Here is a 70,950-nt window from a genome sequence, read left to right as displayed (position 1 = left end):
TTTCTCAGCCACCCAACATTTCAATTCAGACACGTTTCTTTGATTCAGTTTTTTCCTGCCTGCATAACTAAAATACTTCAACGTGGTCAATGAAGATAACAATACAGATTTATCTTATGTAAACTGGCAGGTGTCCAGTAGTCATCCACTTGTTTCTACCAGCAGTTTCTGTCTCCCTTTCCTTCTGTTTTTCAACCAGACAAAGCACTGGAAGTTGAGCTTAGATAGCAGAGCAGGCAGTAAAACAGCAATAAATATATTCTCAGGAAGCTGTGGCTGTAAGGGCTCCATTGCCTACAAAGTCTATTGTAAATTATGCATTGCTGTTTAGTACCCTTGACATTTTTAGTAAGTACGATAAAACACCTTTATAGAGTTGGAAAGAACTGTATGTCAGCTCAAGGGAAAAAAAAAAAGGAACAAATGAAAGACATAATTGTTTTATCTACAATAGATTTCTTTAGTAGATTAGTACTGAAATGCACTGACTTTTTCTCCGTCTACTAGGCAGGATTAAAACCTGGAAGTTCCCATATTTCGCTCAGCCAGCCATTAGATTAAAAAATAAGGTGCAGAAAGGAAAACTAAAGAAAATTTCAACTGTAAAGTTCAGAGCTACAGCAAGGAGCTGTATTTGCCACCATTTTAAAAGTAAACAGGGATGTGAGGATGAGCAGGTATTAGTCAGCAGCTGTCCAGAGGTCAATCAGCATATCCTATATTAGCAGAATCTCTCCTGTGCCAAAATCCCAGATGTAAAGTCAGGCTTTGAGCATGATAAAATATTACACAGAATCAGCAGTAAGAATCTAGCTAACAGAAAACCCTTATATTTCTGTGGACTCTAATCATAGTATCAGAGAATGGCTTAGGTTGGAAGGGACCTTGGAGATCATTCTGCTCCAACCCCCTGCCATGGGCTGGTTGCCCCCCACCAGACCAGGCTGCCCAGGGCCCATCCAACCTGGCCTTGAGCACCTCCCAGGACGGGGCATCTATGAAACATAAGAAAGCTGTGCTATACCTTCCTCAGTGATCACAGTCTAAAGGATCTCGAACCTTAAATCAGGGTTGCAGTGAAGTCCTAGAAAGCAGATTTTCATTTTTTGCAATCACGATGAGACCTTCAGTTTTCACACCTACAAGAGCAAGAGCAAAGTACCTACAGAGAGAGCACCTACAAAGGACAAGAGCAAAGTAGACAACTGGAAACTGAGATCATTGCTTTTTCCTTTTACTTAGAGTCCTTTTGGTTTTGCTGACATTTGAGTAGAACAAACAATTAGACCATTACATGTTAATCAGTTCTTTGTATCCTTCCCAAAGAAGCTGTATAGTTACCATAGCTTTGATATCTGCCAGAAATCCACTCCTTTGGGCCTTGAAATAAACTTATAATAAAGTTCAAACTGTGAAATTGAACTAGCTTTTTTAATAAAAGATGCATTTTGACAATGATTTCCTCTCTTACTATACAGAAAAAATCTACCCTGACTTCTCATACAAACACCCCTTCAGTAGTTCTTTCTACTCCTGAGGAATACTTCTCCATCCCTATTCTGGCTTGGAGAACATGGAGACATTAAAGTATGAATGAAGCAAAGGTTGGAACTGAATTACTCCACATGGAAAAAACTGAGCCCATTGACATTCATCAATGATTGCTGAACCTTTATGGATACCAAACAGTGGATGTGAGCACAGTGGGTGGTGTGTTTCAGCAGTGTCAACGGTGACAGTGGATCACCTCTGCTGGTGCAGATTTTTACAAGCATGGCATGCAGGCTCTTGTTCATTTCAGGTGAAAATGCACAGATAATGGTGGTGACTAGGCTGAAAAATATTGGATTGTAGCTGAGAATTTTCTCTATCAAATAGTGTTATTGTGCTCTTTCTAGCTGTTGTAGTTCCATGGAAATAAACAGGAGGTCTTACTTTAAGAGCAACCTAAATACATTGAGTGGTAAGGACATTGTAATACACCTTGTTGAACATCTCCAAGAGTACTGACCTGGCACCCGAAGATTTCAGACATGACCTGCAGACGTCTGCAAACGCCTGCTCATTGTTCGTACCACAGCAGAGTGAATACGAGGTGCAATTGTGCAACAGACACAGCCTGTGTGTTTTTTGCACAGATGTACGCTCACTGCCTCAGCTCCAGTCCAGTACAACTCAAGCAAGCTGCCACCAAGCTGACCCAAGAGCCTCAGAAAAACGTTATTGTAGTGCTTGTCATATTCAGGTAATCACCCAGCTGGTGAATACATGCTTGTTCATGTTCTCCTGGCATTGGATGGAGAGCAGTGGGGCAAAGGGAAGCAGGGGCTGGGTGCCCCCATCCTGCAGTTTTCAGATAACTACCCAAAGAGAAGGCTCAAGCTAACAAAAACAGGTCATAGGCCCCCTCTACTGCAGCAAGATTAAAGAAAAAATGACTCATCTAACAAAGTTATTTTCAGAATCAAATCAATGTCAAGTGGTCCTAACAAATGGGTTGCATTAAGTAACCTGGATCTTTTGATGTCAAGAGTCACTCACCGCTGGGTTTGTTTTGTACGTGCATTTTTTCCCTTGAAAAGGTGTTTTTTGATAACCTGTGGGACTGCTTTCCTTGGATGAAATTAATGCCCTTCATTTTAATTGTCATTTTCAATTACTTTAAGTCTGTGTGTTAATGAAGAAGACAAAAGCTGATTAGTATTTGAATCAGTTTTTACTTCAGAGAAATGTGTTTTGCCTTAAAATAAGTGATTTAAAATTACAATGACCTGTACTGAAGTTTAAACTAATATAATTACGTTCACTTAAATTAAAATAAATGTTTACCAACGAAATTTTCCAAGACTGCTGAATGGGTGGAATTTACCGACTGCTTACCTGAAACTAGAATTTATTCAAGTTATAAAATTATTTTTGACATTTGGATTCTCTTTTCCAAGTGCAAAGGGAATGCTAATTTATGTTTAATCAATTACATCAGTTGAAGAACTATTTCTTTCCAACCATGGACAGAGTTGAATAGTTTCTTTTCTTCCAGTGGTTTAGCACAAAAGAAATTACCAGAACAAATGAGATTCAGTGGTTTTAAAATCTTATATGGCATGATGACCAGTAATAATAATGTTTGCTAAATAATGAATGGTACTACTTCATTTGTTTATTAAAGAACTTGCTTTAAATATGAAACATTTTTAATCAACTTTTTTTCCTGATATAGCTACCTCTCCAAAGGCAGTTTTAATAAATTAATCATTCAAATGTTTCTGTGCATTTAATTGAATTTTAATTCCATTTAAATGTAGTTTGATACAAATTGCACACAAAACATTAATAAACTAGTTGGAAGGCAAATCATCATCTTATACAGCAAAAATGTAAGACAAAGATCAAAATACATATACATTAAACTAAGTTACTACTTACAGATATATATGATACACATACACAGACATATACCTTTAGGCATAAAAATGGATAATTCTATCTATTCACACTGATACGGTGTGCGCATAAAAATATTGTCTTGGTTAGCACAAAAATACCAAATTTTCTATAAAGATCTATTCATTCCCAAATCAAAATGCTTTAATGGCTATTCATCAGCAAGGAATAACTTGTCTTTGGTAAAGCAGTTATAAGTATAAATTCCAAATAAGATTATAATAGACTATTTAAATCAAGGAGCCTCACTTACTGATTTAAATTACTATTAGAATTGACAACATGCATCATTTTGAATTAAGTCAATTCAGTCAGGCAAGGGCATTTTTTGTCATGGATTTGTTCTAAAAGATTTACAGAAAATTGAATTAGAATGTTATTTACCCAAAAACTAGTATTTGATTCGCAACAAAATAATGCAAGTTATTTAGAATTAAGTCTCTCTGTATTAAAAGTGCTGTGTAAAGAAAAAAAAAATAGGGTCAAGTTAACATATGCCAAAGCCAGGAGTTGTCATGTTCCTTGGAGACCCCATTCTCTAAGTCCTCCTTTGTCTTAACAATGGTGCACTATTTTCTACTTGAAACATTATTTAATATATATCTTATTTTGAAAGACAGACCTAAGGCAAAATAGAATAATTTAGACCGAGCAGTAACCTCTCTTTTTCCAGGCTGCAGTGGACATGGGTTAGTGACATGGTTTGTGGGCATGGTAGCAATGCATCAGCGGTTGGACTGGATGATCTTAAAGGTCTTTTCCAACCTTAATAATTCTATGATTCTATGATTCTATGAATAGAATTATTCAAAATAAGATTGATCTGTTGTGCTTATATCCCAATCCAGATCTATAATCGGCATTCAAAGTTCTAACATCTACTTGACCCTCATTTTATGTTTCATTACAGGAACATTTCTCCTTAAAATCAACTCCCAGCTTTTGACTGGACATGGTACCATCTGCAGATCTTGGGTAAGAAAAGGCTTACAGACAAACAAGAGGGCATATGCCATGCTGCACAAGAAGGGTTTGTCTTAGGTTTTGCATTATTCACCACTGTGAAAGACCTGGATGGTGGAAAGTAGATATTTAATGATGTGTGTTGCTACTCTGGAAAGAACTGGCAGTCCACTCAAGGGCAGATTTATTATTGAAAATCATCTTGAAAAATGGGAAAAATGAGTGGGGGAAAAAATAAGGTCCACTGTTTAGCAGGGGAAAAGATGAGGCTCACCACTTGGGCAGGAGTAACCAGAAGTGCTTACATAATAGCAGAGCAACAAGTTTCACTGTTGTTCTGCAGAAACAATCTACACACTGTAGTGGATCGAGATCTGAAAATCAGCCAGCAATGGCACGAGCAAGGCAAACAGTAGTAGGAGAGATAAGCAGGAATACCATCTCTGATGACAAGTGCCAGAGAGATGGCTTTGGATAGTTGGTTATCTCCAGGTTTTCACTATGCACTTCAGGAAATACGTGAGATTTTCAAGAGAGTACAGAGCATAGGAAAGAGCCTAAGCTCAAGAAAAGATGAAAAAGAGACGGAGGGTATTTAGCCTGAATTAAAATGAGGGTGATCCACCGTTCAATTTCTAATCCTCTCCCAGTTTGGCTACAACTTTCTGGGATTTTCAGATTTCTGTCCCTCTCATTCTGTAGCTAAGCAAGCTACAGAAAACCTAAGGTAGGATTTACCTGATCAAACACAGGCATTACAGTGCAAGCATGTTTCAGACTCCTTCTCTAATAAAAACAGGTAAATTCAGTTCAGCTTGTGCAGAAGGTGTATATTTGTTCCTGAGAAGCATGCAATACAACTACACTTGTAGACTACGCAGGGAATCCAGCATGATTAGCTTGGGTGTAGGTCCTTACTAGATAGCAGCTGAGCAGAGATGAATCTCATCCTAAGTTATTCAGAACAACAGTTTGAGATGAGCCTCTTGTAACTACAGATTTTACAGAATTATGTCTGTCAACAGAAGTACATTTTTTTCTGCTACAGTCTGAAAAATATATGTCCAGCTATGGTACTACATGAAACACTTCACATTTTCAGTGCAGCTGCTATCAGTATCCTGAATAGTAGTCTAAATACAGCAAATACACAGAAGGAAGAGAACGACTTACTAGGATTAAAAAAAAAAAAAAAAAAAAAGGAGAAGAAGAACACTAGGAAGGACTATACAGTTCATTTCCTGTTTAGGAAGTATCAGCCAAGTAGTACTAGTTGTACCACTTGGCTAAAATAACAGTCAGCTTAAGTATCTTCCAGATTAATAAAATCTAGTCATTTAGAGCATAAATCTTTGGTCTACTGGGAATTAAATGGCAGTGCTTCTTATCTGGGAGACATATTGCCAACAGTAGCAAGAACAAACAACAATGAACATGCAAGAAAAGTAAAAAGGATCTGAAGACATTACAGAAATATTGGGCTTGCTGTTTGAAGAACAGCTTGCATATCATCTTTCAAAACTATGAAATATAGCAGAGAGTGTTGTCTTTTGGGCAAAAATGTAACTTCCAGAAATCAGTTTTTCATATGAATTATATACAAATTTGTATCCCTTTCACTTTCTCCTCTCTGGAATTGATCACTGCAGCCAGTTACCTACTGAAAATGAAAATCTAAGGCTTACTTATTAAAGCTTCTCAGAGTTGAGAGTCACTTTGCATTTCTTAAGTATTCAAGTGATTTCATACTGAAGAGAACAATGTGATTTAATGAATGAGATTTGAATAATAAGAATAACCCACAGCATGTGCTTCCCTATTCTTAGTGACAGTTAGAAAGAATGAGTCTGAAAAAGTGGATCAAATCCAATGACTGTAATAAATCAGTAACGATTGCTGCACCAAAGGAAGGATCTGTTTCAAATGCATAGCGTTATTTAGAATCTCAGAAGAGCAATAGAGGGTCATACTCATGATCTTTCACTGAAAGTAGTGCAAATGCTTAGAAAAAGACTAAAAACAGGGCAGAGTGACTTTTTACTACCATATCTCCTCCATATCTGAGCTCCTTATACTTTCAGTGGAACAGACAATTCTTACATCAGTGTTCCCATTTGTACTTTGCTGTTTAACACCCATCTAAGGATCCATTTTCCATAAATTCCTTTTCTCTCTATTTTAAATTCTTTACTTTTTCGGCATCTAAAATAACTCGTGGCAATGACCTCCACATTTCAGTTATGTGCTGTGTGAAAAAGCACTGCCAGGCATTGTTTTTAAATGTTCTGTCTGGAAATTTTATGGGCTCCCCCCGCTAGCTCTCATGCTACAGAAAGTAGAGACTCATTACTCCTTGGTCCTTTTCAAAGATGACCAAGAGATTTGGGCATGCCCCTTATGAGGTGAGGCTGATAGAGCTTGGACTCATCAGCCTGGACAAAGGGAGGCTCAGGTGCATCTCAACAATGTCTACAAGTATCTGAAGGGAGGCTGCAAAGAGGAAGGAGCCACCTCTTGTCAGTGGTGCCCAGTGCGAGGAAAAGAGGCAATAGGCACAAACTGGAACACAGAAGGTTCCCACTGACCATCAGGAAACACTACCGTGCCCACTAAACTCTGTCTCTTCTACATTGCTCCTGGCGGTTAAAAATATTAACATCACATGCATTTTTTTTTTTGAAAAATAAGTTGCATGAGTATCCATCCGCAGAATAACTGTCTGCCTCTGGAGTCATCTCCAAGCATTCCCATTCACCAAATACAACAGAGCTTCACCAGATCACCTCCCAAAAGTAGACATTCAGCTCATACTCCTGAACAACCATCATGACAGCTTTCCTAATGCATAGCTTGGTAAGCGTACCCAGTGCTACACAAATAAGTGAGCTGTGCCACACAAATTATACTGAGTTATATTCTTCCCGCAGATGACTATAAAATTATATAGGCTTCTCTCCATAAGGGACTTAATTTGCCTTTTGTATTGAACACAAATGAGTGACATGAATCATGAGGACAACGATGAAACTGACTCTTAATAGCTAATTGCTTCACAGGGGAGAGATCACCTTTGTGGGGATGAAAAGGGCCTGTAAATTTAACACAAACCATCTTAAAGCTTCATATAGAGCTGAGGAGCAGACTAGTTCCCTGATACAGTATTGGGTGTCCTTTCTTCCTAATTTCTTGCACACAAGCAAGCCAGAAGTTTTCCAAGCTCAACGTGTATCCAGACAGCATCTGAGTTTCTTCCATTCTTTGAGGCAACATCAAGTCAAACAGCTCCAGAATACCATTTTGCCTTAGTCCCTGTTTTTCCTTTTCACAGAATCACAGAGGTTAGAGATCATCGAGTCCAACGCCCCTGCTAAAGCAGGTACCCTGCAATAGGTCGCACAGGTAGGTGTCCAGACAGGTCTTGAATATGTCCATAGAAGGAGACTCTACCACCTCTCTGGGCAACCTGTTCCAGTGCTCCATCACCCCTACCATAAAGTTCTTCCACATGCTAGTACGGTACTTCCTATGTTCAGGAAATATTTTGTTTCCTCTCTTCTAGCCACTTGAGGAAGGACCTGGCCACTGATCTCTCAGGTTTCAGTGCTAGTCATGGTTATCACTGGTGTCTGGCCCTGCAATAGGAGGTACAGCAGCAGAGGATGATCCCAACAGACAGTGATGACCATTGGGATCTCTGCTGACCCTCCCCATTCTGCAGTCCTGTGTGCTTAGTCCCAGATCAGGCGAGAGATCCCAGCACTGAAGACGAGTCAACAATGAGTTGAGTCTTGTCCAGGTCCATACAGACTCAGACTCTGTAGGGGACTGGTTTACCATACCCTTCGTAGAATAATGACTGTTGAAATATACAGAATTTTCCCAGAGGTCAACATGGGCTTTGCTTTTTCTGTCCAGTAAAGAAAATGCTAGGGGCTCAGGTAACTCTCTGACCTCCATTTTTGACATAAATATGCACAAATACAAACTCTTGACCAGCTCATGCACAACTATCCCCCCCACACACCCACATATCTGGTGCAGAGGGAGAAAAGAGGCAGAACCTTAATCCTGCCTTATCTCCACCAGTTTCTGATGATGTATGCACAAGAGCTGACACTTTAGGAAAAGCTGTAGCTTCTTAAGAGCAAAAGGACACAGACACCGAGTCATACTTCTTTTTCCAAATCACTCTTTTGGCCTCAAATCATTATAAGCCATGCCATTAGAAAGTAATATATTTACCATTATTCTTCCAGCTCTGTGTCTACTTGAATACAGTGTGAAGATTCCCATGTCCTCACCAGATGCTTCCTTACAAAAATCTATTTCCTTTAATGACCCAAACAAAGGTCTGACCTAAATTCAATTGCTACATCTATGGGACTTCTGAGAAATAAAAATATATAACCTCAGATATCAAGGAGCAGAGCAGCTCCACAAGTCATTGCTCAAGTTTAGAATGACATACCATATACTGTTGCCCAAATATTTTTCTATCTAATGTCTCTGAGTCTAGTGATTTGGACCATGAGACCAGAGAAAGGAGTAAAAATTAAACACTGGTGAAAGTGTTTCAGCAAATCTTTCAATACCTTTAGGACAAGACTGGTACTGAACATGAACTTATCTTTCATTGATCCTTTTAATAATAGCAATTGCTGCAGTTCCAGCTTTCCAAACGGCACAAGGGTGGGTTTGTTGGCATGAATTTGGCTAATTGTGGAAACTTTTTGCGTAATCAAGACACAAGAGTGACCTAGAGCTGTTCCAGATGGTAGAGTGCATTACTGAGAGACTTTTATGTGAGTCATCCACTGACAATTAACTCACTTTAACTGTAAATGAAGAAGGACTATTCCTACTTTGGATGTGTAAAACTGGAGAAGGATTTGAGCATAATCTGCAGAATCAAGAACAGACATATTTTGCTGCTAATATAACTAGTCTTTCCATTGATTACAGCTTCTCAAAAATTGTTACTGTTTTTCACCACAACCACCTCCTCATTCAGTTTCCTAATTGATTATTTTCTATGAACACTTCTAATGATTTAAACTCGTGCTACTTCAAGGCCAGGCTGGACGTGGCTCTGGGCAGCCTGGTCCAGTGGTTGGCGACCCTGTACTTAGCAGGGAGGTTGAGACTCGATGATCCTTGAGGTCTTTTTCAACCCAGGCCATTCTATGATTCTATGATGATACTCCTTTTTATTTTCACATAACCATTCCAGGAAGAAGAACATAAGCCTCCTCACAGTACAAACCCTGCCATGTGTGAAATCTTCTCTTATCAGTTTTGTGAGTGGACTTTATCTTCTGCTCAGTTCACTTTCTTAAGATGAAGAATGGTTCTGCCTAGTCTTGGATTCAGCTGCATGAAAAATTACTCAACCTTTAACTCCCCTTCCATTCAATTGTATGAAAAGGATGCACTTTCTTTAAAGAGAAAGTTGTCTTTGTATACATGCAAGCTTAGGAAGCTCACGATCAATCCGTCATCTATTTAATAATATTTGAAGACTTTTTTTCTCTTTGTCCTGCCATAGCTCTTTTGTGCTATTCTAGTTTCTCCTTTACTATATACTGACAGCAAGTTTTGCCAACATTATTGACATTAGCTAGACCTACTTCATGAGTGCATCTATTTTGCTGTGAATAAAGGATGACCAAACTGGACACAAGTGAATTGCACAGCTGGATAATGGTCTCAAAAAATATTCCAGCAAAGCAGGAACGCCACTTAATCTGTGCTTTGAAAGAGGAAAGAAAGTGACCTCAGTTTGTTTGTATGTGTACTATTTGTATGTGTATAATATCATTATATTTTAGCAGTATCTTTAATTGCATAGGGTATTCCATAGAAGTCTGAATAATCCTTACTACATCTGAACAGAGTGTCTTAAGAATAGGTGACCTCTTCCAAAAATCATTTCACCAGTTGCTGTCTATGGTGATATTCTTTTGATCTTTTTTCTATTTCACTGCCTGAAACTAGCAGAGAAGACCTCAAGAAAAACAGTGAATTTACTGCAGAATAATCAGTCCTGTGCTGTGTAAAAGAAATGAACATTTAACCATTGCTATTTCCTTAAGAAGATTGAATTCTTTGTAGGCAGAAAGTGTTGCAATACACCGCTATACAGGTTGTTGCCCATGAAAAGAATTATCTCACAAAGGAAACACTAAAGCAGCATTCACGAAGGTGAAGCTTCATTTTTAGGAAGGTCAGTTTGCTCCGGGCAAAGTCACAAGACAATCTTCCCAGCTTTTGTAGGATGATATATCAACATCACATCAGTCATGTGCATAGAAATCGTACAGTTAGGGTTTCTGTGCTGAGGGCAGATAATCTGGCCAAATCCCCATTGGCAAAACAAGACACAACCAGATAATAGCTCTGCACAAAGCCTGCAAACCTCAGTGGTTCCCAGAGCTCCATAAACAGATAAAACAAGATCTCGTGGCTAAAGAAAGAAGAAAAACAGGGGGTGTGTATTTTCCTTTGGCAGAGAAAATCAAGAAGCATATCTGCTGATGCAGCGTATCAGCATTTCAGTAACTAATTGCAGAAGCAAAGGGCCAACCACAGGGATTTACTCCCAAAGGAATGCCTGTTTTCTTCTGTGTATCCACCAAAACTGTAGATGTTGGGGATAGACCTGCTTTTTGGACAGCAATTTTGGAACCATTGGCATGAATACTCAGAAAACGAAAAAAACTTTGGCAGGCACTTGACATTCTAGATGAAAGTCCATGTTTAATATTCTGCAAATGTTAGTGCTGCAGCTGCCTAATTTTGTGTGGACTCCATCACTTTTCATGACAAGTTCCTTCAGGCCTATCTGCCAGTACAGTACCTAAACCATATGTACCTATTCTGTGATAGGCTTCACGTTTGTTTTGGGTGGGTTTTTTTGGAGGCAATGCTTAGCCCTCAGAGCTTTCAAGGATATTGGTGCCAGCATCCTTAACAAAGCATTGTGAATACAGCAGGGAAGAAATGCAATAGTATAAGTGTCCCTGTAGCAAGAAGTCCATCTTAATATTTTTCCTAGAGATGCACATGATCATAATGTGTAGTATGTCCAGCCATGTCATGTTCAAAAATTCAGTATCGAGGATTTCCAAGGTCGAAAATACAGTCAAGACAGAAGCCCAAACCTCTCCTGAGGCTGTCACGTTTTGTGACAAGTTTTGTGGGCTAATAAAGTCTGAGGGGTAAAGACTGTGTTTTTTTTATTAAAGCACACTTGTCTTGTCAGTGCCCATGTGTGGGCCGGTAGCTTTGGTAGTGCAGTGAAGATTTAGGATTCTTCTTTCTTTGCAACATAATTCAGACTTGGAGTTTGACCTTGGCTCACTTAAATGTCAAATACATTTAATAGCACCAACGAGGCCAGTGCCAGTTTTATAAGTCACATACAATCAAGCAGCTCCTGCTGAAGATACTGGAGAATGGGAGTTGAGAAATACACACATTAAAACAACAATTTATTGTCTGTTCCTAAAATGGGTTCCTTGAAGATTCAGAGAAGGAAAAATTATCAACTTTGTCTACAGAGAAGAAGCTGAGGATCAAGAATGCCTAGATCTTATTGTTCATCCTTAAGTATATTGTGGAGTTCTTTGTCTCAAAATTGTTTCCTTCTCTGAATCCACAGTACAATGTAGCTGGGAATCTCTCACGAGCTGCAGTTTAATTTAAGCTCCCACACAATGTTTTTTTCAAGCAATTCAGCAGCCATTCCTGGTAGGGAAACTCAGGAGAACACACTGCCTGGAGCACATTTGCAACACAGCATTGGAGGTCCCAGGCCTGCTGCTGTCTCATCCACCCTTGCAAAGATACCACTAGGCAGAAATGAAAGATTTCCTTTCAGAGATAACAAAAACTTTCCTTGGTGAGCCTTGAGTTGCTGATTACAAGGACAGAAAAGGGTCTGGAGGTGTTGGTTGACAGGCAGCTGAACATGAGCCAGCACTGTGCCCAGAAGGCCAAAAAAGGATGCCAAAAAAATGGCATCCTGGCTTGTATCAGAAATAGTACAGCCAGGAGGAGCTGAAAGGTAACTGTCCCCCTGTACTCAGCTCTGGTGAGGCTGCACCTCATGTGCTGTGTTCAGTTTGAGCCCCTCACTACAAAAAAGACATCGAGCCCCTGGAGTGTGTCCAGAGAAGGGCAACAAAGCCATGAAGAGTCTGGAGCAGAGGTCTTACTGGGAGTGGCTGAGGGAGCTGGGATTGTTCAGTCTGGAGAAGAGGAGGCTTGGGAAGAGTTAATCACTCTTTACAACTCCCTGAAAGGAGGTTGTAGCGAGGCGGGGGGTGGCCTTTCTCCCAGTTAGCTAGCAATAGGATGAGAGGTAATGGCCTTAAGTTGCACCAGGGAGGTTCAAGTTGGATAATTAGAAATACTTTCTTCTTAGACAGAGTGGTGGGGTATTGGAACAGGCTGCCCAGGGAGGTGGTGGAGTCACCACTCCTGGAGGTCTTCAAGAAAAGGGCAGATGTCACACTGAGTGACATGGTTTAGTGGTAACGGTGGTGATGGGTTGATGGTTGGACTACATGGTTTCAGAGGCCTTTCCAACCTTAACAATTCTATGATTCTATGATTCGATGAAAAAGTTGACAGCCACTCGGAAGTCAAGTTGAGGTAAACTGCCGGTGCAGAAACCAATGCTGTAGCACATGAGCACTATTGCTATGGTAACTCCACCAAAGTCCTCACAGATGTCATCTAGCCCAACCAATATCTTCCACAACTCTGGACCTCACTAGCCTTGCTCACAGTCTGATTTTTCAAGGCTCACCTGCATTCCATGCTTCCCAAGTGGCATCAAGACATTGGAGAACATTCCTGCTTCAGACAGGGCAAACTCAAAGATCGCACTAGAAGTGCATTTTCCTAAACAGAAAAAGTTCTTTTTCCTAGATTAGGCAAAATTTGAAAATGTGGCATTCATCACTTCCTTTACATAGAACTGGTGTTTAAAAAGTTGCAAGAAGAAAATGAACAGCCAGCAGATCCTTCCAACTAAACTAGTCCTGCTGTCTAGCATATCCTCTGCTATTTCTTAGTTGTGCTTGGACTGCAGGGCAAGGACAGAATGTTCTCTACAGATAAAGTGTCAAAACTGCTCAGAACCAATCTTCATATTCAAAGACATATTTGCCTCTAATTTAGCCTTCTGAATGGCCTCCAGTCACTTGAAGATGTTGAAAAGCACCAGAAACGTAAAGAATTATAGCATTTGCTTTAACCATAGAAGCAATTAACTCTCCAGCAGTGTGGAAAACAGCTTTTGAGCTGTATTTATTGATGCATAGATTTCACTGTAGTGTGATATTTGAAGGCAAATTGCTGTGCCCATAATTAAGACCGCTGAGGAATTGGCAAGTGAAATATAATGATGAAAGACCAGCTCAAAGGGCAAGTGAGTTAGATTGGTCAGGATGATACAATCTATACGACCTCAGTGCCCTATTCCTGCTCATTGATTTCCCAATTAAATATAACTTTTTATTCAATCAATTAGAATATACTGCAGGTTATTGATGCACTGCTAGTAGGAAAAAGCAATGAAGTAAAGATAAAACAGTGGGTGAGCACTGTCTCATTTTAACATTTTATTAACCTTAATGGGGTCATGATGAAGATGATGTTATTCACTTGGATCTTTTCATCCTTTTTTCATCTCTATTTTTTTATTTTAGTTTAAAGTGAACTAATTCTGATCAAACTAGGATAGCCAAAGCCCCATCCTGGGAACTGTAATGCCTTTTGCTCTCCTTTATTTGAACACTGCTAAAATTCCATTGTCAGTACTGCACCTTCACCCCATCTCAGCTAGATTAGAGACAAACTAGGAAATGCACAGAGACAGTGAGAACTGTGGTATAGTTTCTCTACAAGGAGAAACTGGACAACAGTTGGAAAAAAAAAAAAGCCAAAATAATTAGGCTTTACGAAATAATAAATAATACAGAGAAAGTGAGTAGGGCTATTTAGCCCTGAAGAACTTCAGGCACCATTTGCGGAAAGGAGCTGGAAGAACTGGAGAAAAAGATTTCCAGAAAGAGTACACGTGCATTAGGGAGAATTTGGCTAGACCAAAGCACTGACAGAGGATTGTGAGAAAAAAGGTTTTTACTACCTTTCACCTAAGCTATAACCAGGTGTGCATGCCAAGTGCTTGTTTTATGCCACTGTGCAAAATCAGACCCCCAAGGAAATGACTTTTTTTTTCCTTTTCCAGGAATACAATGGTGGAATTTATTTATTCTTGTGTCCCAGAATATCTTATTCTCTACCTGCTATGATACAAACTCAACATTCTGCATATTAAGGAAAACTAGAATGTGCTACAACTTACAAAGTTTTTCCGTTTAGGTAATAGTAGACACATTAGAATAGCAGTTACTCACTTTCTGAAGTCTCTCTGAACACAATGTTTCATTTGCACACCCAAGTACAAAGAGGAGAAGACACTTAATTGAATAGTACCATCCTTCACATTTCAGATGTATTCCAGGTTTAAGGTGTGGAAACACCTTCTTTGTAATAAAAATTAATTCATTTTCAGAAGATCGTGAATATTGACAGGATATGAAGAAATCCCAGTGTAACATATATATGAATCACTTTGTGTAGATTGTTCTGTCCGAAGGACTTGATCTGTGATAAGCTTACATTTATGCGCCGGGAATAACAGCACTGAGGTCAATGCTACATATCACAGATGAGATTTAGAGTGGAGAAAAGCCAGGCCTCAGGGCAGTGACTTTATTGTGAGTCTAGGTAAGATGTAAAACCCTTTTGTTGAGGAAATGTGGACTGTGAGATCCATTGACTTTGGTGTCTACTGAAAAGCTGCAAATGTGGACAGGGAGGAACTCTCTTTTCCACTGTTCCCATGGCCATTCCCAAGCCAGCACACGTTACATCTCTAGCATAGTAATGGAAGCCAAAGAGAGTTCTGTATGTCTAGAAGAATAAATACATATATACACACACAAAGAAAATCAACACAAAACGTTTTGCTTAGAAGATTCACTGAGAAATAGTAGATCAACAGTTTGGAGCATGGGCAGATAGATGCCTGTCACTCCAAAATGCAAACATCCCTTCCAGACTCCTCCTATGGACAATGCTTTCCACCAAATCTGACTCACTGCCCAGCAATGATATTTCCATATGACTCCATGGTCACAGTAACTGAACAACCTACCATGCAGTTAACCTCACAACTTCTGAGGTAGAGAAAGAGCATTACTCCCAATTTTCTAAAGAGAGAAATGTAGAATGAGACTGAATAATCTCATCCAAGTCCCAGAGGAAATGAATGAGAAGTGGGACTCCGACAGAACTGAGTTTATTCAGTGTGAAGCAGAGAAGGCAAAAGGGAGATGTTACTGCTGTCTACAGCTACCCAATGGAAAAACAGAGAGATGCTGGAGCCAGAGAGCCAGACTTCTAATTGGTACACAGAGGTAAAACAAGAGGGAATGGACCCAAGCAGAACATTAAAAAATCCAGTTAAATATGAGGAAAAGCATTTCAAGAACCAGAAGAGAGAGCCAAAGAGAATGCCAAATCCTCATCCCTAGAGATATTCAAGCCTCAAAATGGATAAAGCCCTGAGCAACCTGACAAGTTGAGCAGAGGTTTGGACTAAATAGCCTCCAGAAGTCCCCTCCAACCTAATATATTATTTGGGTGCTGGAGTAAGGACAAGGACCCAGGAGCGCAATGTAACAGACCAATGGCACCTCTATGCATCCCCTAGGCATCACTTCTCTGTGCAAAAGGGACCAAGAGGCTTCCTGAAAGAACATTAGCGTTCATTATTTCAGAGGGTATCACATCAACACACTTGTTAATGGGTTACTGCAATATCTGAGATCTTTCTAGAGTTAAAGCCAACTGTAAACCTACCACCAAAACACTCAAAATCATGTAGGTCTAGATCTGAACTTCACAGCATGAGAAAGAAGAGATAAACTCAATAGGAAAAGAATATCTCCAACTGTAAAGAAATGAGCACGGAAATGCTACCTCACATACTTTCAGGAAAATGTAATTAATGTAGCTAAAGTATCTGTTAGGTTATTTGACTAATGGCTAATTGCATTAAATAAAGATCTGGGGAGGGTCAGAGGAACAATGGGACTTGGAAGAGTCCCAGTAGCTTAGACCACTGATTCACCTGCTTCTGTGAGCAAACTGAAAGTGGATGCTGCCCAAAGAGGGGCAGGACTCATTATGGGAGGCTTGGGACTGGAACAGAGAAAATCTGAGGACCATGTAAAATCTATTATGGAACATTTTAAAGGGACTGTGGAAAGGTACAAAACTTATTATGGGATGTTTATGAGAGATGAAGGGTGGGGAAAGCAAGGGGAAAAGTTGGATCAGAGTGAAGCAAATGTGAAGGAACAGAGGAAAGAGGGAACAAACAGGTCCAGCAGTAGGTGCCTATGCTCTACAAAGCCAGTCTTGGGAAGATTTTTGCCCTGCCACGTTGTCCTGTGAAGCTAGACTGCTATCTTGTTTGTGGGTGTTGGAGCAGTTAGGGACACAAGCAGTAATGTGCGTGCATGTCTTAGTTTTGTAGCCCTGATGAGCCTTACCATTCCACCACTGCCACTCTTATCAAAATATAGGGGATCTACCTATCCAAATTTTTTATTGCAAAGAAAATGCTCAACATAGCAGATCTACAAGGACATTGGAGAGAAGCAGTGATGTTAAAATGAATAACTTAATTACCTGCCATAATTTATTGGACATAGACAACTGAGTCCATGGATCACCAAAATTAATTCCTGATGACCTTGAAATAATGAAGCTGTGAATTACTGTCATACTTTCTTTCTTTTTTTTTTTTTTTTTCCCACAGATAAGTTTTTAGAAGTTTTCAGCATTTGTTAAATATTCGCTTGTGATGGAAGAGCACATAACCCTTCTCAGGGAATCCAGATTTCATCATCTGAAGTCCATCTGTTTAGGGGAATATGTGATCCTTCTTCATACGCTTTTATTTAATTTATACAATTAAAAGGTACACGTTCCATTTTGAAAAGATATTAAATGACATTAAAGTTTCAGCCTAATTCACTTATGTCTGGAAGTCTACTGTGTAGATGTTTATACTTCAGCTAGTCATTCCATGTTCCCCTTGTAAAAGTGGAAAGACACAGGGACTTTGTGATATATAGAAAATATCTGGCAGGACTTGCTACTCCAAAATAAGAATCTCTGTTCCTGAAAACTGACCCCATGTTGGAAGCAAACAAAGTGTCTGAAATGAAATCATTTCAGTCTGAAAGAGGAGTATCCCCGCAGCATCCGCTCCAGGATTATTTCTGTGGGAGAATCAACCTGCTGAGCTTCCTCACAAAGCCATTTGCCTGCAGGTCTGTGTGCTTCCCCTTTCATCCTTAACATGAAAGTGGAAAAGGATTCTCTGATTGCTGCAAAAGAAACAGACAAATGGTCTGTGATTACACTGGTCACATGCTTTCATTATTTGTGGGGAAGAATGGTTCATACAGCCTTCTCAGAGATACAGCATTCTCTTCATTCCTTAAAGATTTTCCCTTGATGCCAATGGAACTTAAAGAATTTGTACCATTTGAGCATCTGCCATTTTCCATTCTCCACAGGTAAAACAGTGAGAGAAAAAGTCTGAAATGAGTCAGGATTTTTCCTGCACTCACATGAGATACTTTGAAAACTCCCTTGGCTGTGGACCTGCAAGATATGAGCAATTCTTTCTGAAACAGATAAACACTCTTTCAAGGGAATCATGTCTCGGAGTGGATCCTTCCTTTATTTTTTTCTGTTCATTTTTAATAGCTCAGCCACATCACAGCATTAGCATAAACCTTCTCTGATTCAAATGTGTCAGGCAGGGATCAGCATGATCACCCAGCCTGGGCTCTTGCATAATGATCATCTCCTGAAGAAGTTTCTTTATTAAGTCATTAAGTCTGCAATGCCTGCAGAGAAAAATAAAATCTTGCTTTAAAGACATACAAATGACCTAATACAGCCCCTAGCATGGTGTTCCAGAAGCTAATAATTAAAAACATGTGCCTTATTTCCCCAAAATTTTTCTTATGCAATGCTTGACTGCATTAGGTAGAGACTATGATCAAGGCACAAACGAATGAGCTTTACACCACTGCATGGTATTGTGACTTTCCCTACAGAAGTTTCCTTATACGAATATCAATTTTTCACTGAATCTCCTGCATCAGCATTCTTAGAATTGGCTTAGCTTTACATTTCTCTCCCAACTCCTTGCTATAAATAGCTGAGTCTCATATATCATTTAAGGAGAATAAAACATTACTCCTTGTATTCATTTATTTGATTTTACTGCCTTGCTTGTATGTTAATCAAACGCATAAAGTGCTGAGGTGCATAGGTGCCAAGTAAAAGTCAATATTTTACTGTGAACCTCATTTATCTACATTAGCCTGAAATGAGGTAGATCTGTAAATTTGGACATTATTGAATTTAACGACAAAGATCAATTACAACATCTCTGACATGACAGGGATTTGTCAGATGAGGAGGAAAAATCATCACTTCTCCCTAAGGGAGCTTATAAATGCTGGGTGGTTGTGTCCATCCATCCCTTCCATGCATTCGAATGCTTGAATAATATTAGTTGCATTTGAAATAAAGACACGGAGTTTAAAAGGAGTTCCAAACAGGGCTGGGTGACAGTGAGCTCTCTGAGGGATTGCTCATCAGGATTGGCTGCAGTACAAGAAAAAAGAAGTGGAAAGTGTCTTCATGGGAGAGATATACAATTTGGCTGCAAAATAGAAAGCAATTCTGAACTTGGACTGCTGCTTTTCTGGTACACAAACACCAGCCATAATCATTTTATAAGCACTCCAATAGCAGAGACTGTAAATAATAAAGCTCCATGGAAGCACAAGTGCTGATTTTCTGAAGGAAATTTGGGAACACACGGACAGTAATAACCTCCTCTGATGGAAACTGGTATACTTCACTGAATTAAATGTCTAGAGACTTCTAACACTTCCTACCCATCCTTCAGCCTTATGCCCTTTCTCCAGCACTGGGTAGGAAGTATTAGTCTGTTCACATTGCCAGTACAGCACCCAATTGGTGAGCAGCTGTTCTCTAGCAGTCAATTATATCTTGGCCTGTCTTGAATGGAGGTAAGGTTCCCAAAGAAAGGTTTTCTTTTTCCACAGATTTTTCTAGACTAGTTGAGGGGAACCTTCACAATAGCCTTTGATCTTACCAGGAACTGAAGAAATTCAGCACATCTCAGGACTGGCCCTGTATCTCAATCCAAATCCTGGACACCAAGGCTGACTGCATTCTTGATACATATTCTTATTTGGCAGATAGGCAGAGACTAGTTCATAGAATCACAGAATCATAGAATGATAGAATTAGAGAATGATGGAATTAGAGAATCATACAAGTGTTAAGGTTGGAAAAGACCTCTAAGATCATTTAGTCCAACCGTCAACTCATCACCACCATTACCATAAAACCATGTCACTCAGTGCGACATCTACCCTGTTTTTGAGTACCTCCAGGATATTGAATACCTCCACCACCTTCCCTGGGCAGATTGTTCCAATACCCCACCACTTTGTTTAAGAAGAAATTTTTCCTAATATCCAACCTGACGCTCCGTGGTGAAACTTATGGCCATTACCTCTCGTCCTATTTCTAGTTAACTGGGAGAAAAGGCAGCCCCCCACCTCACTACAACCTCCTTTCAGGGAGTTGTAGAGAGTGACGAACTCACCCCAAGCCTCCTCTTCTCCAGACTGAACAATCCCAGTTCCGGCCTGGCCCCTGTCCTGTGCCACCTGCCCTTTCCAGTTGACATAAATACATTACCTGGGAATTTTCAAATGGAGTCCATAGAGCTGCAATCAGACATTCAACTCAAAAATCGGGCCAAGTCTCTTTACTTTTGTAAGTCTCATCTTACTAGAGAAAAAACATTCCTCTCTTCACAACCATGCCTTATTCATATCATTGCTTTTGGGCAGTATGTACATTTGTGAACAACTATTTTTAAGGATGAAGTAGAGGAGGAGCAACGTTTCATCAAAACTCTGACAAACACCTTGAGATATCACTAGGAGTTGAAACCACTGCCACTGAACCACCCTGATGCATTAGTTTCACAGAAACAGGGTCAAATATCCCTCTAGCTATGTGTTTTTGTTTCTCTATTATTTTGTTTTTAAAAAAATATATTAAAGATTAAAATAAGTTGCATATAAGTACTTATATACATGAACTGTATTATATATTTTATGAGCGCGGCTCCAAAAGTAATACCTCCTATTTTATTTTGTTGGCCCATGGTGTCAGAGGCGGATGTTGGTGGCATGGCAGTAGAGGCTGAACCTTCCCCCCAGTACTCCATTGCATTTTGTTGTTGTGTGACAGATGGCAGCAGAGGGGCAGTCTGACAAATGGTGTCTGACATGGAAATGTATATGAATCAAAAGTGTGGAACTGAGTTCCTCCACGCGAAAAATATGGCACCCACTGACATTCACTGACACTTGCTGAACGTATATGGAGACCAACCAGTGGATGTGAGCACAGTGAGGTGGTGGGTGGTGCGTTTCAGCAGTGGTGATGACGACAGTGGGACACCTTGGTTGGTGCAGATTTTAATGAGTGCAGCATCCAGGCTCTTGTTCATTGCTGGTGGAAATGCACAGCTAATGGTGGTGACTATGTTAAAGAATAGTGTTTCATTGCTGAGATTTTTCTCTACCAAATAGTGTTACTTGTGTTCTTTGTATCAGTTGTAATTCTATGGAAATATAGGAAGTATTACGTTCGGAGCAACCTTTGTGCATGCCACAATTCCTGTTCACTCAGTGTGGCCCAGGCAAGCCAAAAGGTTGGACATTCATAGCTTACAGTCTCCAGCTCAGATATTGATTCTACTACATGGAGAATCCCGCTGACAGTTCTTAAAAGTACCACCTGCTTCTCACCACCTTCTCGTACATGAGGGCCTTGGATTCAGCTCCTTACACTGCATTTCTGCTAGCAAAAGGAGTAGTACATGTACTGTGCAACAACAATTTATTAGAATGACATTGAGAGTACTTTTATTACTTTTAGTGTTTGCACTTCAAGGAGGTATACCTACGTATATAAACAGCAAGCTACACTTTCTAAGAGCAGGAATTAAGAACCTACAAGGCTAAGTACTAACTGCACACTGACAAGGGTTATTCCATTCCTTACCTAGCAAGCCAAAGAGCTGGCATGTGTCAGCAGAGACGTGACTGTCATAGTTGATGCAACTGGATGCTGCAAAGTGAAAAACATGTAGTTTACCATCTCAGCTGGGACAGAATGGGTTCAGAAATGGTTAGCTATGATGTCTTCATGTCAAGACAGACTAGCTCAACCTCTTGCAATACTGTGAACAAACCCTTGAGAACATTTCACACCTCACCTTCAAGAAGATGCACGTTCCTCCCATCTCCAACACCAAATGCAGTCACCTTGGTGTAGAATTTTCTATTCAGACGTTTCTGACCATCAAGAAAAGAAGGGCAATTCTGCCCATTGAAAAACAACATCAACAGCACATAAGTTAGAAAAACACAGCTCTTAGAGAGGTAGTTTTCTCTACTGAGAAAGAGCCATGCTGTGCTCATCTCTTATATATCTGCAGTTCTCAGATATCGGAGATGTGCTGGCTTTTGTGAATACTCCTGTCACAGGAGGATCATGGCCTAGCCATATCTAGTGAAGTAATGGCATGCAAAGAGCTGTAGATGACAGGGCAAACCAAAGCTAAGGGTGAGGAGCATTAGGACAGGCTGTGGGTTAACAATTAACAGGAGAGCAATAACTTAAGCTGCAGTGCCATGTTGTCCAGTGTTCCTTTTATCAACTGGTATGTTTCATTCGCAATGTGACCACCGAACAGACATGTAGTATTTAATTTGTTTGAACTAATCTGGTTTATTTTGCCCAAAACAGCTCGGGGAACACATCAAAGGCAACCTGAAGTAGTAAAAACCTTAAGAGGAGGAGTGATGAACAACTAAGGATCAGCAAACCTGTGGAGCCAGCACAGCTGGACCTCAAAAATTACGTTTAGACAATAGTTTTGGTTGTTATCCATCAAAAACGCCCAGAGAATGAATGTCTTCCTTACACTATAAATGAATTCAATTTTTTTCCTTACACAGCTGTATGCCAGTTTCTTTTTATTCATTTATACAGGAAAGAGGCAGTGCAACTTTAGATGAAAATAGAATTAAGCTGATATCAATAACTTTGGTGAAGCCAGACTTAGCTGTCTGACTTGTTTAAGAAATAGCCATTCCTGGAGAGACACCTGGACAGTAGAGTTGTCAAACGGGCTTGTGTAGCTTAGAGGTATTTACATAACCAGAGATGTCTTCAAAAAATCCTTATGCAGAGATCTACAAAAAAAAAAAAAGAATATTGCTATGAAGTTAATTTTAAATTTACATGGGCAATTGAACACAGGGATAGCACTTTATGAAGAGGGTGGTTTGCTGGAAACTCAAACCTTGGGAGCAACAGGAGAACACAGGTATCTGTGTGCCTATGTGTGTGTGGCATGAGTGGGACTCAAACTTCCTGGGATTAGTTGTAGAAAGGCAGATGGAGCACTGATAACACTCTGTAAAGGTCTGGCACTGTAGTTTATCTGTTGTATTACCAATTTGGACTTGAGAACATAGTTCACTGGTTGCCAGTTGATTACATCTCATTAATACTCCTATGAACTAATACATCGCAATTGTGGTTCAAACTATTTGAACTAAGCAGTTTTTCCCTGAGACACAATGAGAGCCAGTCTCAACTTTTGTCATGAACAGCTGGTACCCAGTAAGCCAAATCCTGGTATTTTATCTCCATCTGCTGGAGACAAAATGTCATTCACTTAAAAATGTGAATTTAATTTCAGCTTTAAAACTTTGGACTTCATGGGAAAATTATTCCATACCTGTCTATAAAGATTCAGAGCTCTCAAAGGCAGCGCAGACTAGTGAGACCTCCATGGAACTCATATCCCAAAAATTCATGTACGGAACAACCAGAAGTTACAAGATCTCCCGTATTCTCCTACAACTAATTCATTCTATCATTGCTAAATCTGTCAGGGATACACAGTCAGGTGCTGTCAGATATCACTGTCATAACAAAAGCTTCAAGGTTGTTGACAAGTGAAAAAAAAAAATCCCAGTGCAGATATTGATTTTCTCTCTATCACTGGAGAAAAAGAAAAGCAAAGGAAAAAAGAAAAGGAAAAAAAAAATGCAAGAAGCCAGCTACCAGACTAGTGATCACTTCTCTCAGTGGCTCAGAGGGTCATAAAACTGTTTCTCAAACCTGAAAATATGCAGCACCCTTTCCAATGCATTACTAGGAAGTAAATTATATTCTCCCTCCTTCCTGCCCCTTGCTACAAGCTGATGTCCTTATGGCTTCATTCCAGTCCCATCATTGCTTCTTTCTCCCTTTTATATCTCCTCTCACAACTAAACTTCAGCAGTGAGTGCGGGAGAATTGCCTGTATTAGTCCCATTTCCACCATAACTACGGCTCCTCAGTTAGAAAGCTGCTCTTCCAGAGGATCATTGCTGTCTTAGATGAGCCGCTAGTTCTAGAAAGAACTGTTATTAATTTGCATACTTCCTTCAGGTTGTTAAGTTAGATGGGAAGGCCTGATAATCCCTCTTGGTTTGGTGCTCGACTAAGAGGTGACTAGCGAGGTCGTTTTAAAATGCCTTAGTAGAAAGCATGTGGTCCACCAGTCACTTGGAGCCTGGAGCTGATCTCCAAGCTCCTTAGGCAATACAGAGTGGTAAATGACTCTGCTGGTACTTCCACACTTCCAAGAGAATTTTATGCCCTGCCTTGAGTCAACAGCCAGAAAATAGTACGTGCAAGAATTAGCCTTATTGAAGTAACACAGCAGCAATTCCTTTATCTGACTGGGATTCAACATGTTTCAGTGAAGAACTCGTGCAGATCAGCTATGTAGCAGAGTCTTGCACCAAGGGATCCTTCACAGAAAGCAAAGACCTTGTGCAGATCAGCTACATAACGGAGGCTTGTACCGAGGGATAAAACCAGGCTTGGTAGAGATGAGTCTATTGAAACGATGATGGGACTGGGGGTGAGGCAAGGGGCTCAGCTGAAGTGCACCTACACTAACATATGCAGCATGGGCAACAAACAGGAGGATCTGGAAGCCACTCTGTGGCAAGCAAACTGTGACTTAGTTGCCATTACAGAAACATGGTGGGATGGCTCCCATGACTGGTGTGCTGCAATGGATGGCTATAAGCTATTCAGAAGGGACAGGCAAGGAAGGAGGGGCAGTAGCGTGACTATGTTAGAGAGTGTTTGGATGTTGTTGAGCTCAGGGCTGGGAATTAAAAGGTTGAGTCTCTATGGGTAAGGACTGGGGGAGGGCCAACAAGGCGGACATCCAGTGGAGGTGTGTTACAGACCGCCTAACCAGGATGAAGAGATGGATAAGGCATGCTATGAGCAGCTGGCGGAAGCTGTGTGATTGCCAGCCCTTCTTCTCATGGCGGACTTCCACTTCCCTGTTACATGTTGGAAATACAATGCAGCGCAGAAGAAGCAGTGTGGGAGGTTTCTAGAGTGTATGGAAGATAACTTCCTGATGCAGCTGGTGAGAGAACTTACCAGGGGAGGTGCCCTGCTAGACCTGCTGTTCACTAACAGAGAAGGACTGGTGGGAGATGTGAAGGTCGGGAGCTGTCTTGAGCAGAGTGACCATAAAATGGTAGAGCTCTCAATTCTTGGTGAAGTCGGGAGGGGGGCAGCAAAACTGCTGCCTTGGACTTCTGGAGGGCGGACTTTGAAGTGTTCAGGAGACTGGTAGGGAGGGTCCCTTGGGATTCCATCCTGAAGCGTAAAGGGGTCCAGGAAGGCTGGTCGCTCCTCAAGAAAGAAGTCTTAAAGGCGCAGAAGCAGGCTGTCCCCCTGAGCTGCAAGATGAGCTGATGGGGAAGAGGACCAGCGTGGATGAACAGGGAGCGTCTACTGAGGCTCCAAGAGAAAAACAGAATCTACCTCCTGTGGAAGAAGGGATGGGAAACTCGGGGAGAGTACAAAGAAATTGTTAGGATGAGCAGGGAGAAAATCAGAAAGGCAAAAGCCCAGCTTGAACTCAACTTGGCTGCTGGAGTAAGAGAACAAAAAACTTTTTTAAAAAATATATTAACAGTCAGAGGAGGGCTAAGGAGAATCTCCATCCTTTACTGGATGCAGCAGGGAACATGACCACTAAGAATAAGGAAAAGGCTGAGGTTCTCAATGCCTTCTTTATATCTGTCTTTAAAAGTCAGACCAATTATCCTTGGGGTACTCTACCCCTGGCCTGGAAGTCTGGGACTGGGAGCAGAATAAACCCCCATGATTCAGGTGGAAAGAAAAAAAAGGAAGAAAACTCCTGCCTCAGCAAGAGCACATGAGAGTCCTGCTGAGCTCAAGCCTACAGGATGCAAGACAGGGTTGCCCTGTGCCTTTTAGACATGGTGCAATCTCAGAGGTCTATAGTAAATTGGCAATGTGAGATGAGCTCTTGCCTAATTAGCAGATTTCTCCTTGTGCCTCAGTGACTGTACACGAGAGAGAGCTTGGCCAACTTCCACTAATTTGCAGTATCTCAAGCTTTAAAGCACTTTCCTTCTTTCCAGTTCATCAGGGCCAGCTGGAAGAGCACCTGCCAAGTGGAAGAATTCTCTTGCAAAAGTTCAGATCCAAAATGAGACCTGGGACTGGGGCAGTTCTGCACCAGTGCCTTAACACTTCTCACACCCAGCTTCTTGCTAAATCTAAGAGGCAAATCAGGCAAATATTTATTCCATTATGCCTCAAAAAAAAAAAAAAAAAAGTGGGCCAGCACCACGATTTTCAATAGATCTTGCTTTCATAATTCCTATGCAAAAACACATTGCAATGCACAGGTTGGTCTCTCCATCTGGTAGCAGGCACCAGGGATTTTTATACTTTGCATTTTTTATGTTTTTAGAATGCTGAAAGGCAACACCACCCTTTGCTAATAACTCTACTGCTGCAAAGTTGGCAGCGATGTGTGCAGCACTACGAGCTTTGCAGAGAATGGTTCTGAGGGCCAGCCTATGAGCAGGATCTGTCCAGAATCAGGGAATGGCATGGAGCTGTATCAGGGGAAGGCTGGGTTCGGATTAGGGAAAGGCTCTCCACCAGAGGGTAGTGGGCAAGGAACAGGCTCCCCAGGGCAGTGGGCATGGCCCTATGCTGCTGGAGTTCAAGGAGCATTTGGACACTGCACTCAGACGTCAGGTTTGGATGTTGAATGGTCCTGCGTGGAGCCTGGGGTTGGACTTGATGATCCCTTCCAACTTGGCATACTCCATGGTTCTATGATTAAGACTGACTTGCAACAAAAATACTAAAACAAGTATGATTAAGATTGAAGCATGAATGATAATATCTGCATATATACCATAAAAAAAAAAAAAAACAAAAAAAAAAAACAGCAGAACAAGATTTAAAAGAATGGCTTCTACAAAAAATGCAGTCAAATCGAGGAACAACTTGTTTCCATCTAGCTCAGACAGCCTCTGGTATGACACCCAGGAGAGGGCAAGCAATGAAGATTAAGAGCTTCCCTGCATCAAAAAGGACACAGTTGCAGCTTAACAATTACTGCATTACTTTGGCTGAGAAATTCCCCATAAACAGAGATTTAAACTCAGTCTCTGTGAGCTGTCCCTTCTCACCCCTCCAAAGCTTACACACTCTTCATTTCATATTTCATTTTCTGTCAAGAGAAGGTGAATATCAATCTAAGACTTGAAATGTGTTTTATTTAAACATAATTATCATGTTAATCCTAAAGAAAATATGCCTAGACAAAAATTTCATTATCAGTCAACAGTGACAAACAGTAATAAGGCATATTACTGATCATATTATTACAGTGTTATAAATTCAAATGAGCTCATTCCTTACAAAGAAGAATACAAGAGGTGATGTGCAAGATCTAAGGGTGTACCTGATGTCTCATGATATTCTTTTCCTTAGTCTTGTTCATATGTAATTTACATCATGTGCCACATCTGTGACATTTTGCCCTTGTTCTATAGGCGGATCCTCTCCAGAGCACTAAGGAAAGGTGTTAAATGTTAGGTATTTTTTAGGTATGTTAGAGAAAGGCAGGGAATACCACATGCTAATTTCAACCCATAGCTCAAGGAGAGTGAGCAGACATTTTCAGCCACTAGAAGGTTCTCCCTCCTAATCTGGCACAGGGCTCCAGCTCTGTTGCTTATCTCCTCCGAGATGTAAAAATGTCTGTGAAATGCAAGAACATGTTCCCTGTCTCCTTCTGCTGACCTGTGCTGAAGTTTATCCTACTGCTGTCATGATCTTCCCCTATTTTTGCAAAAACTTGGAAGACATTGAGAGGCACTGGCAGCAAGCAAGGGGTGATGGCATAGCTTTGAGCTTGCCCACAGAGAACTGGAATTGTTCCTATCAGTTCCACTGAGCTGATGCATGATGCTAACCAGGGCATTAGACTGTCTGTGGAAGGTTGGATGTAGGCCTGGAAATCTCACTGGTGGAAGCTGCCAGCTTCTGCACTATGTCTGTGAAGACAAATTCAGTTTCATGTTAATGCACTACCATATACTGTTATGTCAGTATTCTCTCAGTGTACTTTTTGAGCATGTCAGCATGTTTAATTAGATTGGCTTTTTTTTATTATGCTTTCCTTCTAGATTTCTTAGTTTTCTAAATGCAGATTTTTATTTGCTTCTAATTGCTTTGGCCAGTTTTATCTGACTTCAAACACTTTGGATCTCATCTTTTACTTTCATAGCAACATGAACTACAATTTCTAGATACAGAAACAAGATAACAAAATTCCCCTCTTCACTAAGCAGAGCTCATCAGCCATGTTCTAACTCAGAGCAAAGAATGGCTCCCTTGATGAAATCCTAGTGCCTCATCTCCAGCCAGCAGAAATTATATACAAGAGTAGAAGCATAAGGTAAAAGCAGATTGGTTTGGAGTTGCATCCTCTGAAGTTATAGCGATGGTAGTATCATTCATGTAATCACAGAATGGTTGGGTTGGAAGGGACCTTGGAGCCCATCCAGTCCCAACCCCCCTGCCATGGGCTGGTTGCCACCCACCACCAGATCAGGCTGCCCAGGGTCCCATCCTACCTGGCCTTGAGTGTCTGAAGGGATGGGGCATCCACAGCCTCCCCAGGCAGCCTGCGCCAATGCGTTACCCTCTGAGTAAACAATTTCCTCCTACATCTAATCTAAATCTCCCCTATTTTAGTTTAAAACTCTAAGTCAAGTTGTATTTTTCTTTGAATACATGCAACGTTTTTCGAGCATACGTAAAATTCCCGTATCTATGGCAGGTAGCATCTGTGTCATGTGAAGAAATACATAATTTTACAGAACAACAGAAGCACAGGGGTTGGAAGGGATCTCTGGAGATCATCGAGCCCAGCCCCCTGCTAAAGCAGCTTCCCTACAGCAGGTTGCACAGGAAAGCCATCAACTGAGTTTTGAGAACCTCCAGAGAAGGAGACTCCACCATATCTCTGCAGCCTGTTCCAGGGCTCTGTCACTCTCACAGTAAAGAAGTTTTTCATCATGTTTGTACGGAACTTGCTGTGTTCCCATTTGTTCCCATTGCCCCTTGTTCTGTCACTAGGGACCACTGAGGAGAGCCTGGCCCCATCCACCTGACTTCCACCCAATCTATGAGCACTGGCAAGATCCCCTCTCAGTCTTCTTTTCCCTAGGCTGAACTGCCCCAGGTCTCTCAGCTTTTCCTCATATGGGAGATGCTCTGGGCCCAAATAATCTCTATGGTGCTCTGCCGGAGAGGAACCTGGAACTAGACAGGTGGCAACATGGCAACACCAGGGGAGAGCAGTGGAGGGGTAACCTCCCTCGACCTCTTGGCCACGCTCTTTTTAACGCACCGCAAGATACCACTGGTCTTCACGGCCACACGGACGCTATTTCTAACGAGTAAATTCATTTGGCGTACTAAACGCAAATCACCGCGCGTCCGCCTCCTGTGGCGGCGGACGCGCGGTGCGCCCTGGGAGTTGTAGTCTGCGCGCGCACCGGAAGTGATCGGGGCCCCGGGGGTGACGGGGGCACAGCCATTTCCGGCAGGCGCCGCTCATGGAGGAGGCTCGGCAGCAGCGGAGCGGTTGAGGGGGGCTCGGTGGTGGCCGCCGCCATGTTCGGCTGCCTGGTGGCGGGCAGGCTGGTGAGCGGGGCCCTCAGCCCCCTCGGGGCGGGTGGGGCTGCTGAGGGGCCGTGCCTCGGCCGGCTCCTGCCTCCCGTCCCCACGGGCAGCTCCGTTGTGGATCCCGTCGCTTCTGCTAACGAGCAGGCTGGGGCTCCTCAGAGACGAGCTGGGAGCTTAAAAGATCCATTTTAAGGCTAGAACGCGCCTTGGCTGCTGGGGTGATGAGGAGGGTGTCTGGCTCTAGCGTTCAGCTGTCCCCGTGCCGCCTGTCTGAAGGTCTATTGTATTTCCTGTGTGAACAGGTTGCCGTGCTCCTGGGGTTGTGCCAGCCTGGTGGTCAACAGCCACTGCTTATAGACTTGGCAACCTCTTCTGCACCCTATTTCCCTCCTACGCACGTGGGGAGTGAAGGTATTCTGCTCTTGTAGTCCTGGGTAGGATATACTTCCAGCGTAGGTAGAACGCTGTTGTGCCTTTGCGGTGATATTTCTTGCAGTTGTTCTGCTTTGTTTGACTTTCATCTGGCTGTTTGCTGTTTAGGTTAGTACGTGCCTCATTTTTTGTTCTGTCCGGCCATAGGTATGCTTCTGTAAAGGGTTATAAACAGTTAGCTAAAAATGGAATACGTTAACAGAGGCTTTGTTCGTTGTAGGTACAAGCAGCTCCCCAGCAAGTGGCTGAAGACAAGTTTGTGTTTGACCTACCGGACTATGAAAACATCAACCATGTAGTGGTCTTCATGCTGGGAACTATACCGTTTCCTGAAGGAATGGGAGGATCTGTCTACTTTTGTTACCCGGACCAGAGTGGGATGGCAGTGTGGCAGCTGCTGGGGTTTGTTACTAACGAGAAGCCAAGTGCAATCTTTAAAATTTCTGGTTTGAAATCTGGTAAGTATAGAGCAAAGTAGCAGTCAGCGAAATGGATGTGTTACTGCGTGTACGAGGGAGTAAATGTCAGAAGGTGGTTTTTTATTAGGAGGTTATTTACGGAGGTGGTTCTTTGTATTCAAGTAGTCCCTAGCAGATAAGTTACTAGAAGCATTCGAGCAGTTTTGTGAAGGTCTGTGCGTGCATTTCTGTTCCGAATGAAATTTCTCACTCGTCTTATCTTCTGTGCAGTGTCAATCTGGGAACTCAGCTCGACAGGTTTGGCGTGTTTTCCAGTGCTTCCACAGTGTCTGATTAAGAATGAGTCTGTACTTTCCTTAGTGCGGTTTTCGTGCATTCAGCTAGACAGTGCTGCAATATTTTTCTTCTTGCTCCAGCTTTCTAGCTGTTGTATTTTTTTGTAGCACAGAGAAAGGTTTTGTAATGAGCAAAGCGTGGCGCAGTGACTTCAGAAAGCTCGCTGCCTCTGGTACTGTGCGCTTCTTAATTGTCCAGTAAAGAGTATTGTCTGTGGAAATCAGTCTCCTAAATGTAGTGGTTTTGAGTTGAGTCAGAGAAGGCTGATGCTGCCTGAAGAGAGAGTGTGTATGTATATATGTTTGTTTCTTAATGCGTAATTATGTGGGTGTTTTTCGTTTTGCATGTTGTAAAAACGATGAACCACCCCCAAGACACAGCTTTCTGCCCCTAAGGGAAGGTATGTCCATCCAGCAGCTTTAAAGCATTTCAGTAATAAAGAATGAAGTGTATATCCCCTGTCTTTTCTGTCAGCTTTTGCAATATGCTCATCATGCTCAAAAGACTTCCTTAGTTGTATGTATTTTCAGAGAGCTTTGTAGGTAAAGGTAATTTCAGATGCTTTTGCAGAACAGTACCTTTAACCATAATTTTAAAGGAAGGAGTAGCCTGCTTTCTTGTGGATATCGTTAGTAATTGTAAGTGTGGTTCCTTGTGACCTTAATATTTTTAATTTTCTGTCTCAACATTGCAGTCACATCAGGGTGCAAGGGACTGTGCTTGAGGATGAGCTCTGTGGCATGGGTGAATACGTTATCCGTGGCAGTGCTGTGCTTGCTCTGATCAGCTGTTGCTCTTGTTGCCTACAGCTTATTTCAGACTGTAGGAGTCAGAATGAGCTGATTCTGTGATAATGAACCATGTTCACTGGGGAAGACTGAGACTGGAAAGGGGAAACAGAAGCGAGTAATTATAGAGAAAGGAATCAGCGAGGCATCACTGTCTTCTGAAATCCGTGTGACTGTCTCAGGCTAACTTTTGAAGCCTGCTGTTGATATATATGTATCTGAAATTAATGAAGAGGATAGATGCCAATGACACGCCCTTCAGCGAATGAGCGGGGTGCCAGGATGTCTCCTGGTTCAGAATACCTTTTTGCTTTTTGAACAAGTAGGTAGCAATGCTGTTCTGCAAAAAGATTAAAGAAAGAGGGTGGAGTTTTATCCTCTGTGAAGGAATTGCCAGGGAACTGCATAGCTTGGCTATTCAGGCTCCATTCAGGGAAAATAGCAGACTAAAGCTAACTGACTCTGTTGTCCAGGTGTTTCTAACATTACTTGCGTGGCTGGGGTTAGGAGAAGCAAGCCAGCCTGTACCCAGGTTCATAAGAAACATGCAGGTTGGGCAGATGTTTCTGACCTGCTGAGTGCATGCTGAAGCAAGGATGGTAAGGACTAGTTTGGACAAGAAATAGCGCAATGACGTTCATGTGGGCTTTGCAACTTGTAATGGAACAAAGAGGCTGCCTACGCTGTTGATGAGCTGGAACAGTTGTGCAGCTCTAGAAGCATCCAGAATATTTCAGCTTTTTATTCGGTTATGTTAGAAACGTGCATTTAACGCGATGAGCATACTTGTGTAATTTTAGTAATATCTCTGGAAGTATATTTTGTGACATCAGCTTGTTGCTGAGGATGTTACATAGCTGTATTAACAGCAGCTTTGTGGAGTGCTGTGTTGTCTTGAGCTTATTCCATGGTTGAGTGTGGGTGGAACAAATTTCTGTCCCTTATTGTTTGTCAGCTCCCTTTGAAGCAGTGGTTGTAGCAGAGTTTCTTTCCTACTGTGTGATAAAGGCCAGAGTGTTTTACTTCTGTGGATGTAAGTAGTCAGCTGAAGTGGCATAGGATTTGAATACACCAGCTTTGGGGAAGGTTAATTGCACAATTTATAGCTCTTAAGTGTGTTTAGTGTCTGGAATGTGCTGCAACTGTGCTGGTTTTGCAATGTAAGTTGCCTATGTTGCATGATCTAAGGAGTGGTTGTGTTGTTAGGAGTGTTAGGCACTCTGGACTGTGGGGGTCAAGGAAAGTGGTGTTGCCCCAGGTTTTCCAGTTTGCTTCTCCTTCTTTCTGTCCCCTGCTCACTTAGGTGAACGTGTTTCCCAGTTTGATAGTAGTAGTTTATCTGGACTGAACTGAAGGAGAAATTGCTTTTGGGAAGTGCACTTCAATATGAAAAATTCATTTGTGGAGTGAGGACTAAATCATTAAGTCGGACTGTTTTTCTTGATTACCTGAGTTTAAATAACACCTGTAACTTTTTTTTTTTTTTGAGTAAAACATTTCCAGATCGGGTCTCGAAGGTGTCTCAGAAGAATGCTGTGGTACCTTTAAAGATTCCTTTAGAGCTCCTCTGGAGCTGTGAGAAGTTGATCAGGCTGTATTTCTTAGTAGTCTCGGTAGAAACTAGTTAAGTCTAAAAGCAGAATTCTGTGTTGTTCCTCCTCCTAACTTTTAACACTTTCTTAAAAGCTGTGTTAAAGTTTCAATGGAACAGTGCTTGTAAGTGTAGTTAACAGTTCTGCTTGTAGACGTAGTGGAACTGAATCAGAAGGTTCTGTAGATTTCAGTTGGCATTTTTTTGCAGTTCAAGGTAGTATTTACAGGTCTGCAGGATAGCTCATGATTAGCTTTGCTCTCTACTAGTAGTAAGACACCAGAGAAAGCTTCTGAAGCATCAGTACTTCTTCCATTGCTTTTATTCAAATTTATTTAGGAAAAAAAAAAATCAACCTTGTAGCACTGTGCCCCCCTATAGAGGGTTGTATGATTAAAGCCACTTGTCTCTAGATGTTTGTCACTGTATGCAGAGATTCTAGCTGAAGCTGGGGCCAGAAGTACTGGTTAATACTCAGTTGAGAAAAGTCAGAAGTGATGGCAGGGGCTGGGATGATGCCTGCCAGAGCAATATGCAACATGGGGGTGCTTTTCTGCTTAATGCGTTGTTCTCCTTGTGGCTTCTGCAAAGCCAGAGAGCCTTCTGCTCTGTGGTTATTTCTTTGGCCTTTGCTGCCCTTGGTAGTTTTGAGCTGTTCTGATGAGATGTGGGGCTATGCAGCCCTGCACAGGGGTAGCTTCAAGTCAGAGTGATCTTGAAGGAGCACTGTCTGTTTCTCCATGCACAAAAGGGTTCACAAGCACCTCGTTTGAATGAGTGGATCAAGCTGTTGTGCAGCAGTGCTGGGTGTTTCCTGTTTTTTCTGTAATGTGTATTCTTGTGTGTATGTGTACCTGTGTTTGGACTGTGCTTTCTGATTTCTGTGATAGGGAGATGTGTTCCACACCTCCCACCAGGGACCTCATGTAGAATAAACACTGGAATCTCAGTAGCACTATCTTCAAACGGGCATCAAGTCTAACATGTGCTGTTTGTGGTGCTTTCAGGGAAGGGAAGCCAACACCCCTTTGGTGCCATGAACCTCCCGCAGACACCAACAGTGGCCCAGATCGGCATCTCCGTGGAACTGCTGGAGAACCTGGCGCAGCAGACTCCTGTTGCAAGTGCTGCTGTGTCATCAGTAGATTCATTCACAGAGGTATTGCAAGCATCCTGTTCTCAGAAATCCTCTGTGGTGCTAAGGGTTTAAAAGTACAGCCTCCGAAGAGCTAACTCAAAACACGAGACAAAGCTGGTGTGGGCGGTTCTAGGGTTGTAACCAACCTAATTGTCATCGTCTCCATCATTTGGATGGATACTTTGAAATGTTGAAATGAGTTTTCTAGAAGACACTAGAAGACTGTCTCCTGTAAATGATCAGATTTTGCATGCTCATTAGAATTGGGCCAGTGCATTCTGTCGCAGCCATGTCACTATCACAAAAAGTAGGTGAGACTTCCATAAAGGAGACGCCAAAGTGAAATGCATGTGAGGCAGTGGATCTTTGCAGATTTCTAGATGCTAGTATGTAAGCGCACAGATTTCTGCAAGGATTGTCAAAAACTACTCAAAAGTTAAGGCATATGTGAGCTGGATTAATATAGATATCTAGGTGTACCACTGACTCTAGAGAAGTCCTGATGTAGTTCTGCAGAATTATAAAATCCTGCCTTGTCCCATAGAAATGTGTTTTGTTTTGTTGTTTTTTCATCCTGTGGAACAGGATTTTTTTTCTTTTCACGTAAAGCAGGCAGGTGACCTGCAAAACTGGCCAGTTTTCACCTAACCTGACTGTTAGCCTGAACCTCTGGAAATCTTCAGCCAGAACATGCAGTTAGTCTAACAGTAGTTTAAGGCAAACTAGATCTGAATAGCAAGTCTTAATTTCTCTAAAACTGATGGCTCTGGCATTATCTTTTAACATTTCAGGAGCTGAAGAGGCTTTTCTTGAGGCTTTTTCTTCTTGCTCACTTTTCCTACAGACATTTGCTGAGGTAGACTGGTAATTGAACAGTAATCCTGATCGTGAAGCTGATGCCCTCTGACAGTTTATACAAATAATACCTTCACGTAGGTAAATGTCTCTTTTGGAGAAAGTTACTAGTTGACTACAGCTATTTTTGCATATAAGGGCTAACTGAGATTTTTGGGGTTGGGGAGGATAGGGGCTGATGACATCTAAGTAATATTTCTGATTCCATTAGTTCCTATAATAGTTAAGTCATAGAGGAATAAGGAGCGTTTCAGGTTTTTTGCATTTCAGCTGGTGGATTTTTCTGGCAACAGTATTTAAAGAAGAAAAAAACAACTCATGACTGCATCACATTAGCAAAAAGTGTTATTCCAGTTTGGTGGGTTTTCCTTTTTAAAAAGGAGCAGAATGTTAACTGAAACTTTTAAGCTAAGGGTTGAAGTAGTAATTTGGTGTATTGAAATACAGTACTTGCAAAGGCCAAGTTGGAGGAGACCTTTGTGGTACTAGGTAAAAGAGGTTAGAGTGTGACTGAGCACAGTTTATGAATGATCGCTGGCTTTTTTAATATTTAATATCAGCTCTCTGGATTGATACAAATGTACTAGTATTTTCTTTAAAGGTAAAAGTCATCTGTCAGTACTTTAAACTGTGGCATTGTTTTTCCACCTGCACTTCGAGGAAGATTTATGAAGTGTTATGTTTATATGTGGTTTTGTACGTAGAGTGAATTATCATATTAAAAAAAAAATGGAAAAAAGTGGGACAGTAGCACACTTCTGTGTGAGAGGGGTGAGGCTGAGGTTGGGCTCCTTGGTTCTCAGACATCAGCTCTTCCAATCCATTTGTGCCAAAGAAGGTGGAAGGAGGCTTTGGAGCAGTTGCATCCAGTTCTAGGGCCTCAGCATGAGAAGTCCAGAGGAGGGCCGTGAAAATGATAGAGGGCTGGAGCACCTCTCCTGTGAAGACAGCTGGGTTTGTTCAGCCTGGAGAAGGCTTTGCATAGGCCTTATTGTGGCCTTTCAGTATATAAAATGAGTTTTCAAGAGAGTCATTTTGCCTGTACTGAAAAGGCAAGTGCAGTGGTTTTAAACTGAAAGAGGGCAGGTTTAGATCAGAAATTAGGAAGAACTTCTCCATGATGAGAGTGGTGAGACAGGGCCTCCACAGCTTCTCAGGGCAGCCTATCATTGCAAGTGTTCAAAGTTAGGTTGGACAGGACTTTGAGCAACCAGAGCTAGTGTAAGACGTCCATGCCCATGGCACAGGCATTGAACTAGGTGATCTTCAGAGGTTCCTTCCAACCTAAACTATTCTATGATTCTGTATATCGCCCCAGATTCTGTTTTACTCTATCATTTTACTGTCTCTGAAAATAATTTGTTCTCCCACCAAAACAACACGTTTATTTTTCTCCTACAGCAAGTAGGGGAAAGAAGAAGATATCATAACGACGTAGTTGAAGGAAGTTTCCATGTTGCTGGAGTCTGGCAATGAGTTGTAACATAGAATCATAGAACCAAGGTTGGAAAAGACCTCTGAGATCATGCAGTCCAACCATCCACCTACCACCAGTATTTCCTCACTAAACCATGTCCCTTAGTACAACATCTAAACGTTTCTTGAACACCTCTAGAGATGGTGACTCCACCACCTCCCTGGGCAGCCCATTCCAGCACCTGACCACTCTTTCGGAGAATAAATTTTTCTTAATACCCAACCTGAACCTCCCAAGGGCAAAACTTGAGGCCGTTCCCTCTAGTCCTATTGCTAGTGAGGCAGATTGCTGGAGACTTCTCAGCTCGTTGAACAATTCCCTTTTTTGCTATGAGCCAGACTTCTCAGCTTTAACCTGGTCTGCTGTTTGTCTGATGGTTTGTCTCTGAATCTCTTCTTTGTCACAAGAAGAAAATGTTCTTCCTGGAGCTCTTTATCTGGTTGGATGAAATTGGCCAAGGAGGATGCAAGTGAAGACCTGAAAATGTTTTCTAAATGCTGTATGGATCTGAGGGCAAAACTAAGAGTTAGGATGTTTTTCTCTCTTTTTAAACTGACTTCTCCTTGCCCTGATGTTTGTACTTTCCCACTGGATGCTAGATGACAGTGCTGTTTTTACTTCATATAGGAGTTGTATATCTGCTGAAATTTTGCACAACAAACAGTATTAAACAAAGTACTTACTTAGTATCTTTCTTTTATTTCAGTTCACCCAGAAAATGTTGGATAACTTCTATAATTTTGCTTCCTCATTTGCTGTTACTCAGGCACAGATGACACCAAACCCCTCTGAAGCTTTCATTCCTGCAAATGTAGTTCTGAAATGGTAATGGAAATGATCTGTAGCAACTAGCGTGTGGTTTTTTTTCCTAGTCATCAAAACAGCTGTTCTCTAAGTATTACTGTCATGCTTTTCCAGTGCATGCAGAAATGCTGTTGTGAATCTAGGGTGTTCTGTCTGCTGGTTTTAAATTTGTCAGTGTTTTCTTGTAAATTTTATAGCGTGTGCATTTTGTTACATCTAGAAATGTCACCTTTACACATGCAGTCAGCAACACACTGCAAACCTACAAGTTTTCTGAGTCATGGGAAGATGGAACACTGCCTGTCAGTTTGTTGTTATGAATTGTTTCTACGCTTGTAATCTTTATAGACCTAGTGCCATCAGGGTTATGTTGCTTAAGAGGATGAGAGGGATGGAGGAATCATGTTCCAAATGTACCTGATTCTGCCCACCAGTATGAAGCAGTCTCCCTGAGAGTTGTTCCAGCGACTGGCTTAAAGGAGAATTCCTAGCGTGGATGGTTGTAGTCTGGAGGTGAACAGTCCATCAGAATGCCTTTAAAATTCTTTCCTACAGTTTCTAAGTTGAGCCTTTTTTTTTGCCTCAGTATTATTTATTAACCTAAGCCCTTCTTAGAACAGTATTTTGGTCCTTCTGGATAGTTGGGTTGTTAGTGTAGGTCAGCATGAGTATGTGAGCAGTTAACATAAGCAGTATGTTTCCTTTGGAAAGGTAATTTGATGCATCCCATGTGTGGGGAAGGTCTCCAGTGAGAGAAACCAAAGGGAAAACAGGCAGAAAAAGCAGGGTAATGGCTGGCTACTCCCTGAATAATGCTAAATTTGCTTTTGTTCTAAGCAGTAAAGTGAAGTGAGGTGTAACTCCAATAAAGCAGATACATTTGTGTATGTAAATCTGCTAAATTGACTACAGCCACAGGGGATTAAAAAAAAAATGTTTCATTTCATCTGTTTGTGAGTCATTATAATGTACTTAATTATACCTTGTAAATATAGAGTACCTTAGATCTCTGCAGAGCAACAGAAATTCACTAGATTGGCTTAGAATGTCATTCATTAATAAGCCTTTCTCTTAATTTGAGTAGGTTAAAGCCCTTCAGCATTTCTTCTCTAATTGGAAGTGGGTTAGAAATTTCCAGATGTAGACTTTTTTGGTTGTCTTTGTTTCAGCGGTAGTAGCTTGTGATACCTTACAGCTTGTATTCGTGATGATTTGAAGGGCTTTCCAGGCTCTTGTAGCTCAGAGTCTGCAAGTCACTGTTTGTTGAGAAAGTCAGGGAAATTGTACTTCCTTTCTTTTGGTTTTTATTTTTTTCACTGCTCTAGCGGATTGTAGTGGATTCCAACATCGTTTGCAAATCTTTGCTGGTTACGAAAGAGAGATTGGGACGGTGTGTTTGCATGCGTCATTCTACACTGTTAATTATTTTCCCTTATTAGGCTTTGCTAAAATGTTACTGTGGAAGTTAAAATTCTTTGGTTAGAGGAAAAAATAATGGGGACTAATTTCTCAAGATTTCTATTAGTATTTACTTATTTACTTTTGTAGGTATGAGAACTTCCAGAGACGCCTGACACAGAACCCTCTCTTCTGGAAAACATAAGCTTGAATCATGTCATTTGAAGTGCTCTCTAATCTGGAATATGCAGCAAATAACTTCATGGAAGAACTTTGAGGCGGGAAAAAAAAAACGATTAGTCTGAATAGACCAACTTGTAACTTTTATATTACTCAAATTATTTAAAATTAAAATCTGTGAAAACTACCTGCCTGTGTGGTTTTTTTTAATGGAAGTACTTGGCTGCAGCAAAAGTCAGTGATGCATGTGTAGAAAGGCTCTCCTGAAACCGTATTTAAAATGGAAGGAATTACAAGATGAAAAGTGTGAAGTTTTGACGTGGTGTTTAATTGTAAGTAAAATAAACATAGTTTTTCCCTCTTAGTCTCACGTGTATTCCCAACAGACAGTACGTGGACAGCTAAGATTCCTGTCCCCATCTTGTATATAGGTAGTACATCTCCCTCTCATTGCTGGAAGATGGTATGAAGCTTGATCTCAGGTATCTGTCTTCAACTTCTCCTCTGTAAAGTGTAGTTTAAAGAAGTCTCTTGGTCCTTTTTCCCTGCAGGCCAAATAAATACCTCTGAAACAGGTATTGGGGCTTATCTGGACTAACAGATTTGTATTTTGCAGCCTAGAACTGTGAGGTGACAGGTTATTGACAGCAGAGAGGTACCTGGTATATTTTGTCTCCAACTTTCTCTATTTATGGCATGACGAATGAGAAGAGGGAGAAAAATGGTTCTTGGTATGTAGCTACTTTTTTGAATTTGGTTACATCAGGATGTTTTAAGTCATTTCAAGGATGTGTGAGGTATCTTTGCAGTGTTTGAGGGGAATCTATTGCTTTCTGTGTAGAGAAACTCATTGATGTGAACTGAAGCTTGTCTTAAGGATCCTATGAGCCTCTCCATAGAACTTGTCTGTCATTCTACTCGGAACTTACAACAAAGCGTCTCCATCAAAACAAGGAATGTTGCTTCTGAGTGATTCTGGGGGTGGGGAGAGTTGTGTTGGATGAAGCTGGTGTCCTTTGGTATGAGAGAGCATCTTCTCTTCAGTAGTACCAAGTATTTAATGTTCCAGACAGCACAATGTCCCTAGCGCTACTGCAGTGAAGGTTTGTTTCTAAGCACCCTGGTCTGTTGTAGTTTGCTTGATGTTTCAAGTAGGCCTGCCATCACCACACCCTATTTTCCAACATGTAATATTGGAGCAGCCATATAAGAAGGAACTGGGGACAAAGCAGAACAACTCTTTGATACTTCCTCCACCCACCTGTCAGTGTGTGAGCGAGATGCTGGTCTTAATTCCTCAGAGGAGATTCCAGGTGTTGTTTTTGTGTCCGTCATCCCATTCTCTGCTGCTGTCATGTTCCATTTCCTCAGAAGCCGCTCGAAAGCTCTCTCTGTGGAAATACGCAGCGTTGTTGGGCTGCAGCTCACAACCTGCTTCCAGGCATGGTGAGTTTTGTATCCTACAAAACCTCCACCAGTGGTTTATTGTGTGGAAATACCATAGTGCAGAGGTGTGGAAGTTGTATTTCTGATACGCTGTTTTAGGTTTCTCCTTCACTGTGAGAGCACTGGGGGGTGGATTTTCACTCTGGATTTGCCTAACAGTCTGTGGTGACATTAATGGTGAATGGAAGTAAATCTCCCTCCAGGTGAGAGGTAACCTCTCTGCTCATTAAGCGCTCTGCTTTCTCCAGGCTCTGAAGAAGGGAATGCCAAATAGCACTCTACTTGTTCCCTGACAGCACAGAAACAACCTTCTCATTTATCATTCTCCTGAATAAAAGAACAAAATGTGCTCCTTCACTACCAGATGCTGTAGCCAAGTTTCCTACCTGTGGCACAGCCCTGGGGACAGCGCTGTCATCTAGATGAGGGTGTTTATAATAGTACAAAAGAGAAACATCTTTGAACTTTCAGGTCCAGGTGTTAACATAGAAGGCAGATATGACAGCCACAGCTTCCTTTTTCTGGCCACGGAAAGGTGACTGGAAGGCATCTGAAAGAGCTTTGTTTCCAACACTGATGTCTCTCACAACCAAAGGTAAGAGCACCTGGAGCTTTTTCGTGATACACTCATAATGGCTATTCAGTTGTGGAAAAGAATTACCCTGCTCAGTGCTGGTGCAGCTTTCACCTCAAGTACTGCATGTGGTTTTGGGCACTGCAATAAAGAAGGACATAAAGCTATTAGCACTGAAAGGAGGGCTACAGAGGTGGGGAGGGGTTTGGAGGGGAAGATGTATGAGGAACGACAGGGCCCGAGGGAATGGCATGGAGCTGTGTCGGGAGAGGGGCAGGGGGGTTACTGCCCCAGAGGGCGGTGGGCACAGCCCTGAGCTGCCAGAACTCAGGGAGTGTTGGGACAATGCTCTCAGACATTGGGTTTGGATGTTCCTGTGTGGAGCCTGGGGTTGGACTCGATGATCCTTGTGGTTCCCTTCCAACTTGGGATATGCTGTGATTCTAAGTACAATAACTGGTTTAGGAATGTGCTGCGTGGTGGTGAGCTTGGTGACATCGAGCATGATGTGTCTTTCGTTTGCTCTGCAGAGATCGTGCAAATTTGGGATCAGGTGTCTCTTCATGTTCAGCGGCAGCTGGCACTGAGCAAGGTGATCTTCATGCCTTGTGTTTTCTCTTGTACTCTGGTGGTTTGGTGGCCTGACCCTCCCATCCCCTGCCAAAGTCATTAAAAACGATTAATGTATCTAATTGTACTTCCCTTAGTTCCTTTGCTATTTTTTTCTGCTTTAAAATGCAGTTTACGAGTATGCCACAAAGTAGATTTTTCTGAATGTTTACAGAAAAAAATAGTCTGGTATACTTAAATGATCAATGCTTTCAGTTTCCATTCCACACTGCCAGGGTAGATCAGCCAGATCACCTGATCCTCTCAGGATGCATCAGAGATGTTGGAAACCCTCTAAGTGGAGGGTGCTTGCATTACTTTTACTTGAAATCCTTACTCATTTTCCTTTCTCCTCTTCTTCCTTCTAGAGCGTTGAGATAGTTGGACTGGGGACTTTTGCTGTTCATACACAAGAGCTACACACAGGAAGGAATGATTGCTTGCTCATTCAGAGACCTGTATTTCAACTGTCCAGCGTTATCAGAAGGATTTTCGATCTTACCTATGCTAAAAGAATTATTCCTGGTGAGAAGATGGAGTAAAATTGTATTTCCTGTTGTGGTTTAACCCAGCAGGTGTTATCAACATTGTTTTTCTCCTAGAACCAAAACATAGCATCGTATCAGACACGCTAAAGAAAACAATTCTGTCCCAGCTGAAAACAAGACATGTTCCTTTGAAACATTTGGCATGTCTGACTGGTGTCTAGCAACGATTGCTGGCCCTAAAAGCTGCCACATCTGCTCATAAATCCATGCTACTTTTCAGTAGTCTGAACAATTCTCAGAGGGTCTGAGCAGCTTTTCTGTTTTTCTTAATTGTTTGACAGAGCATGCTGCATCTCTCAACTCCTCAGTGCCTGCACACTGAGTGTGGGTACTTACAACAGCCTTATCATAGCACCTGGACTCAAGAAGCCCATTCTGTAACATGTCTGAGGGCCTGAAGACTGCTGAAAGCTGACTGCAATTAGCACCTTTGCTGTATGTCACTGTGCTCCTCTTGTGTTAATAGGTTCTAAACTAGCTGTCCCATTGGACTACGCCGCAATAGCCCTGGAGACATCTCATCCCCGGGATGCCGTGGAGAACTGCGTAAATGAGACTGTGATGTATCTCTCTCGCTGTATCTCAAATGGACTGAATGTTGACTTTGTTCTCCGGGACATGGGTGTCCTTCTTATCAGGCAAAAGAAAGTCAGAATGAGGTTTTACGAAAATTTTCTTCTCAGCCTGGATGGAGCGGGAAACTTGAAGGAAATTATTATCAGTGTAAGTCTTACAGTACAACTTAGAGGATTTCCAACTGAATCTCAAGGGCCGGTTGAACTGGTGCCCACTGGTGTGCCATGACTTTTCCGGCCACTTGGCCTAAATATGAAGTACAACAGAGGAGTTGCTCTTTGGGTTTCTTCTTATATAGTTGGTTGTCTTGCTGAAATGTAAGACATGAAAGACAGCTGTTTTGGGTCAAACCAAGGCTCACAGAACAACTGAGATTGGAACGGACCTCTGGGGGTTGTCTTGTCCAAGTCCCTTGCTCAAGGAAGGCCACTTAGACCAGGTTGCCCAGGACCATGTCCTGGTGGCTGTTAAATACTGATCACTGGGCTGACTGGTCCGGTCCAGTGTCCTGTCCCTGAAGGCTGAGGGAATGGACAGGAGACCCAGCCTGTGCTCGCCTCCACTGCCTTCTCTATTAGTCAAGAGTTTTCTTTTCTGGTTGAATCCGTTGAGTGTCACTCTTACAGAAAGCCTGGCAGTTTAAGTACCTAGAACCAATTGTTTCTAAGTTGTCTCTCTGCTTGTTGTAACGGGAGGCAAAATTTAATCAAGAGGATTTTGCTGGAAAGCGTTGCTAGGGGCAGCTGCTGCTTTTACCAGCTGAAAGGTTTGCTGCCTTGGTTAGCAACGTTAGTTGCCTTGGAATCATCTTGCCTATCTCTGTCCCTGTTGCAGAGGAAGAAAGGGACGATGAACTGGGTCATTTCCCAGGGAGAAAATGGAGTTTCTGATGTCTTTACTGAAGCTGACATCCTGTTTCCCAGGTGAGGCTGTTTCTGTTACCATTGACTGATGATGTGAGCAGCCTCTCGCCTCATGTTGGGCAGCACATTACTGTTTTTTTTTCTGCTGCTCATGTATTTATTGAGTAAGATTCACTCACAGTACACTCCATGCTTAATGTTCCTTGGATTGAAAGTTGCACGCCTTCCCTTGAAGTAATACAAAGAAGTGCATTCTCTTGCATTGCCATAAATCATGTCAAATAATCATCATTCATTCATTAGAGAGAATTTGTGGAGTACAGAAAAGAAGACAGGCAAATACTAGCAACTTCTTCAAGTTTCACCTGTTTGTTTTTCTTCTTTCCTTTTGATGAGATTGCAAAAGGAAAGGAAAACTACAGGAAAAATAATAAACATTTCTGTGTTGGACTTCACACCGAATTCTGCTCGTTGGAACTGTATATGTCATGTGACTGTGAAATTCCCATGTCTTTGTGAGAATTAAGTAAACAAAGAGCATCCTAAATGCCTTCTTCAGGAGTAGAGAAGTTATTTCTTGGGCAACAGGAAGCTTGTTTATAGTGGGATGGGTCTGAAGTCTAATGCTGCAAAGTAGCTCTATTTATGACGCAAGGAATGGAGTTCCCTCCTCTGAGATGCTGTGATATTAGTCAGAAAGCATACCCAGTGAATGAGAGGGCAAAACTAAAACTTAAAATGCTCTGGGTATACTGGGCAGCAAGAGACCTCCATGTTCTCCTGGTATGCTCAGGATGAGAGATGGTCACCAAATGGAGCAAGGAGGTTTTACGTTAATCCTCACTGTTACCAGGCTGAGTCTAGTGAGACCTTTAGGATACACGCACAGAGCTTCTCTTTCTCCAGGCACTGGAGTCCCTCCCCATGTAACCTGGTTTCCTCCTAAAGCCTTTGAGGGCATTTCATTCTAAGTGGTAGACTGCAAAGTACTTTTAAGATATCTCTGTGGCAGGATGAGGTCACTCACGAAAGCTGCAGAGGGAATGTGGTGCCCTTCTTGCATATACAGCTGTTGCCTTCTTGTTTGCAGCCTGCAGTTTAAGACCGAACATGGAAAATTCTTTCTTAAATCCCTCCGTGAAAGACCTACCAAACCCTTGCAGGAGAAGAAGACAAAAGATGTCTTTAAGGAAGAGATTAACAGAAAAGGTAATGTCAGAGCAGGCTCCTGATAGCAGTTGGTGTGTTCTCCTTTTGTCCTGATTTCAGGTGCTTAATGTGAATGCTAAAAGGCCTTGCGTGTCACAGCACAGCTCTGTTCTACCTTTCTGATGAATCCCAAGTGCAAACTGTTCTATTCCTTTGTAAGTTGCTTCGTGCACCAGGGAGCAAAAAATTTTGGGAATTCTCACATTTCTGAATAATGAATTCTGCCCCAAATTGGCTGTAGTGTTGGTGTTTCTCATGGAACCCACTTGTTTTGTTCTGAGGAGAAACATCATCTGGGGATGGTTTTAGAAGAGGCTCCTTATCTGTGTCAAAAGGGTACAACTTCACTTTTCTTAACTGATCATGAACTTTGCCACAATGTCTGTGGGTTGATGTGCAGACGGGGCCAATACAAAACACCCAGACTCTGTGAAGTAACGCTGCATCTCCAAGAGAGACTCCGTCAGGTTTCTGGCATCTCCCAACCAACCTTTCACAAAAGGGAAAAGATGAAGCAATGGGAAAAATGTTGCCAGGAGTAATACTCATCTGCAGGAAAAGCGTTGGACACAGTCCCAGTGTTCAGAACCCCCTAGGGCTAGGGGAGGATGGGGAATTAACAGTCTTAGTGGTATTTATGACCCGACTGAGTGTCTGTGTGTCATTCTCATGTGAATCCTCACCAAGGTGTTGTTCTAAGGGCGATGTTGTTTCACACCCACAGGGATTCTTTCAGCTCTTCCTCACAGCGGTCCTGTGAACGTCAGACCTGTTGACTTGAAGGAACAGCGAAGGGAAGAAATCAAGAGAAGAAAATCCCCCATTAGGTAAGTCTGCGGAGGAAATGGTGGAGGGCAACACTGTGCCTTTGTACTTGTGTGAGCAAGTTTCCTTTGGACATATGTGTGAAATTTGGAAGTCTGTGAGTTACAAGGAATAGCAGGGGGATGTGAGTAGCAAACTTTAAGACCTTTTGGGTCCATTTCATTTTACTTGAGTTGTCTTCCAGTGCATTCTATTTAGTAACTGAATGGGGAAAATCATTCCAGAAGTTGAGGATTAGTTTCCTATTCTCTTATTTGATCGAGCCTGTTCTTTTTGTCTTCTGAGAATAATGTTCAAGGTCTAACAATACTTTGTGAGACAGAGGAGATCAGATCCTCCACGTGTACCTGAAGTAGGTCCTCTGCTGTGAGCATCAGCTGTAAACAAACTTGTCCTGGCCCCGCTCAAACTCCTGGTATGAATCTTTAGGAGGCTGTATGAAGCTGGGGGAAGATCCTGTGAGGAACTGGATGGTAAAACACTTGAAGCTGAACCCAGAGCTGAGCCCCATGTTCCTGACCACTATATCAAAGCAACAGCGGTAAGCAATATGGAGTTTTGTATTTATAATGACAACTTTAATTGTAAAAACACTTAGTAAGATGATGTCTATCCTTTACAAATTGATCTGTCTTCACTATTGCATTCAATTGTATCTTTTGGATCTACATTGTAGCAGATCCCCATAACTTAAACTGGCACAGCCCCTAGATGCTTCCCAGAAACCTTGGGAGAGACCCAAAACCTCAGACTCCTGCTCAGCCAAAGTCTTGGTTTTCTCCAAGACTCATTTCTAAGATGTCCATTTGTGGAGAAGCAATGAAGGCAGTTAATGAGGCCCAGGCTGAACTGGGTCATAGCAATCATGCTGCATGACCCATCAAATCCTCCTGTAGAATTTGGCAGTTTGTTATCCAGATGGCAGATATCACATATAGCTGACAATGTCACAGGTGGTACTGGAAGAAGATGGAGGAACCAAATGGAAACTGGTGTAGAAGTGTTGAGACCCAGCACTGAAAGTAAAGTAATTAACACCTTCCAGGCCTCTGGAGGCCTCGCTAGTTAAGAACTGCATGTCAGCATGACCTAATGGCCTCTCTGAGTCAGCCAATTAATAAAGGAGCAAGGATATTTTTAATTAAAAAATGGAAGTATAGGGAAAAAACCAGCAAGGAGGAGGTTATTATCTAGAGCTTCTTTGGCTGATTATCTGGAGCTTTCTTTACGTTGTAATCCATGCGTTACCATTTCTTCCTGCATTTTTCTATAGTCCTGCTTCTGTGACTTGGTGAAAACTGAGTGTATAACCTAAAGGCAGATAAAACTGTAACAGCTGCATTCTGGCAGTTTGTATCAGCAGAGGAAGTCTTTCTGCTGCTCTGTCTTCTTTTCTAAGGCTGTAGTAACAAGCTGCTTCTGTTCTGACTAGGTCAATACAGCCTTCATGTTATTCCACAACTCTGGGCTTTTTATTGCTAGGGTTTTAGGAAGCCAGACTAGATGAGGTAGGTGGGATTGTTAAGTCTCCCCATCATGAGTTTTGTGGCCACTAATTTCAGAGTATACTCCTGTTGTCTTGGCTCCAGTCTTCAAGGTTGCAAATGAACATACGTAATCATATGTGTTTTAATTCAGCAGCATGCATTGAAAACATCTCCTCGGTACAGGCAGGTACTGTCTCAGTGACTTTAGTGATTATGGCATGTGCTTACATACATCACTCTAAACTACCTTCCTCTTCTTTCCAACCTGCTGTGGCTGAGCTTGCAGAACAGAAACCCGCAGAAGGAAGACTCCATCTCCCTTTACACTGTATCAGATAACTATCTTTCAAAACAACTATTAAAATAAGAACTCCTTTATGACTGCAGATTGCCACGCTGCTTTAGTGGAAGTGCTTTTTCTTGCTCTCCTGTAATGAGTATTGATTATGGCAGGTTACTGAACTTCACTAGCTGTGCAGCATTTGAAAATATGATCACTGTAGGATGCTTAGGGAAACACGCATTTAGTTCATCTATGGAAATTTTAACTTTAGACAATTCTAGGTGCTCAAAGTCCTGTCCAACCCAACTCTGAACACTGTCAGCGAGACAAGCTCTTTAAAAATAGTCAAGATGCTTGGACTAACTGCAGTCATTTATGCTGCAAGCATCTACACCTCATTCATTCCAAGCTACAGAGAGAAGCTGGTACTGCTGAGCTGTATGACATCCCCAGGAACTAGTTCAACCCTCTTTCAGAAGTACCCTCCTATTCTGCTGCCTGACGTATACTGTCCATATACTGTGGACATTTCCAGTTGGGTGAGCGGTCTCCTACACTATGTATTTTAACTTATCTGTCCTGGAGTAGAACAACTGCTCTTTAACTTTCTTTTTTTTCCAAGATTAGCCTTAAGTGCTTCAGTAACTGCTGTTTTTTTTTCTACTTCGCTCAACTTCTGTTCCATGTAGCTTTGTCCTAAGAGATATCAAAAGTCTTTAGTGTTTGTGTGACAAGCAGATAAATCTGACCAATGCTGTTCATATCAGAAGCCTAAATCTGAGATAGACAATGTATACCATAACAACCTGTATTTCAGAGGTGAGGCTTACGAAGTTTTTGTTAGCTCTTACATTTGTTTGCTGTGTCCCAAGAGTGAAGAGCTCCAAGATGCTGGAAGAAACTGCGAGTCCAGTCTCACTGCAGGAAAGAAATAGTAAAAACAGCAGCAGCACTGACACTGCAAGTCAAAGAGCACAGAGCTCCCACCAAGTGGGATATGGGACCGTGAGCGACCCAACTCTAAATTACGTTTCAAAGGAAACCTCTTGGAACATTTTCCTGCATTTTAAGAGAACAGTTGTCAGAACAGTATGAGTTGATAAAGCTAAAGCCAGCCCCAATTGTATTTAGGCTTTTATTCAAGTACCACCCTTCCTTCCTCTCAGAGCAACGCAGTGGTAAGAACATACAACTTAGAATACAACAACCAACCACGGCTGAAAATCACAACTGCTTTTGTGTCCTATTTCACTTTCAACATTTGCAGACACTACATAGTATCAGTCTCCAACCTGTGTGTTCTGAATAGGGTTTAGCTTATATCTGAACAAAGCCTGAGCACTTCCCCTGCCTTTGTGGAGTACTCTCCAACCCACTTCTCCACCTCCACGGTTTTTCAGACTACCAGCCCCACATGCATAAGGTACACAGGCCCACTGCTGCTGCCTAAATGCTAGTTCATGCTGTGCTAGCAGCTCAACTGAACTACAAGTTAAAACCTCCAGCTTCAGTTGCTATCCTTCCCCTCATCAGCTAGTTTTACTACAAAGGTACTATGGCTGTTTTCTAGGAGTAAGAACAATATATATTTTTTTTTAATAAAAGAGGGGTAATCATATATTATAGACTAACATTTGTAAACTACTTGCCAGCTCCAGATCTCGGGTTTTTTTTTTTGCAAATTTCTAAGTACAAAATAATAGAACTGGCTTAGTCAATACCACTTCAAGCTGAACAGGTAGGCCACCTTAAGCAGAGAATTTATGAGCTTCCCAAACTGGAACAAAGAGGCAAATGCAATATCCTGAAAGATAAAAGCCAGATATATACTTGAAAAGTCAGTAGAAGACAGGACCATTTCCTTAACTGAATCCACTGATCAAAAAAAGCACCAATACATTGCCAAAGACAGGGTGCTTATATGTATGTAATACCCTAATGCATTCTTTTCAATTAACATGGTAAAGGATAAGAGGACAGTAGGAAAAAAGAGCCTTAAATGGTTGATCTTTAGTAAATATTAACATTCCTGTTGTTCATGCAGGTATACACAACGATTCTGCAATGTCTTACACCACTTACACAGAATACAAACATTAACATTTCAATGATAAGCACACATGTTTTAACCCTGGATAATATTCAATCGCTTCATTAAGTTTCTAGTCAGCAAAAAAAAAGGATGAATACAGATTCAAGCACACCTACCAAGTGCCAAGTAAGTTACTATGTATTTACATTCTAGCTGTACACAAAGCAATTTCATGGGTCATAACTGAAAGCTTACTGCGGTAAATAATTAAAATGGACAATTCAGAAAACTTTACAAAAATACTTCTTTTTATTAAAAGCAGCAAAGTTCAAGCAGAACAATACACAGAATGTAAACATCACTAAGTTCAGCTCCAGCCTGCTGAACCTTCGAGAAAGTCTACGCTAAACGCATCTACCGTACTAGCAAGTTAACAGACTATAATATAATTTGAAAATATATTTTCTACTTTGAATTAAGAAAAAGTCACTTATCGTAGTCTGTCCCAGCGCCAGATACTGGCATCATCACACACAGCTATAAGGATACTACTATCCCTGCTAAAACTGGTTTGTCGAATGGCAGCAACACATTTAGGATGAGTAAGAGTCGTACACCTATAAATAAAAGAAAATTATTCAGCTGCAATGTTAAACCTGCACTTGCTACTACTACATGATGGAGTGCTGTTTCACCAGCTTCTTACTTGTATGACACAGAAAGAATTCAGAAGATACAGGATTACACCACGGAATATACCATTATTTTGTATTCCAAATTTGGACTTGGGAAAGCACTGATTTCTTGTTCACCCACTGCCATTTCTCATCCATCCAATTTTCATGGAAGCATGGCTTAAAATCTTATCGAATCTCATTATTTAGGACTTTGTAATCCATGCTCTTTTCCAGTTGTTAAGAATAAAATATGGCCACTGGGTGATTCAAGACTGCAGCGTTTTTCAGCAATTTTGAATATGCATGTCTTTGTATTTTTATGTATGCACACATACACATTAGTGGGTGTTCACAGATATATTGCACATGCATTCAAACATGCAATAAAAGCACCTGGTCACACGAGCAAGGAACTGAAAAGCCATATTGCTTTCTTCAGGCTATGCTGATAGCAAACCTTTGTACCCTCATTACTTTAGGGTACAAGTCTACTTCCATCCATTTCTCCTAACATCTCCTAATTGCTCCAAATAAATTTTCCACCTAATCAGTTTGCAAGCAATTTGAGGAAGACACATTCTTTCACTTTATCTTCATAAACTGCTCAACGCTATTTGACTGGTAGCTCTTGGCACTACTGTAATATAAATAATAAAACAGTTAAGTAAATAAATAACCTCCAGGGACTCAGAACATTTATTTACCATTAGTTAGAGTGGCTACCACTGTTCAAGAATTTCAGTAGTTATCAGTAAAAGAAAAAGGAAAGTTCCCTTACTTTCTGTCTCAACAAAAAGAAAATGGAACATAAAGTACTCACTTGGCTTTATGAGGATCCTCTATTTCTAAATCCCAAACATAAAGTTTGCCGACCTGATTGCCAAGAGCAAGCATCTTTAAAAGAAAGCAGAGGATACAGTATTATCCCAAAGATTTGAAAGTCATAGTTTTGTGAAGACTCTACAGTTATGTTTAAATGTTTGAACATTAATGGCTTAACAAGTTTGTTGAAGTGGACGGAAATGCTAAATAACTTGCTTCCTTTCTCCTACATTATTATCCATCTCTGCAGATAGGGGAGGAAGATACCAATAAATATAACACTTTCATATAAAGCCCCTTGCAGCAGATCATTCTGCTTCTCAGACACCACATCAGAGGCACCAAAACTCTTCCCATACACAGAAATATGGAATAAATGAAAAGCTACACACCTTCAGGTACAGCAAGGTCCAAGCTCACACATACCTTTTGCCAGAAATCCATTGAAAACCTCATGTACCATATATCACACTGGCTGTAATCAAATCTCCCAAGTATGGTCACATTCGACTCACTTGGCTTGATTTTATCGATATCATCTTCCATTTTGCCAGGTTTCCAGCACACAATGGCATTTTCACAAGACTAGGGGGAAAAACAGTGAGTAACAACAACAAAAAAAGTCAACTAGCTACAATGTATACTGTACAACATTCATTTTAATTATAACCCAACATTTCATCTCATAGCTTCCCTAACAACGTTGCCAGGCTGGATGGGGCTGTGAGCAACCAGGTCTAGAAGGAGGTGTCCCTGCCTATAGCAGGGGAAGTGGAAGTAGATGATCTTAAAGGTCCCTTCCAACCCAAACCATTCTATGTTTAAAAAAAGTAAAACTGAAAATTTTAGCAGAGCTATGACTGTAGTCATCATTTTACTTCTGAAGTAAAAGTTGCTTATCTACACACGCAAACAGTTGCAAAAATCTGTAATATAAAATCATTTCATGCAGCATACTAAAGTTAACCTACAATTCCTCTTCTAGTAAAACTACTACTGCTTAAGAGCATAAAAAAGCAAGCAGGATTATGGTAGCTGAAAAAGCCTGCACTTTACCTTGGAAAGAATTAGGTCGCCCAACCATCGTACACAGTCAACATAGTTCCTATGTATGTCTCTTGTAGAGAAGTCAGGAAAGTGGATTTTCTGGGAAATAAAAGGCCTATGGAAAAAAACGGCCACGTGAGGTTCAGAGAAACATTGGAATATCCAATTTTCAATGGACAGTTTTAACATATCTCAATGTTAAAAGGACAAGTCTGTCTTTTTTGTTAACAGTTTTGCAGCAAAGTAGATTTTGTACTTTTTTTTTTATTAAATAAAATGGGAACCGTCCATTTTCATCCTCATTGCTACTGAAATAACTTGTTTCCCAAAATGCTTAACTATGAAAGACTGTACAAAGACAGTGCTGAGCAAAACCACTCCTTCTGACTCTGAACACAGTTCCCAGTGCTAAGCACCTCAAGAACTAATTAAAGCTCCATTTTCCTGATGCTTATTCTGCAACATCTAGACTGTAAAATAGAAAAGTACACTGAAAAAAAAAAAACACACATTTTTTTTTTTTTTTTTTTAAAGCATCATTTAATATTTGGTAACATTACCAAAAAAAAGCGAGAGCATTTTCACAGCTAGTCTCACTGCTGAACATGTTCAGTGTGTTTTAGACTCTTCAATTCTCTCAATGGTTTAACTGGAAGTTAAGATTAGAAAGTTGATGAACTTCATACAGAGGGATTTATCTATCATATATCTAATCACTGTGTTTAATCGATAATTTACGCATATCTGAAGTCAGATAAGAGAATAATGAATATTAGTTATTACTACATAAGCAGTTGTGTTTTTTTCCAGCCCCAGAGTCAGATAAGAAATACAGTAATTAGAGATAACTAGACAATATAAAACTAAATTGTTTACTATGTTTAACAATTTGATTCCCTCTTAGAAATTTGGAAGTGAGAGGATAAAAAGCCACGGACACGTCTTAAAACATGACAGAATACAAGCTTTAAGAATGATAAAGATGATAATCCCAGACATTCCCTAGTCAAGTAGATAATTAAGCAGTAATTAAGATATTTAAAAATGAAAGTGTTAGGAATTTTAATTTAATCACATTCTATGAAATTCTACGGAAGCAAACAACAATAAGAGAGATCTTCAGAAGAGATTCAACGTCCAGCACAATCCCCAGGTCACTATCTCCAAGAATTCCCCATGTCTACAGGAATTAATCTGGGCCACTGATGAGATTTTTTATTTAAAAGAAAAAAAAAAGAAAAAATAGAAAACCAAGAAGATGAAGACTACATACCTGTTGGTTTTATTTGGATTGTACTCATAAGACTCTTTGATGGCATTTATCATTCTCTTGGAATTAATTCTCCAGAGTTTGAGAGAGTGATCCATTCCACAAGACATGATTTTTTCACCAAGAAGATCATAATCCTATGTATATGAAATAATTTTGAGCACCCCCAGCCTAAGCTGCATTATATCAACTCAAATTTTATTCCATCATTTCCACCAAAACAGCTTTTTCTGTGTAACGAGTGCAATAAAAACTGCATATTTCACAGAGAAAAATACTAATAACTTAATCTTGCTAACTGCAAAGAAACACAGTATCTTATCTACAGTTATTCTCCGTCAAGAAAAAGAGGCATATTCAGCAGCACTGACAAACAACAAACCTACTGCTAGCACTCCCTTGCAGTCAGTTCCCTAGGTTTCATTTTATGGAGGAATCTTGACATAGCTCCAGGGCTACTGCATGGGTATTGACTACAAGAGAATACAGTGTCAGGTCCTGAATAGATACATACCTCACCTTACAAATCCCACAGCAGAAAAGGAAACAACTGTTATGAAGAGTTATTAAGTTCTTAAAAGTCAACTATTCTAGTCAGTATTTACTGGGTAGCAGCATCTGTTTGTAGCCACTGAAAAGCAGCATAACTTACCTGAAAGAGCTTCTTTCCTTCACTACCATGCCTCTAAAAGATTTGTTGCTTTGGTTTGAAAAGACCACGAGAACTTCACAAATGGGATCATAATAAAAACTTATTACTCTTTGTAGCCCCACTGAGCTCTATTTTGTTTAGTTCTAGGCTGCATCGTGAGAAAACTAGTTACTGAAACAGATACAGAAAGTGAACACCTGTCCTGACTATGGAGAGGTGGCCAGATCAACGAAACCACTAGATGTAAACTTTACTTATGCACTTCTTTTTTAAGCAGGTATAATATCAAAACAGTGCACAGGAGGATAAAAAGTTGCATGTTATAGGCTTACTACCCTTCATAAATCTAAATCACTGCCCCACAGTCTTCCACTTACTGCACTTAACACCTCATCCCTGTGCCCTTCTACTCCTCCAAATATTGCAACCAGCGTGTCTGTCTGGATGTTCCACAGTCTCAATGCATGATCTATAAAGAACAAATAAAATTACATGCTGCTTTTTATATGTACATATGAATAATATATTTCAGCTTCACCACTTTCAATAACAGGTGTTCATGTAAACATTTAAAAGGCACTTCATTCTTCTGCGATTGTTAGAAACAATGGAACTGCATTAGCTAAATTGCCATTACAACTAAACTACTGTCAAAATAATTCTGTAATTGAGAAAGTGTGCCCATCCCCCTCCCCTAGCAATAGTTCCTACCAAAACATACTTAGGTCTTTAGATCATCTGAAAAGAGAATAAAAATCTGATCTTGGACACGTATGTCTTTATCCAGCCTTAACTCAAAAGCAATTTTAAATTTCAAATAAAGAGGTGTTAAAATTCTTTTCAGCCATTCTTACATCAGCATTCAATAAGTTGTTTTTTTTTATTTTTAATTTTTTTTAAATCTTTTAATAACTATTCTTTATGAGCCACAGACTGTAGGGATGGGAGGAACTGTTTCAATATTCCAAAGTCAGTCAGACTAGCCTGCTTGTTTAAAGACAGTTTTGACAGCTTCTAATTAAGGACTTCTACTCTATTTCCCATTTAGAAATGGGAACCTCTAGTGCATTTCTCACTTGGATTCTACAAGTACACTACACTGAATTACGGTAATACCAACTGGAAGGCCACTCAGTCCCAAGTATTTTCCACTTTTTTGACTCATCTCTCAGTCAAGCAGTTCTGAGACTCCAATACTCTCCTGCTTCATGCCCAATTATACATAGTATCCAGATTAAACCTCGTCAATCTATTGGCTGATGTCAAAATGGTATCAAAAAGACAAAATACACAGAACTCTTGAAATTCAAAAGTAGGCCCACAGCAAAAACTTGATAGTTGGAAGAATCAGAGAAGTTCCCCACTCCCATTTTCATGTACTTAATCAGTGACACTGATTACATTTAAGTTAGAAGTCCCCTTAAGTTACCAGCTCTAGTACTCCTGAAGCAGATCAAGTGTCCCCTTACTTAACAAAACAGTCAAGATGAGGAAGATGTGACTGTTTAGACTAGAGAAGCCCATGAGACACCACAGCATAAACTTGCTTCTTCCTTTGTTAATACCCTTTTCACTCAAAGTCCTATCAAAATCAGAGCTGCTCCTGAGAGACAGAAGTTGTCCCCATGAACACAGTGGTGAATGCCACCTGTAACATTAAAATACCCCCACTAGATGGCACCACACTTCAACAATTGAAAGAAATTTAAACCAAACCATTAAGATAGGAAAAAGCCATTCTAGTGCTCGCATTTCTTTCCTAAAAAAGCAGTGGTGTTCACAATCCCTTTGCACCACAGGTAGAGTTATTTTTATTGTAGGCCATGGATTTAATATGTATCTAATATATAGCCATGAAGAGCAAGATTTGCTCTAGACTTTCGAGGTAAATGTGTTCAGTACCACTAATAAAATTTACAAAGACTTGAGAAATTTTGGCCGCTTTCAAGATCAAAAATCCAATCCAAAGTATCCTGACTTATACACAAACATAAGGGTTTTTTTTTCCTCACCTTTGCTTACAGATAAAAGGAGATTTGGATCTCTTGGATGGAATTTCAGTTCATTGATTGCATTTCCATGGCCCACGTAGTGCTGGGATAGAATTCAGAGACCAAGTTATCATCTCCCCTCATGTTTACATGTACTTAGAAGACATGTTTCATGCCTTACTGAAACACAAGCTTCATTTCGAAGTTCTGAGCACTCACCTTTATGCACTGCATTGTAATAGGATTAATTATCCTAATAATACCCCTGGACCCTGCCACAGCAAGAAGAGGATGGCTTGTATTGCTATCGTATGTCCATGCACAGGTATAGAAGTTTTCATCTGCCTATATCTCATGTTAAGGAACAGAGAAGAAACGAGTTTTGTTTTGGTTTCAAGCAAAATAAACTTTAAATTTTTTTTTTCTTAAGTGCTTTTTCAAGCCAACTTGTTGCTGTTTTATACAAATGTCCAGGAATCTCTGCTGGATCCGACAATAAGAAGATTAATATTTGATTATACATCTGCAAATAGTCTTCAGCATTGACTTTTCTACAGGTTTCCTCACTCCTGTTTCATAAAACACAAAGAACACCTTTCTCTCGGCATCACTTTTCAATCTTTCTCCAAAATATCCAAAGACTGGGAATAAAAACGAGGATGAATCATGACCTAGTCACAAGTCAGTAACTTGTGAACTGCAACTGATCAACAGAAGTTATTACCACTTCAGAGCATGAAACATAAATCTTAGGCTTGAAATCCAGTCCCAATTCAGAGAGCTGAGACCACTGTAAACTTGTGAATGTGAAACACTGTACAGATATTGGTGTTGGGAAGATTGAACTGACAGAGAATTATTTGAAAACTGATTTAATGCAGCATGTTCCATGAGTCTGCATTTCCAATATTATTTCAATACAAGGGACTCGAGGATGTGGGAAAGAAGAAGGAAGGCTAAGACCTAACATGAGGAATGTGCCACGTGAGCAGAGTATTAAATCACAGAAAAGCCTTTATGTTCTTTTTCCTACAAAGCCTCCACAATTACGATAAAGAGAAATCAAACAAGTATATTTTTTACTTAAAAGGATACATCAGCATCCACGTAAGACTGCAGCAGACGGATTTCTCCTTGGGAGTGACATTCATATAAAGTAACCTGGGGAAAGAAAGAAGTGGGAGAGATTGCTACTTACTTGTGATAATTCAAGAGGAAATCTAATACACCTGTGCACTGAGCTCCTCGTGGAGTGGCAGTATGCTTCTATGGTTTAGCTCTCATCTCACCTGTTTCTTTCTAACAGTGGGAAGTGGTTTGATAAAACAACGCTCACAGCAGTTTTAGTAAAGCAGCATTCCACAACTTGTGAGCAGTCCTTCCCAGATATTAGAAATATTCAAACAGTACTTCTATTTGTAACTAGCTAGTTCAACCACCTCTAACCAGACCTAGCCTTTAAATGAACCTTTGATACACAGTTAATCTTAGTTTAGCACTTTTGGTAATGGTCAGGTGGGACAAACCTGGAAATGAGAGGCTTCTTGTTTATTTACAACACTTCCATAGAACGAACTTCAAGACTAAAACAACACAGAATCTTGTTCAGAAAAAGCCCATAAAGTCACTTCACACAGGTCATTAATTTAACCTTCTGGAAACAGTAACATCTAAGAAGAGCAATTTCAGGGAGAAAATACATTTATGCACCTGTCTTTCTTACCACATGTTCACATTGCTAGAGAAATTCATTACTGTAGTGGCTAATTCCCAAGCAGCTAAAGCTTGTACAGTAATTCAGAGGCAGCACTTCTCCCAGATAACAGACACTACATACACCAGAAACATAGCTTTCTATGTGAAGCTATCATGTGTCAGTACTACACACAGGTAAAGGGGTTCATTGAAAAAACAAATGCCAAGAAAACCACACAGGAGGGCTTATGGTTAAAAACAGGTTACTCACTCTGTTGCTGCCTACAGTGGCAAAAACAAGAGGATCACCTTCTTTACTGTGCCAGTTAAACTGGACTCCAAACAAAGGCTGACCATGGTCCTCCTGCAGAGGTAAAACAAGATTAGAAAGAAAAAATAAATAAATAAAGCCCACAAACATATTATTTCTGCGAAATTCAGCTGTAGTGGGAAACACTTTAAATTGTTATGTTTTCCTCCCTAAACAACTAGGTTCACACCCAACATAATTTCAGATAGCGAACAGTTAAAAAAGAAGAGTTCTGTAACATCACATTTTAACTTGGCTGTCTTCAGGGAGGATAAAGTAATATTTCTTTCCTCCCAGCAAAGTTTTAAAGACAAAGGGAAGAACTGTTGTCTCAGTTGAGGCCAGAAGTCAGCTGAACTACTGCTTTGCTTTGCATCTTTCAACAAGGAAACCTCTGCCCTTACGGTCAGGTCTATAAGCATTTTATATTGCTATAGTTACTTTCACACAAGGATTTACAACATCACAAAGGAGACTTATTAGGATTGAGAAGAATTATGCTGGTGTAAGGGTGGAGAACTGTTACATTTAACTACTACAGCACAGTTAGGTCTTGCATCTCTATCACAGACATGACTGATTAACTCCAGCACGTCACAAAGCTGCTGCAAAGTTCATGTCTACAAAGTGTTTTCAGATCTCCTTCAAAATAGTTATCAGAAGAATGTCAAGTATTATTTTTAAACATTTTACATCAGTTTAAGAGGAAAAAAAAAGAAGCAGATATGTTTATAAATTGCAATGAATATGGTGGTGCTTGTTATTAATTGATAACAGTATTTTGGCCTGTCCTGACAGGATGTTTTCAGTAAGAATAATGTTCATTAAAGTGCCTCCCCACAGGGGACTGTCTGGGACAGTACAGGCAGGAAGGAAGTGTCTCATGATGGCTGTTAAGCAGCCTTCAAATGGCAGTGCTTCAGAGACAACATGAGAAATATTAGCCCTGGCAGCTCTGACCTATACAGGAACCACAGAACAAATTTGAGGAGGGGGTGTGGGCGAGGAATTCAATTCTACTGAAAAAAGAAAAAAAAAAAAAAAAGGCTTGCTAAAAAGTAAGGAAGTCTGGAAGAATTGAAAGTAGGCCACACTTACTGGGAAAGACAGTATCTGTTATTACCTCAACAGGGACAGCTAGACAGAAGAAAATCTTTGAGTGAAGGCCCTCCTGCATCTTTTAAAGAGAGGAAACAATTTTCAAAGCTGAATACAGATTAAGAAAGCATGTTTGAAGTTGAACTCTAAGTATTAGCCATTGTAACATTAAAGAACAGGGCAGCCGTTTGATGGGGGAATATGAGAAAAGCAGCAAGGTTATTAGTGACCACAGTACAGAAGAAAAAAAGGGAGGTATTCAGCACCAGTAAAGCATTAAAATTAAATTAAGAGATGTAGAATTAGGAAAACACCAGGGTACGTGCCTAAAGTTACGCTTACCTCATTTAAACTACCATCATCCTCACTGGTCAGAAAGAGCACATGCTATTTTGATAACACTTATCTGTTCTAATCTTTGTTCCTGCTGCTAGCCAGGTTTTCAAAACATGACACTGTTCGGTGCTGCACATTATAGTTATCCTGAGAGGCCAGATCTCTCACAACAAGCTGACTCCCAGTTTTATAGACAGAAGTGTTTGACCCAGATATTGGTTCAAGAGTAGAGAGAAAGTCATCTTGACACTGGTATAAATAAAGGGCACAGACCCAAAGTACTCAGGTTCTTACTGCACCAGAAAGAAGGCAAGAAGACAGATGCTACAGTTGCTACAAAAGTAAATAGATAATCAGGGGTTGGTTCTGCCCTTGCTCACTAAATAGCAACTCAGCTCCAGACAGACAAAATAAGCTCAGGCCGGTTTTTAGACAGAAGGCAGTGAAAGCCAACAGACAACGCACAAAATAATCACCTGCAAGTACATGAGCACATTTCAAAATGCTGTCACCCACGCTGCTAGCGAGGCACAAACTGACCACACGTGCATTCCTGGTTTCCTGAAGGGGAAGCAAACCACCACTGGCAGCAGTTTTAGTTACTTCTCCCTTGCCCAGCACTGAACTAGAATCCTGCATGCACTGGGTTACCAATTCCCAGGCCTTGGGACAGCGAGTAAAAGCTGAGATACAGCATTCAACAGCTAACAGCTACTCAACCACACCCTGAACAAGAGGGAAGGGTAGGGCAAACAGTGGCATTGTTCTAAAGGGAGCACATCAAAGCAGAATTCCTCTTTGCTGGAAGAAAAAATTATACGTAGAAGTGAGGATGTATTTCTGTTAGTTCTTTGCGCTCATTTATAAACTATGTTGCCACTCAGCCCACAGACAGCAAAGACGTTTTCGGTATACCTTACAGTAACACAGTACTGTAAAACGCAATAAAAATAAAGCACTTTTTGATTTCCTGTCATTTTCCAAGTTATATATTTGTTTGGCTGATGCTTAAATTTCAGCCAAAATAACTCCCACGCTAGTGTTTAAAAAGCATATTTAGCAAGCACTGTGTTTTTCAGGCTGAATCACAACCATTTGACATTCAAAGCAGTCGGCAGTGGCCATATTTCTTTGTCTTCAGGAGGAAAAAGGCAAAGACAACGGAAAGAGGAAAACCTAAGAACAGGAAATTGAAAAAAAATTTATACATCTCTAAAGAATATTAAAATACATTTCGACGTCTTTAAATCATGTTGGCTTTTCGTTAATTTCAGTGCATCCATCTTACAGCGTGGTTCAAAGACAGCACGAGATGCACGATGTGATATCCCGTGAGTTTAATGTCTTTCAGAACAACACACAATATTCAGCTGTTACAGTTTAACTTCACAGTATCTGTGATATAAGGGGGGGAAAAAAAAAAAAATGACGAGAGGCTTCCTCAAAAATGAAGTAAAAAAGAATTACCCAACCTGGCCACTATCTGTTCTTTAAACCAGTTCAAAGAGAAACTGGAAGATTTAAGAATAACATATCTCACACGGCTGAAATGCTACATTTACTCTCTGTGTTTGATTCCACTTGCACAGCAATCTTTTTCCAGGCCCTGATCCAGATCCTTGAAGTTGGGGATTAACCACACAGGGCGATCTTTTGGGTCACCCTCGAGTAGGCAAGAGGGATGTTCCATTCTCACAGAGTACACTTGAAAAGTCCTAACCACTTTGGGACGTCTGTGGAAAGAAAACAAACATGCTAAGCATAACTCAGATATTGCTACATGTTTGGGTGCTGAAAGGCCCACGGCCCTGTTTGAAGCAAGGCTTGAAGCCACAGAAAGCACCATCTGTGGGGGAGAGTCAGGCGAATCACACAACTGCTGCCTACCTAGGTGAAAATGAAAGAACTCCTCCACCCTGAAAGAACTGGAGATCATTTTTATACTTCAAAAAACACATTACGATCAACTGGTTCCCCAGATACTTTTGTCAGAGTAACTTCATATCACAATCTCTTCCATGGCAAAGCTCATTTAGGAGGTTTCCATGATCCTAATGTCTCATCCCCTCCTACGTGGCTAGCCTAACATTTCAGCGAGGCAGTCTGAAGCCTAAATTCAGAAACAGCAACATCAGCAGAACCCAGCAGTTAAGTGTGGGAGAATGACGCGAACCTGCTAAAGAAATTTTGCGAAAAACACCCGCTATGGAGCTGCACATAACCTCTTGTTAGGTAAGTGAAAGCGTAATGCAACCCCCATCATCTTCAGGATCCAATTTTTCCTTTTTTTTTTAGAAATCTTATAAAAATCAGATCTGTTGGCATATTTACAGCTTTTGACACATAAATATGCTACACGAGGCTGGGGAATGAAAGAACATGCTGACACTGTACAAGAATCAAAGTGAGAACAACTCATTCAGCTCCTCACAGTCTTGTGCCTAGCACAGAAGAAAGCAATACCCTAAACACAAGCACAGGGAGTAAAAACCATGAACCCACATCCCTTCATACCAGCAGGCATTCTGTGTAAATACAAGCATGACCCAGCTCAGGTACAAACACGGCCCTCCTGACAAATTAATCAAACTGCATGATGTGATTCATGACGATTAATGACAATGGTCTGACGACAGAAAAAGAAACTGATATGAAAAACGTGAGGAGCAAATCATTCCCAACGTTGTGATTTTTTTTTTTTTAAATACATTTCAGCAGGTAGAAAAATCTGTATGATTCCGTGGGCAAGCTGTCACACATTTAGTTTTATTTTGTTTATCCATCATACCAATAGCTACAGCTTTGATAAAATACACAGTTACAAAATATCATGCATAACTTTGTAAAATAATTGGACTAATCGCAGCATTGCCTACACTGATTCCTACTTCTCAACATCCTTTTTTTTTTCCAAAACTCGGGCAATCCCAAATAAGAAAAGTACTTCCTTCAAATGAACAAAGAACACAGATATTTTTAAATATTCTATGATATGTATATAATTATCTTGACTGTCTCACAGTCTGCATTTACATCACTGACAGCAAACAGCATCCCACATTCCCATGCTGAAGTTTACATATACCTACCTTTAGGCTATTTACACATTTGAAGGAATATTTGCACTTCTTTGACTTCCATTTTCCTTTTCCCCAGCTTTTTCTTCCCGGTGCATTAGGAGTGTTTGTTGGGGTATCAGGGCGTTCTGTGTTAGTACCACTTTCGATACTAACAGCATCATCCTGAAAGCATTCAAATTACATAGAATGGAATGAAGATATAATTAACTGATGTATAAATTCATCAGCTAACTGCAGCACTTAGCCTTTTCACTTTCCTCTTCCTCCTCCATAAGAACAAAAGATCCCCCAGGACTTGGTTTTTATTTAGATTCACATACTTAAATCTGTTACTAACATAACAGCATTTCTCTCTAGAAACAGAGCATGAGTCACACAAGGACTAAAAGGGTCACACATGAACTGTGATACAGTGAAATTTCTTTGGAATACAGGAAGCTGTTCGTAAGAAATATCTGAAGACAAAGTGATTGCCTTCCTAGAAAGTATCTTTGACATAGCTGAAATGAATAGTTCTGAACTAATGAATCAGGACGATGTTTGTTTAAAAACATGTTTACCCACGTCAGGAATCTAACCATTCCAGAAAACCTCTGTAGGCCCTCAGCAGCATCAGGCACAGCACAGTTCTGCAATAAGCCAGCAATGCCACTACAAGAGGAAGTTTCACCCCTCCCTCCTACTCTTTCTAACAGATTCCCACTTCAACTAAAAAAAGAAAATATATATATATATATATATAATCTGCAAGAAAAATACGAGTTTCCTATCTGATCAACCGGCTCGTCTAACAGGCCCTCCAAGTACCAGGAGCCAGAGCCTAAGTATGCCAGGGGAGGACTGAAATAAGGGGAGGGCAAAACCCACCCCACAGTCACTGGGTAGTTTTAGATAAATTTTGGACAATCTGTTAAAACTAGTGTTTGCTCTAGTAGCCAAAAATGCCAGCTGCACCCTGAGGTGCATCAGGCCCAGCAATGCCAGCCAGGCTCTTCTCTCTGCTGCTGCTGCCTCACCTCCAGCACTGTAAGCAGGTTTGGGCATCACAACATAAGAAGGTGATAAAACTATTAGAAAGGCCGTAGGGAAGCACACTTCACCTACATCATAACAAGTAAACCCACGTGAGAAAGTTCAGCTTGTTAAATCGACGAACTTCATTTTTCCCCTGGCAACTTTGCCTGTAAATTTTCCACCAGAAAACTGGTGGAATACAACTCATTTCACAGCCACATGATGATGAGATCCAAATCTGGGGAGACAGAGGCAGACAACAAGCAGCCTGTCACTGCAAGACATGAAGTGTAACAGGAAGCTGCATCAAGAACTCCACTAGGAATATGGAATAAGGTCAGTCATTTCCTTCACACTGCATCCCTAGCAGAGCTAACTTTCCCCTAACAAGCATAACCAGGTTTTGCAGTTTTTATATTTTGCTACTACTTCTCCTTTACTCTAAGCAATTTCAGAGCCTGCCAAACTCTGGTCTCCCAAGAGCACTTGCTAGCAAGAGTCATAATACTTCACAGAACTAAAGCTTTCTCTGGACTAGTCAGATGCAGTCAATACAAGAACACTGAGTACCTGGTATAATGCAATTACGCCAGGTAACTACAACTACAATATAGCCAACAAACTTGCCTTCAGGATACCTGCAGAACACCTGGTGAGGTGCTGCCACAGGCTGCCCAAAGCAGCTGTGGATGCCCCATCCCTGGAGGTGCTCAAGGCCAGGTTGGATGGAGCCCTGGGCAGCCTGACTTAGTGCCCTATTTATCATAGAATCATAGAATGGCTTGGGTTGAAAGGGATCTTAAGGATCATCAAGCTCCAACCCCCTGCCCCCAGGCAGGGCTGCCAACCTAATACTAGACCACACTGCCCAGGACCCCATCCAACCTGGCCTTGAGCACCTCTAGGGATGGAACATTTAGTGGCTAGCAACCCTGATCGTGGTAGGGGGAACTAGATGATCGTTGAGGTCCCCTCCTACCTAAGCCATTCTATGATTCCATGGAAAAAAAAAAAACAAAAAACAGACTTTCTGCAAATCAATACTTTTACGCCAACTTTTAAGGAGAATCTAGGCCTTTCAGGAATAACAAAGTTCATAACAAGATTTTGGAAATAGAGTCCTTTCACCTTTGAGACAGCCTATAACAGACACCAGAGAAAAATCTGAAAGCCTCTGTCACCACGTTACACTCAAGATTCACAAATCACATGATCATTAGGGTTAGAAAAATCCTCTAAGATCATCTAGTTCAACCATCAACTCATCACCACCATGCCCACTAACCACGTCCCTCAGTGCCACATCTACTCTTTTACTGAAAACCTTGACGGACAGTGACTCCACCACCTTCCTCAGCCTCTTCCAAACACTGAAATATTCCCTAACATAGAGAGTTACCCCACTGCCTCTCCTTCCTTGTCTATCCCTTCTAAAGAACTTATAGTCTTGTTCTGCAGAAGCTGAATGACAAACACATGGTCTGCATGTCCAGCTGCCCAGTGCCAATGTTCAGTGAATAAGGCCCAGCAGCAGTGGCACACAGCACCTCAGAGCTCTTCCCTAAACAGCAGCACTGGCACAGGTTATGGGCAATGTGATCCAGCTCCCTCACTTTCAGGCTGAGTGCTCTAACCAAGAAAGACACCATGCAGAACTTCTATGTCAGTAACTCCCCCAATTCACCGACTGCACAAACCCACTTTCAGATTGCTCAGATGATCTTTCAAGCGTTACGCTATTCTGTATCAATCACAGGACCTCTGGTTTGAATGCTCTATTTTAGCACAACTGTGAGGTTACAGCCCTCATCCCTTGCAGCCACTTCCTGCTGACAGCAGCTTACGAGCATGCAACCTACTTCAGGGAACGTGCTTTAGCAGAGGGGTCGGATTGGATGATCTCCGGAGGTCCCTTCCAACCCCCACAGTGCCTTGATTATCCCCTATTCCTTCATCCCCCAAAGCACCGCGTGCACAAATTAGTACTGAATGCTTCTCCACAACGTGGCAGTGATGAAAAACGACACCAAGCTGCACGAAAAGCAGGGCTTTTTCGATATTTTGCAAGAAAAAGTATTTAAGAAGTGACAGAGGAGACCGCTCACACCTCAGGGCCTCCAACTCTCCCTCATGCACGCGGGGAAAGCGGGCCCCTCGCCTACAGAGCTGCCGCACGCTCCCGCCTTACCACCGCCGCCCCCCCCTTCCCGCTTCACCCCCATTCGGCCTCACGTTCTCATCGCCAGAAAGGTCCCCGGGATTGCTGTTCTCATCGCTGCTCAGCTTTTGCTTCTTAGCCGGCATCTCGCCCCCGACTCCCGCCGATGCCGCCGCCGTCGGGGCTTCTCCCCGCTCAGACATCTTCCCCGCCCCCCGCCCCCGCCACGCAGCCGTAAAGCGCGGCCGGGGATGTCGCAAAGCTTTGCCGTAAAGCAGCGCCGCGCCCCGCGGCACCTCAGCTGCCACACTGCTGAAAAATCCGCCTTCCCGCGTCCGGCGGGACGTCAGCGGCGGGCTGAGGGCTCGGGGACAGCCAGGGTGCTAATGCCCTTCGCGCCGGACCTAGCCATTAAATTAACACGTCTTATTCATTATTACGTGATACTGAATTAACAATGTATGAAATTAATAAAGCATAAGGGCACTTCGTACCGTTATATGTGGCCTGTATCCTTTTGCCAGTACTCTTGAGCACATTTGTGAGGTAGAAAATAGCCCGTGGCCCTTGTCTCCACGGTGCCTGCGTCCTGTTAGGTCCCTCTGTGCACCCTCACGCTGCTCTTTCTCGTCCACGGCCTTTTTTGGTTCTCTTGCTCTCCAAAGAGCTCTGCAAAGAACATGAGGTGTCTGTTCCCTGCTTTGTCACCCAGGCAGGGCTGGAATGAGGGAAAAAAGTCCTTTCATCTGAAAAATGCTGTTGCCAGAGAAGAAAAATTGCCCGTTCCTGTGCCCTCTAGCAAGTTTCTACCACTTGCAGATTACCACTTGTAAATTAAATACTGCAGTTGCCAGATTATGATTTATTTTTTTTCTAAAACCACACATCCCAAAGTCATAATAATAATGAGCAGTAAAAAAAAAAAAAAAATCTGCTAAATGGGGGAAGTAATCTGCCCGCAGGCACAGTGCCTTATCAGCTCTTCTTGTAGGGGCAGAACCAAATCTTTCCTCCCTGGAGGAGGCATTCCAGTCTTGCAAAGTGATTTCTTGGAGGGCAGTGACAGAGGTGAACCTTGCCCTGTATCTAAAATTTAATCTGGCGTGAACTTCAGAGATAAGGGGGAGGAGAGGTGCTTAGACTGGTGCATGTGCTGTAGCGTTTTTAGCAATAGTCTCTCTTCTCTGCTGCAGAACTGTAGGCTCCATTGGAGCACTGTATAATATAGACCAAAAGGCTGTAGATCACAATTAGTAAAAGCTCTGGGAATTCAAAACTGCCCAGATTCGTGCACTAAGATCAAGGTTGTGATAAAAGTGTTTTACGCCTTTGTGAGAACATACACAAAGAATGAACTGGCTTGTTCTTAAAATATGACAGGATATTTTTAGATTGGCATCTTAATTAAGACTAAATCGTGACTGTGATTTAGAAATGAAGGGCAGGCATGGAGTTTTCAGCAGTGAGCGTTTTTAACTTCTCATCATGAGTGACCTTGAGCTAATGGAGAGAAGAGTGCTCCCCTTCATTTTGCAGCTGTCACCTGACATCTTCCAGATGGCCTGCTACGTAGTCAGCTCCGCCACGTTTCACTAGCTCATCCCAAACACAAGGAAAGTGAAAGCCTCAGCCAGCCTGTGCTTCTTGGCCTGCACACAGGAAGGTTTCTCACTCACACCAGAATCAGCCAGTAAAACTGTTCAGTCTCCATCATCAACTTGCTGGGCCCAAACTGGTCTTTGCCTTCCCTTGTCTGAATTCTAGAGGACTTCTTTCACAGCATGACAATCCTCCTGCCCTCTCTGTCTAGTTCTTGGTCCAAACCACTTGCCTTTCCTGCTATTTCAGGAGATACGAAGGGCCAGTACACCAGGGAAGATGAGTTTCCAACAGTCATAGAACACTTCATCCGGCTTCTATTTAAAGAATTAGTTTGTGGTTAAATACTGGCTTAAAAGCTCAGAGAGTTAGCTTCAGTTTGTGCTATGACAAAGTTCTATTTGGAAATCCTCTGAGCTTTTCTGTACCTCAGTTTCTCAGCTATGTTGTGAAAGTAGTGTCTCACACATCCTAGCAGGGGAGATGATTATGAAAATATGTATATCATGGTTTTTTATTTAATTAGTATGATACTGTTATATTAACATACATAGATAAACTAAGAAGTAAAAGGGCCCTTGGAATAGCATATAGAGGAAAATGGAAGAACAATGCTATTAAAAAGAAATCTGCATACTTTCAATTAGTGATTATTTGGTGGTATTTTATGAGCATACAGTCTGTACTTTGAAGGACTAGATTTGATATATATGGGAGTACTTAGCCAAATTGAATTCTTATAGAATTGCAAAAGTAAATATTAAATATATATATATAGCCATTGAGTCTTCAACAGATTGGATTTTTTTTTTCAAGATAGCAGAATATTTCTGGATCATACAGGGACACTGAAATACTTTTTTATATGTGGGTGAAAGTAAACGAGACTCACTCCTTTCATTCATCTTCTTCAAGGTACATTTCTTCACAGGCTGATCAGGCCCAGTTCTTTCAGGTTCTTTTCTTACATCTTGATCACCACTCCCTAAACAGCTTGATGACTCTCCACAGGGCTCAGTTTAATATGTCAGTATCTTTCTTGTACTGAGGAGTTCAAAACCGGAAACATCTGAAATATCTTCTCACAAATACCAGAGAAGAAACACTTCCCTCAACTTGCTGGCTACACTTCTGTCATTGACAACTTTTGGTTAATCTTTACTTCAAGAGCACTTTATTGATTCGTGTGCAACTTGCTGTCCATCACGACCTCCAAGTCGTTCCCTGCTAAGATTCTTTAATCCTAGCCTTTAATGTTGCATAAGGCTATTTCTCCCCTGGTGCAGAATTTTACCAGTATATCTTTGTAGAACTGCATGAGATTCCTGTGAATCCATTTCTCCAGCCTGTTTAGGATCCTCTGCACAGAAGTCCTGTTCTCGAGCTTATCAAATATTCATTCAATTATTCATTCAATTATCAATTATTCATTCAATTATTCGGGTGCATTAAAAAAAGCATGGCCAGCAGGTCAAGGGAGGTGATCCTCCCCCTCTACTCTGCCCTGGTCAGGACTCACCTGGAGTATTGTGTCCAGTTCTGGGCTCCCCGGTACAAAAAAGACAGGGATCTCCTGGAGAAAATCCAGTGAAGGGCCACAAAGATGATAAAGGGCCTGGAGCATCTCCCCTATGAGGAAAGGCTGAGCAACCTGGGTCTGTTCAGCCTTGAGAAAAGAAGACTCAGAGGGGATCTGATTAATGTTTATACATATCTAAGGTGTGGGAGGCAAAGGGACGAAGCCAGACTCTTTTCAGCAGTGTGTGGTGATAGGACAAGGGGAAATGGCCACAAAGTGAAGCATGGGAGATTCCACACAATTGTGCATAAGAACTTCTTCACAGTGAGGGTGACGGAGCACTGGAGATGTTCAAGACCCACCTGGACGCCTACCTGTGCAACCTGGTCTAGGGAGCCTGCTTTGGGAGGGGGGTTGGACTCAATGATCTCTAGAGGTCCCTTCCAACCCCTACAGTTCTGTAATTATTCATCAGCATTTTAGTATTGTTTGCAAATTTGCTGTGATTGCTCTTCATCCCATAGAATCATAGAATCGTTTGAGTTGGAAGGGACACAAAGGTCAGCTAGTCCAACTCTTGCAATGAACAGGGACATCTGCAGCTAGATAAGGTTGCTCAGAGCACCATCCAGCCTAACCTTAAATAACTCCAGGAATCGGGCATCGACCTCCTTTCAGGGCAACCTGTTCCAGTGCCTCGCCACTCATATTGTGAAACACTTCTTTCTTATATCCAATCTAAGTCTTCTCTCTTTTAATTTCAAACCATCTCCCCTTGTCCTGTCACAGCAGACTCTGCTAAAGAGTATGTCCCGTTCTTTCTTACAGCTCCCCTTTAGATACTGAAAGGCCACTCTCAGGTCTCCCTGGAGCTTTCTCTTCTCCATGCTGAACAGTCCCAGCTCTCTCAGCCTGTCCTCATAGCAGAGGTATTCCATCCCTTGGATCATTTTTGTGGCCCTCCTCTGGACACGCTCCAACAGCTCCATGTCTCTCCTGGACTGAGGACTCCACATCCAGACGCTTCCACATCTGTGAGGTCTCACCAGCACAGAGCAGAGGGGCAGGATCGCCTCCCTTGCCCTGCTGGCTGTGCTTCTTTTGATGCAGCCCAGGATACAGTTAGCATTCTGGGCTGTGAGGGCACATTGCTGGCTCATGTCCAGCCTGCCATCCACCAGTGCATCCGGGTCTTTTTCAACAGGGCTGCTCTCAATTCTTTCATCCCCCAGTTTGTATTGGCGATGGGGGTTGCCTCAATCCAGCTGCAAGACCTTGCACTTGGATTGTTGAACCTCATAATATTCTCTTGGGCCCATTGCTCGAGCCTGTCTAGCTCTGTCTGGATGGCATCCTGTCCCTCAGGCATGTCAACCACACTACGCAGCTTGGTGTCATCTGCAGACTGCTGAGGGTGCACTCAGTCCCATTGTTGATGTCATTGATGAAAATGTTAAGAGCACTGGTCTTAGTCCTGATCCCTCAGGGAAATGCTTGTCACTGATCTCCATCTGGGTATTGAGCCACTGATCACCACTCTCAGGGTACAATATCGTAGCCAGTTCCTCATCCATCAAACAGTCCACCCATCAAATCCGTATCTTTCCAGTTTGGAGAGAAGGATGTTATGGGGGACCATGTCAAATGCGTTACTGAAGTCCAGAGAGATGACAGCAACAGCTCTTCTGTTGTCCACTGATGCAGTTATACCATCGTAAAAAGTCACAAAGTTGGTCAGGCAGGACCAGACCTTGGTGAAGCCATGCTGATTATCCCATATTACCTCCCTCTGTTTCACGTGTCTTAGCATAGCTTCGAGGAGGATCTGCTCCACGATCTTCCCTAGCACAGAGGTGAAGCTAACAATCATCCAGGTCATCGATAAAAGACACTGAATGATACTGTCCCCAGTATTTGTCCCTGAGGGATGCCACTAGTAACCTTCTACCAGCTGAACTTTGTACTGCTTGATCACTCATTGAGCCAATGGCCTAGCCAACTTTCCATCCACCTTGTAATTCACTTTTCCAGCCGTTTTTCACCAATTTGACTGCAACAATACTTTAG

At 41.4% G+C, this 70,950-nt stretch overlaps 3 protein-coding genes and 1 long non-coding RNA gene across 7 annotated transcripts; 2 read left to right on the top strand and 2 right to left on the bottom strand.

The window, feature by feature from the left end:
* On the bottom strand, window positions 18,228-29,598 carry LOC110391135. The gene is made up of 5 exons (XR_002433987.1): window positions 29,468-29,598; window positions 21,905-22,886; window positions 21,691-21,756; window positions 19,697-19,813; window positions 18,228-18,410 (listed from the first exon to the last, which is right to left on the bottom strand). It is a non-coding gene; the product is annotated as an uncharacterized LOC110391135 (long non-coding RNA).
* HIKESHI (Hikeshi, heat shock protein nuclear import factor) lies at window positions 29,613-39,350 on the top strand. Of its 3 annotated transcripts, XM_021382869.1 has the most exons (6): window positions 29,628-29,763; window positions 30,048-30,156; window positions 30,398-30,635; window positions 34,319-34,470; window positions 37,488-37,606; window positions 39,134-39,350. In XM_021382869.1, exons 3-6 carry the CDS (start codon window positions 30,485-30,487, stop codon window positions 39,186-39,188), a joined length of 477 nt encoding a protein of 158 aa, XP_021238544.1. In that variant the 5' UTR covers window positions 29,628-29,763; window positions 30,048-30,156; window positions 30,398-30,484; the 3' UTR covers window positions 39,189-39,350. The 3 variants fall into 3 exon arrangements, 2 of the variants coding, with proteins under 2 accessions (XP_021238532.1, XP_021238544.1); XR_002433985.1 differs by lacking the exons at window positions 30,048-30,156; window positions 39,134-39,350 and adding an exon at window positions 35,241-35,385 and having other exon boundaries at window positions 29,613-29,763; window positions 37,488-37,610; XM_021382857.1 differs by lacking the exon at window positions 30,048-30,156 and having other exon boundaries at window positions 29,614-29,763.
* Window positions 41,088-49,805, top strand: CCDC81 (coiled-coil domain containing 81). 2 transcript variants are annotated; one of them, XM_021382846.1, is made up of 9 exons: window positions 41,088-41,204; window positions 41,714-41,775; window positions 42,161-42,317; window positions 42,807-43,063; window positions 43,751-43,839; window positions 44,870-44,988; window positions 45,713-45,815; window positions 46,243-46,354; window positions 48,456-49,805. In XM_021382846.1, the coding sequence occupies exons 1-9, from the start codon at window positions 41,108-41,110 to the stop codon at window positions 48,516-48,518; spliced, it is 1,059 nt and encodes a 352-aa protein (XP_021238521.1). In that variant the 5' UTR covers window positions 41,088-41,107; the 3' UTR covers window positions 48,519-49,805. The 2 variants fall into 2 exon arrangements, with proteins under 2 accessions (XP_021238521.1, XP_021238511.1); XM_021382836.1 differs by lacking the exon at window positions 41,088-41,204 and having other exon boundaries at window positions 41,560-41,775.
* Window positions 49,906-65,996, bottom strand: EED (embryonic ectoderm development). Its single transcript, XM_021382825.1, has 12 exons — window positions 65,840-65,996; window positions 62,603-62,755; window positions 58,041-58,133; window positions 57,170-57,235; window positions 56,294-56,419; window positions 56,096-56,177; window positions 54,461-54,552; window positions 53,435-53,568; window positions 52,171-52,276; window positions 51,541-51,699; window positions 51,113-51,186; window positions 49,906-50,232 (listed from the first exon to the last, which is right to left on the bottom strand). The coding sequence occupies exons 1-12, from the start codon at window positions 65,966-65,968 to the stop codon at window positions 50,106-50,108; spliced, it is 1,341 nt and encodes a 446-aa protein (XP_021238500.1). The 5' UTR covers window positions 65,969-65,996; the 3' UTR covers window positions 49,906-50,105.

The sequence above is a fragment of the Numida meleagris genome, chromosome 1, assembly GCF_002078875.1.
Source record: "Numida meleagris isolate 19003 breed g44 Domestic line chromosome 1, NumMel1.0, whole genome shotgun sequence".
NCBI classification, from domain to species: Eukaryota; Metazoa; Chordata; class Aves; order Galliformes; family Numididae; genus Numida; species Numida meleagris.
This window is presented reverse-complemented; position numbering and strand designations above follow the sequence as displayed.

Bases quoted from the DNA above. Each gene is read 5' to 3' on its own strand.
- HIKESHI (XM_021382857.1), top strand. From the start codon at position 29,734: ATGTTCGGCTGCCTGGTGGCGGGCAGGCTG. The intron at 30,636-34,318 runs GTAAGTATAGAG...TGGTGCTTTCAG, and splicing joins AATTTCTGGTTTGAAATCTG to GGAAGGGAAGCCAACACCCC. The intron at 34,471-37,487 runs GTATTGCAAGCA...CTTTTATTTCAG, and splicing joins CAGTAGATTCATTCACAGAG to TTCACCCAGAAAATGTTGGA.
- CCDC81 (XM_021382836.1), top strand. From the start codon at position 41,584: ATGATCCTTGTGGTTCCCTTCCAACTTGGGATATGCTGTGATTCTAAG. The intron at 43,840-44,869 runs GTGAGGCTGTTT...TCTTGTTTGCAG, and splicing joins GCTGACATCCTGTTTCCCAG to CCTGCAGTTTAAGACCGAAC. The intron at 46,355-48,455 runs GTAAGCAATATG...CTGTGTCCCAAG, and splicing joins ACTATATCAAAGCAACAGCG to AGTGAAGAGCTCCAAGATGC.
- EED (XM_021382825.1), bottom strand. From the start codon at position 65,968: ATGTCTGAGCGGGGAGAAGCCCCGACGGCGGCGGCATCGGCGGGAGTC. The intron at 62,756-65,839 runs GTGAGGCCGAAT...GAATGCTTTCAG, and splicing joins ACCTTTCTGGCGATGAGAAC to GATGATGCTGTTAGTATCGA. The intron at 56,178-56,293 runs GTGAGTGCTCAG...ATTCTATCCCAG, and splicing joins TTACAATGCAGTGCATAAAG to CACTACGTGGGCCATGGAAA.